Raw genomic sequence first — 68345 nt, forward strand, 5'->3', positions numbered from 1 at the left:
CTTCATGCTATGGATTATCAGTGCCCCCTTTACCTCTGGAAACAGGGTCATTAATGACTTCAAATCTGATTAGATCAGAGAACCAATTCCAGAAAAAACCAAAACTCATCCTTAAGAGTCTGTTCTTCTAAGAGTCTGCTCACTCTTAGACCCAATTCTATATCAGCGAAGCAGAACCACTGATACACACACACACACACACACACACACGCACGCACGATTTGTTACAGGGATTTGACCTTTCCAGCTGTCTCTGTAAGGCTGTTGTCTCTGTACTTGATGCTGGAACTTGAAATCCACAGGCCAGAAGTCAGGAAGGGCAGACGGATGTAAAGCCAGGGAGAGAAAAAACAATCTGGAAGCCACGAGGGTGGACTGAACCCCATCATTCTTTTATTTTTTTAATTTATTTTATTAAAGTGTAGTTGATTTACAAAGTTGTGTTAATTTCTGCTGTACAGCAAAGTGACTCAGTTATACATATATATTCTTGTTCATATTCTTTTCCATTATGGTTTATCACAGGATATTGAATATAGTTCCCTGTGCTGTACAGTAGGACTTTGTTGTTTATCCAGTCTATGTATAATAGTTTGCATCTGCTAATCCCAAACTCCCAACCTTCCCCCCCCAACCCCTCCCCTTTGGCAACCACAAGTCTGTTCTCTATGTCTGTGAGTCTATTTCTGTTTTGTAGATGAGTTCATCTGAGTCATATTTTAGATTCCACATATAAGTGATATCATATGGTGTCTTTCTCTGTCTGACTTACTTCACTTAGTATGATAATCTCTAGGTCCATCCATGTTGCTGCGAATGGCATTATTTCATTTTTCTTTATGGTTGAGTAATACTCCATTGTATATGTTACCACATCTTGTCTATCCATTCATCTGTCGATGGGCATTTAGGCTGCTTCCATGTCCTGGCTGTTGTAAATAGAGCTGCTGTGAACATTGGGGTGCGTGTATCTTTTCAAATTATAGTATTGTTCAGGTGTATGCCCGGGAGTGGGATTGCTGGATCATATGGCAGCTCTATTTTTAGTTTTTTGAGGAATCTCCATACTGTTTTCCATAGAGGCTGCATCAATTTACATTCCCACCAACAGTGTAGGAAGTGAACCCCGTCATTCTTGTCACCTTTGACCTTGATGGTGCGGGTGTCCGGTGGAGTGAGGGTCCCGATCACAGGGCTAAGCACGCACCTGGCCCAGGAGTTGGAGAAGCTGAAGATGGATCCAGGGGAAGCTGGAGCATTTGCAGGCCCGGTGGTTGCCTGACGCCAACGAGACGAGTGGGCAGATAAGTGACAACTGGTGTGAGCCACAAAACGGCTGTTGCTCTAATCTCCACCCAGCAACCCTCGCACTAGAACATCTCTCGTGGCCCACCCTACCCAGAAGCACACGGGGAAGGGGAGGACTCTGGGAAATGTAGGTTAACCTCACCAAGTGGACACATCACAAAGCCACTCAGAGGGCGTTTCAAATCCTGTTTAATCTCCCACCAGCAGGAGCCGGAGTTCCTTCACTCACCAGCCTCTTCAGGAGCAGCACCCCTGCCTGAAGCTCCCGCTGCCCCGAGAAAAGCACAATCTAGTCTCATGTGAGCGAAGCAGGTTTCTTCCGGTTACTGTGATTTGGCCTTAATTCTTCCAGAACAAGAACCTTGTCAGTATTGTACTCAGGAGCCTGGCTGCATGGGAAGAACCACTGCATTAGCTATTGGCAAGAAATCTCGCCCCTGATGTAAGAGTGGAGGAAGAGGCTTCAGTTCAGACAGTACGCAGCAGAAAAAGGTGTCGTGCTAGAAGGGGTTTGGGCAGCAGATAACAGCCTTTGGGGAGCCCTGGGGCACTAGTGGAGACGTTTCTGAGTGTCTTTTCCAAGTCTGAGATCCAGTGTTGCTGTCCCCTGGAGGTCTCCGCAGACTCCAGTCTTCAGAATTACCTTCTCTTCTTGTATTTGAATTAAAATTGCTTGAGCTCCCATCCCTTGACTTGGGAGAAGCTCAGCATCCTCCTCACCATATCCACAAATTCCTCCAGGCTACCATTTTCCCTGGAGGTATTCAGAGTGTTGCAGACTCAGCCAAAAGACTACATTTCCCAGTTTCTTTTTGCAGAGAGCAGTGGCCAATCAGAAGTAAGTAGAAGTCTTTGGGAAGGGATCCTGAAAAGTCTCTTTAAAAGGAGCTGACTCATCAGTGGTGAGTGGGCAAATAAGTGACAACCAATGTGAGCCAGAAAATGGCTGCTGCTCTAATAGCCATCCAGCAACCCTCCCACTAGAATGTCTTTCGTGGCCCACCCTAACCAGAAACACACGGGGAAGGGGAGGACTCTGGGAAATGTAGGTTAACCTTGCCAAGTGGTTAACCCTGCCTTTTTCTTTTGCTCTTGCTTTTTCCCCTGGAATGTGGCATGATGGCTGAGGCTCCTGCAGCCATTTTGTGACCTTGAGGATTAGAGCCACATTCTAAGGATGGCAGAGCAGTACGTCAGTAGGAGCCTGGTCTCTCATGACATCAAGGGACCCCTTCCCCAGCCTTGGACTACATGCTTCAGAGTTCTGTTAGGTGAGAGAGAAATAAATCACCTTGCTTACATCACTGTTGTTTCTGGCTTATGTCTCTTGCAGTTGAATACGGTTTCTGCTTCCAGAATTCTTGCTATGTGAGATAATAAACGTCCTTTGCGGCAAGCTATATTACTGTTCACGAACTATATCACAGTTCCCTCCCTATAAGAAGGTTGTAGTTTCCTGCTCTCTTGAACTCAACTGTAGCCATGTGATTTCCTTTGGCCAATGAAATCTGAGCAGAAATAATAAGTGTCCCTTCCTGGCAGAGGCTACAAGAGTCAATATGTGTTTCATCTTATTCTCTTTTCTTTCTGTCAATGATAAGCAGGAATATTTCCGTAATAGCTTTTCCATCATCTTAGGTTACATCATAGCTCTTGGCTGACCCATGATGGACATGCAGTGTGAGTGAGAAACCAATATTTGTTGTTGTAAGCCACTTAGATTTTATTGTTTATTACTGTCATATTTAAGCAAAAATGGGCTGGCTTGATACAGGGAATTAGGGACTGACAAGCTCTTTGACTAAGGCTAGTGGCAAAGAAAGAAAAGAAAAGGCTAGTGGAATGGACTCTACGTTAAGACTTTGTAGATGATTCCCAGAACATGATTGTAAAGAGAAACTCATCCCTCCTTCTGTGCATTTCTCCTTTACCCTCTCACTACTGCCACACTCACAACACTTCTGATACCAGATGTGTGTGTGGGGGGGTGGTTTCCCACACCAAGCAGTTGTCTGTGACACCAGCTGGATGTCCTACAGTTCAATTCAATTCTGACACTAACCAGAATTAGTGCAGACACCACAGGTTAAGGGCTCAGTCCCACAAGACTGCCCCCCACTTCAGATGCCAGTCACTAGCAGGGCCCCAGGTCATCCACAACTTGTGTCCAACTTGGTTACCCTTGGAGGTTCCCACGACTCCCCCCAAACCTTGGATTCGATTGTTTCCCAGAATAGCTCACAGAACTCAGGGAAACACTTACATTGACCAGTTTATCATATAATAAAGGATGTGATAAAGGATACAGGTAAACAGCCAGATTGAAGAAGTTCATAAGGCAAGATCTGGAAGGGTCCTGAGCACAGAAGCCTCTGTCCCCCTGGAGTTGGGGTGCATCACCCTCCTGGTATGTAGATGTGCTCACCAACGTGGAAGTTCTCTGAACCCCATAATTTTGGGATTTTTATAGAGGTTACTTCATCGTGTAGGCACGGTCAACCATTAACTCAATTTCCAGCCCCTCTCTCCTTCTCGGAAGGTAAGGAGTGGGGCTGAAAGTTCCAAGCTTCTAACCGTGCCTTGGTCTTTCTGGTGACCAGCCCCCATCCAGGAGCCCACCAGGCATTGCTTCATTAGAACAAAAGACACTCCTATCAGCCAGGAAATTCCAAGGGATTTCGGAGCTCCACATCAGGAACTGGGATCAGAGACCAAATATTAGAATGAAAGATGCGCCAAATGTAATTTCCTATCGTTTAGGAAATTACAAGCGTTTTAGGAAGTGTGTGCCAGGAACTGGGAGCAAAACCAAATATAAATATATATATATATATATTTTTTTCTCATTTCACAATGACCAAACTGACCCACCTGGGGAGCTTCTCCCTTCACCCCAATCAAGAGGATCCATTGTACATGGCATCTTCAGAATCTTGTAGCTCCAGCTCTGATCCAGGACCCGGAAGTCATCGCAGCCCAGGACATAACTGCCCTCTTGGTTTCCAGTTTGTTGTGCTTTGTGTTGAGGTATAATTCACATGTGGTAAAGTACACAAATCTTAAGTGTACAGTTCAGTCAGCTCTGGCCACTATATACATTCAATTAATCTGCTTCACTGTCAGGGTACAGAACATTTCAATCCTTCAAGAAAGTTCCCTCATGTCCCTTCTCCATCAACCTCTTGCTCTCATAGTAAAGGCAACATAATAGTAGTAGAGGCAACTATTATCCTGACTTCTATCACCATCAATTAGCTTTGCTTATTCCAGAATTTCATATAAGTGGAATTATATAGTGTGTGCTCTCTCGTACCTGGCTCCTTTCACTCGGGATAATGCTTTTGAGATTCATTCATGCTGTCGTGTGTACCAGTAATTCTTCTTTTTATCGCTGAGTAGTATTCCATCGCACAAGTATGCCACAGTTTGTACCCACTCACCTGTGCTGATGGATATTTAGATCGTTTCCTGTCCTTCGCTATTACAAATACTGCTGCTATAAACACTTGTGTAGTACAAGTCTTCTCTGGACATCTGGTTTCCTTTCTCTTGGATAGATATTTAAGAATTGAACTGCTGGATCATATGTTAAGTGTACATTTACCCTTTTAAAGAAGTGATAGCTTTCTAAAGTGACTGTACTGATTTACACTCCAATTTACAGCAACGTAAGAAGGTTCCACTTGCTCCACACCCTCTGCAGCATTTGGTATTGGTAGTCTTTCTAATTTTAGCCATTCTGCGTGGGGTGGTGTCTCGTTCTCGTTTTCATTTACTTTTTGCTCATAACTAGTGATGTTGAGCATCTTTTCATGTGTTTATTGGCCATTTAGATATCCTTTGTGTGTGTGTGCATAACTGCCTCTTAATGCCCACGAAGCTAGCGACTGGACACTGGAACGGTGCGGTCCCAAAGTCATCACCTTGGCAACCCTACTTGTCAGCAGAAAACAGCCAGTAGAGCAGAGGATGATCTCTCTGGCTTTCCAGTTTCATACGAGGGCCTCTAATTAGCAGAGTTGAATCTGCATCCAGAACTCCATATCAAGGGCATCTTTGAAAAACAGTATCAGCTTTTTCATCTCTACCCCACGGGAAGATGGAATGAGGGGGGAGTGGACGCCCAGCACCAGTTCCCCAGTTATGATGAAGTGGGTCAGCACTGCCCTAGTTCTGCCCTGGAGGCTGTCAGGCATGCTCGTGTGTTGGTGATTCCTCAAGTTCAGGCTTTGCTCCAATGGTGGCATGCGAAATGGTTTTAGGCCCCAAACGATATTAACTCACATTGAATTGCATCACGAGAGTAAATTGCTTTTTGAATATCATTTAATCCATCAAATGATATGAGGGAGGAAGACTCTGTTTAGTAAAGAGATGGCTGGCTTTTGTGCTCAGCTCCTGGAAGGTAATCTCTAAGCCCCTGGAATGTCCTGCCTGAAAAGAGTGTCTTTCTTTACCTGGGGGACTTGGGCCAGCCTAGATAGTTTTTAACAATGGGATTTATGGTAGGGCCTTTCGGTCACAGGTATCAGCCCCAGAGGGGCTGGAAAGTAAGGTGACCACGTGGGTGGTCAGTCATGTCTTTGTGACTGAGCTCCAATAAAAACTTTGGACACCAAAGCTTGTGGGAGCTGCCCTGGTTGGCAGTACTCCATGTGCGCTGTCACACATTGTTGCCAGAAGATAGCACTGTCCACAGCTCCACTAGGAGAGGACAACTGGGGGTTTCATGTCTGGAACACTCCTAGACTCTGCCCTATGTGTCTCTTTTCTTGGCTAATTCTAATCTGGTTCCCTTCACTGTAGGGAACTGTAAAACACTGTAATAAACCATAACTGTGAGAATAATGACTTTCAGTGAGTTCTGTGAGTCCTTTTAGTGAATTATCAAACCCAAAGGTGGTCTTGGGCACACTCAGTCTTATAGTTGGCATCAGAAGTGAGGGTGCTTTTGGGCCTCCCAAACTCTGCAGTGTCTTTGGGCGGTAAGGAAACCATCACAGCCCTGACACCTGATGCTCTCCTCCAACAGAGCAGACTCTGGCCTCCAGCTCACAGCCCTCAGCCAGCAACTCAGTATCCAGCTCGAATGCAGTCTATCTTTCTCCTTGCTTGTCTTCATTGGATTTATCTTTATGGCTATCTTCTATCTATATCAAGCAGTACTAGGTCTCCACATATGATTGCGCCTTTTAAAATAAATGTATTTAAGTTAAAAAGGGAGCTGATTTTTAAAAAAGTGAATAATAATAGTACGGGCAGGATGAAAATACAGCAAAAATTGTGAAGAGCATGCGTGATGACTGAAGTTTGGGAAATACTAGAGACATCTTCCACATACTCCTGTGGCCATCCAGCCAGGGGGCAAAGGTGGCTGCCAGCACTTCCTGTTCTGAGAAAGACCCTTAGTTCCTTCACTGTGACAACAAGCGTATATGTGACAAGCATATCTCCCTCTCCCCAGTGCTTTTCAATATTTTTAAAAAGTGACCTGCCGTATGAAATCTGTTTTACACCATCATCATTAGGTTAAGCCACATGAAATTGTTTTTATAGGTCAAAAAAATTTGAATAGTGACAATTTCATATTTAATTTATATTTCAATTTAATAGATATAACACATTACACATGAATATATACATATATGTGTAATATATGATATATATATATATATATATATATATATATATATATATATGAATGATATTCCCTCCTGATTGGTTAAGTATCTTTTCTGATTAGTAGGTGGGGAGTGCCAATCAAAAAATATTTTTAGTATCCCCCCATATGTATATTATATATATATCATGTATGATGTATATCACATAGATAGTATACATATATTATACATAATATATGTCACATATACAATATATTGCATAAAATATATGTATTTGTTTCCTTGAATTTATCTTTTTGGCTCTCTTCTATTTTTATGAAGCAGTATTGGTTTTCCATATATCATTGTGCCTTTTTTGGGGGGGTTTATTTTGGCCACGCCGTGCAGCATGCAGGATCTTAGTTCCCTAGGCCGGGGATCTAACCTGTGCCCCCTGCAGTGGATGTGTGGAGTTTTAACCACTGGGCCACCAGGGAAGGCCCCCTCACTGTGCCTTGTTAAATATATTTATTTAAGTTAAAAAGGGTGTTCTTCTCTTAAAAAATGAGTAATAATACAGGTGGGATAAAAATGGGGCAAAAATTGCGAAAAGAATCTATCTACAGTGTCATATTATTTGTGATATATTCTGATATTTTATTTTCTGTTTTATCACTTCTTTTTCTTTTTCTTTTTTAATGCTACTCACAGCCCACTAAATTGACTTTGTAACCCCGGGAACAGGCTGTGACCTGAAGTTTGTGAAACATTGTTATGCAATGCAACCGCCTTGAACAGGCCCTTGTCTCTTGGCTTGGCATGATGACCCTTGACCCTGAGCAGAGGTCCCCACCCCAGGCCCTGCACTTCAGAGGGCCTGCTCCCACCTCATCTGGTTGAGTCCCTCCGCACGGGCTGCAGAACCTAAGGGCTTTCAGGAAGCGCCCACAGGAGCCTGTGCCCCTTCTCAGCCATGCTCTGGGTCCCCAGGACCCTGGAATTCCCCACCCAGGCTACTCTGAGCCCACTCCAGGGCCTGCGTGGCTTTCTTTGTGGGCACATCCCTAAGACCAAGAGGCAACCAGGGGTGTGGATGGACCTTGGATGTGCAGGGTGGGGTGTCCACACTCACATGCTGAGGGACCCAGAGTGGGGAAAAAAGAGGGTCACCGTGGGCCTGGGCCCTCCCTCTGTGTTTGCCCGGTTAGCAGTGTTGCCTCTCAGTGTCAGGGGTGAGCTGGCTTTGGACACCAGGCTCTGCACAAGGACCAGGCCTGGGGTCTCGATCTGCCATGGGTGGAATCCAACACTGACCCTCCCATTGGCCAGATTCCCCTGTGGCCCGCCCCCGCCCCCATCCTTCCCACCTCACCCAGGCTGGCTTCGTTCACCGTGGCCCCCAGCTTGGCTTTGGAGTCTGTAACTCCCTCACTTTACTCCTGGGGTCCCTGCCCCAGCCCCTGCTGCTTTCTTCCACTCCCCGGTCAGGAATGATCAGAGACCATGGCGCAAAGACCACAGTGCTTTACTTCTTGTCGGAACAGAATGGATAAATGGGGAGTCAGTCAGCCTTCAGGGAGGGCAGGGCTGGGAGAGTAGGGGGCTCAGGCCACCAGTTCCGGTTCTGGCTCCATCCACGTCCTACCTCTCAGGCTGGGCTTTGTTGACTAGTCTGTAGGTCCTTCGAGGGGAGGGAGGAGGCCAGGCACGGTGAGCCGGCGGGGGCTCAGTCTCGGGGTGCCCATCGGGTCATCAGCCCCCACTTCCAACGGACTCATCTGTCATGACTCCGGCATAACCGGGGCAACTGCCTACACTTGCCGCCTGTAGGTGAAGGAAATGGTTCAGTCATGAGTTGGAACAATATTGATTATTGCGGTGATCTGGGTGCCGGAGGACGAGCCTCCCCTCGGGAGGCTCCAAGGCAACTCTGAGCAAGCGACAAGAAGCTGACGGGGGAAGAGCTGGTGCAAAGGTCCGCAGGGGGGACCTCCCCCCACCCCTACGCAGGGGAGCCCTAGCTTGTGTGTCATTCATGTGTTCAGCAAACATTTATTGTGCGCCTACTCTGTACCAGGCAGTGACCTAGGCACTGGGAACACAGTTGGGAGCAAGAATGGATAAAATCCCTGCCCTAGTAGAGCTTTCTAGTGGAGGAGACGGACAATGAGAAAAAGAACTAAGTCAAGTGCACATACAGTGACGTGTCCGACAGTGATGCATGCTGTGAAGAAAAATAAAACAAGGAAGGATGCAGGGAGACCCAGGAGCTGAGGGCATCCTCATGGCAGGGACTAGAGGGGCCTCAGTGAGGAGGTGAGGGGGGAGCCACATGGACATATGGAGGAAGGGTGTTCCAGGCATAAGGAACAGTCAATGCAAAGGCCCTGAGGCAGAAGTAGACAGGTGGGGTTAAGGGAGAGCAGGAAGGCCAGGGGGCTGGGCCAAAGCAAATGAGGGGGATCTTAGAAAACAAAGGGGACTTCAGAAAACAGCCCTCTCCCATCTCCTGGCTGCCACCCTTACCTACACTTCCCTGTCCCTCTAGACTCACCTCCTACCCCTCTCCCGCTCACACTGCCCCAGCCACCCTAGCCTCTTCCTGTGGTTATTGCAACACGCTAAGCTCATTCCTGCGTCTGGGACTTTGCACTTGCTGCTCCCTCTACCTGTTTTTAAAAATCATCTTCCTTATCAGAATGCATTCTGATTTTGCCTCTTTAGAGGGAGCACCTCTCCCCATCCTTCTCAATCCATCTTTATTTTCCTCCTGGTAATTCTCTTTTTCTGTATCTCTGCTCCACTCTGTTCATTAATGTGTTGAGCTGTTTATTGTCATCCCCCCACCAGCTGTGAGTTCTCTGAGGGTGGGGACCAGGGCCCCCAGCATCACAGCACAGGCTGGGGCACAGAGTAGGTGCTCACAAATGTCACTGGAACAGTTTATGGCCCCAGAGCTAACATATAGGCTCTGCCCTCACACAGAGCCGTGTCCAGTCATTCCCTGATTTTTCTGTACTGTGTGACCTTGGACAAACTTCTCAACTCTCTGAGCCTCACTTTTCCCACAGGGGAGAGAACAGGGTCTGGCACTAAGTCAGGATCTATAAGCACAAGTTGAACAACTGAGGCAACAGTGCTTGACTCCCTGATTCAACAGGATCAGACACGCATCAGCGATCTCTTTTTAATTCTATCAGTGTTCCGTCTCCCACCTTAAAGCAAAAAGCTGAGGCTGTGCCCATTTTCCTGATAAGGAAGTTGGACAAAAGAGGTCACTCATAAAACTTGGCGTGGGTTGTACAGCTTAACTGAGAGCTTGCAAACTGGTTGCCCTCGTGTTTTACTTAATCTGTAACTTTTTTTTTTTTTTTTTTTTTGCGGTACGTGGTCTTCTCACTGTTGTGGCCTCTCCCGTTGCGGAGCACAGGCTCCGGACACGCAGGCTCAGCGGCCATGGCTCACGGGCCCAGCCGCTCCGCGGCATGTGGGATCTTCCCAGACCGGGGCACGAACCCATGTCCCCTGCATCGGCAGGCGGACTCTCAACCACTGCGCCACCAGGAAAGCCCCTTAATCTGTAACATTTTTTAAACTTCTTAAAAAATTAGTTTCTCCACTTGTTAATCTCCCTTTGCCCCCCTTCCCTGCTCGACACTGGGCCCTGGGAGGCTGACTTGAGAGGCCGCAGCCCACAGGCCCTGGAGGGAGAGAGGAGGGCAGGAGGAGAGAGAGGCTGAGGTATCCGATCCCCTCGACCCCTGCCCCGCTCCCTCCCGGTGGGCTTACCAGGAGGCACGGCTGGAAACCTCTCTCTGAAGCCACAGTTCCTGCCTGGGGCCCCCTCCTCCACTTCCATCTCTCATCAGGCCCTGGCGCAGCCATTACCTCTCCTCACTCACGCAGCCCAGGGCCATCAAAGCTTCCCGCTATTGCTAATCCTGGGGAGCTGCACCATCGCACTCCCCTGCCACCGCTGTGTGAACAAGCGCAGGCTAGCCTGCTGGAGAAGACCGCCAGGTGAAGAACTGAGGTGCCCACAGAAGCAGAGCTCCCTGCTGACCCGCGGCTGACCTCAGACACGTGAATAAATCCAGCTGCAACCAGAAGAACCACGCAGCTGAGCCCAGCCTAAGTTTCCAAATTGCAGAACTGAGAATTCAGTAAATGGTTATCATCTTAAGCCACTGAACTCTGGGGAGGCTTATATGGATATGCCTCCTTTAAAACAATCTTGCTCAGGGGCCTTCAAGAACCTACCCTCCGTCAGAGTCCAAGCCAAGGCCTCCTCCCTCCCAGTCCTGATGCCCCTCCCCCCCAACCCCCGTTCTCACTGGTGAGGATGACGATGCCGGTGATGAACAGCACGGCTGCCACCAACAGGCCCCGTTTCCGGAGGGTGCCCTCATCTGCAGAGACAGAAATGGAAGCGTGTGGCGAGAGGGGCCTGCACCCTCCTCTCCCCACGGCCTCCCATGGGTAACTTACCATAGGAGAAGGGGTCGTCCTCGCTTGAACCTGGAGGGGACAGAAGGGAGCAAAGGTTTGTGGAGTGAATCGGTGAGTGAGAGTCAGAGTCAGAGCGGAGACACCTGGGTTTCAGCCTTGGTGCACTTAGAGCAAAACTGAAGTCCTTACTCAGCACACAGTCTGGTTCCCTTCACCTCTAACCTTTTCTCCTCACTTGCCCCCCTCACTTACTGTGCTCCACCCCCACACCCCCACCCCCGCTGATGACCATGCAGACCCTTTCTCACCCCAGGGCCTTTGCACTGGCTGCTCCTGCTGCCTGAAGCTCCCTTCCCCAGATGTCCACATGGCTCCCCCTCAGCTCCTTCTCAGTGAGGTCTCCCTGGCCCTTTACAGAAAATACTCTCCAGTCATTCTCTCACCCTAACCCTGCTTCGTTTTTCTTTTTTATTCCTTTTTTTCTTCGTTTTTCTTGATAGCAGCTTAAAACCACCTCATATATAGTTATTATGATTCTTATTTATTGTCTCTCTCTCCCCATGAAAACGTTTCCTTCATTAGGGAAGAGATTTTTGTCTGTCTCATTCACTGCTGTACCCCTGGCACCTAGAGCAGTGCCCAGCACACAATAAATGCTCAATGAATATTGCTTGAATGAATGAATGAACTCTCTATATGACCCGTGGGTGTATCATTTCCATCTGTTCACTGGGGTTGGCTGGACAGGAAGTGGAAGATAAGACCGGGAGGGGAAGAATCAAGGTGCCCCTGCAAACCGAGCTCCTGCTGACCCCAACCTGATCTCCAATGCACAAGTAAGTCCAGCTGAGACCAGAGAAGCACCCAGCCAAGCCCAGACTAAACTTCTAAACTGCAAACTTGAGAGCTACATAAATGGTTGTCTTTTTTTGGGGGGGCTGCGTCCGGTCTTAGTTGCGGCATGTGGGATCTTCATTGTGGCATGCAGGCTCTTTTAGCTGTGACACCTGGGCTCTTTTAGTTGTGGCATGTGGGAACTAGTCCCCTGACCAGGGATTAAACTTGGCCCCCTGCGTTGGGAACGCGAAGTCTTAACCCCTGGCCCACCAGGCAAGTCCCTAAATGATTGTCATTATAAGCCATTGGGTTTGGGGGTCGTCGGCATGCAGCACTCACTTATGCATTCATTCATCTATTCAGACATTTATTGTGTGTCTACCCTGTGCCCGCCCACTAGAACACCAGCCCTGAAGCCAGGTGTTCGCCCGACACCTGTCTACTGAGCACTATTCTGTGCTGGGCAGTACTGAGGCGCTAAAAACACACAGTGAGTAGGAAATAGCCTGTGTCCAGTCTGGGAAGGGAGTTACTGACCAGTCTGCCTGAGGGCGGGGTCCGTCCTGACGTTTTTGCGTGGGAGTTGGGTCTTGGGGGGCGTGGGGCCTTGAGTGGGATCAGCAGAGAGAGTGGCCAGAAGATGGTGGAGGGCAGGAGTGAGCCGTGGAGGGAAACAAAAGACAACTGAACGTCTGCGTCTGGGAGAAGCCCCTCTCCCACGCCTACCTTCAGGGCGCAGGCCAGGTATCCCCGCCTCCCACCCACAGAGGCAGCCAGGAGTGGCAGATATGGAAATACTGCAATAAGCCTGCACCCCCTGATTAGGACCAACAGCTCCGACTCCCGAGGAACCCCTGGCTCCTCTCCTAGGACCTCCCAGACCACCCCGTGATCAGGAATAAAGGGTCACATCTGTCAGAGCCACACAGGGGCCTCCAGAACCCTGACCCAGTTACAGAGCCTGGAGATACTTGTTAGAAAACATGTTGAATTTCGCCTCTGCTCCCAGACCAGAAACACCAGCGGGTTCCTCTCTTTAAAAAAAAAAAAAAAATCAATACCCAAGGGAAGACCTGGCCCTCTGGCACTGAGAAATGTCCTCAGTGAGGTGGCCATCCCTGACTGATGCCCCGGTGTGAAGCCAGCAAGCAGAGAAGCTGCCTCATGAACTGGCTCCCAGGCCAGCCTCAGCACCTCGTTTCCTAAATACGAACCGATTACAAGATGTTCAGGAAAAGTTCTTCCAAGAAAAGGGATAAGCCAGATCAAGGGTAAAGATGGAGGGACCACAGGAAATGTAATAAAAGCACAGCCTCAGTGGTATGTGGTGCTGATGCCCCGCCCCCCAGCCCTCACCCCGGTGTGTGGGAACCTGGGCTCAAATTCTGGTTCTGCCACTTTGCACTGTGTGGCCTAGGGACAGCCAAGTAACCTCTCTGGGCCTCAGTTCCCTTCCCTGTAAAATGGGGTACTGACAGCTCCTCCCACATAGGGTAGCTGTCAGCAGTGAACGAGTGACCACGTGAAAGCTTAGCACAGTGTGTCCCGCGTGGAGCAAACCCTTAGCACGTTGTTGCTGTTGTCTACCCGGCTCTCACTCCTCCCTTCTTCTGGCAACAGTCCCCTCTCTTTGGGGGGAAATGTTCCTGCTTCCCCAGACCATCTGGGTCTCCTGCTGTAACCCAGCCACAAGGGGGAGCATGTGACCCAGTCTCACCTTTCCCTACCTTTCAAATTCCAAGTAGGGCTTTTGAGTGGACGCTAGGTGACGGAAGTTCTGAGCTGGCCATTTCCTTGCCAGGTGGAAAACAAGCTCCAGTGCAAGAGAGACAAAGATGAAGAAGGGAGAGAGGCTCTGGGGGCGCTGGGCTCAGCAGTGCCTTTTACCACTTGGCTCCTTGACCCCCGCCTCGACCCAGTTGAATTTCCATCACGTACAACCAGGAACAGGGAATACCACATAGGGTAACCCAGGTCAGCAAGGACTCAGAGTAAGTGAATCCGGAGATGTGAAGATGTTTTCTCATTTGGAAAATGTGGAAACAGCTGCTACACCCCCAAACCCCACTGTTGTACAGAATAAAATAAGCTCCCTTCCCCAAGACACCGTATTTCCATCTGTTGTAAAATTGTTTTAAGAGACAGATTCTTTCAGAATAAGATGCTTTACTGCCGTCACTGGGAAGTTGTAACAATGATAAAAAATCTACAAGGAGAATGGTGTGACCTTCTAGGTAGCGCTCTTGTGCGGTGCCCAGTCTGAGCAACCGCACATGCAACTCAGCCTGGGAGTGGCCTAATCTATAGGACTTTCCAGTGGGGGCTGCCTCTCAAATATGGATCATCACACAGGCATTAAAGACCCCCTATTACCTTTATTTTTGCTCATCCCCCTTTCCCACGCCTCTGGTCCTGAGGGGAGCCACCTCTTCCCTGACTCTTGGTCTATGCAGATCAGACATGGGGCACAGACTCAGGGCCTGACCAGTCAGAGCTGTTCATTTCCCAGGCTCCCATTGGTCAGACATAGGCACATAACCCCAGCTGGGCCAATGAGAGTCAACTCTAGGCCTTTCAGCTAGAGATGCACTCTAGCTGCTGAGTTTGTAGCCTAAACTTAGAGCTACGGGACCACCTTTGTCACTAAGAGGGGAAAAGCCGCTTGAGAATGAAGAAAACAGGGCTGAGAGAGGAAGCAAGTCAGTCGTGATGACAGTGCTTGAGCCCAGCTGTGCCTGAAATTGGTGCTTCTGTACTTTGCAGAGCGTATATCGCTAATACGTCTTTTTTTTTTTTTTTTTCCAGTTGGGTTTTCCGAGTTTTGCAACTGAACAGCTCCTGCTCTAACATTAAGAAGATCTACACCAAGGAAACACCTACAGGTACATTTCCCGCACCAGCCCTTCGAAGGGATCTGAATAAAAAGGGTTCCTGAGTCTACCAAGTTTGGAAAACGCTGCAAACTAGACGCTCCCTCTTGGGATGTCTGCTACAAACAAGCTTTATTACGACTCCGAGAAGTCCTGCCAGATAGAAACGTGTTTAACTTTAACTCAGAGTTTCCCAAATACCTTTGACTGCAAACCGAGAAAATTTTTTTGAAAAATGTATTAATTCCCCAAACGGGTGCTCTGAGAAATGTACTCAGGGAAATGCCGACCTAGATGGAGAATTAAACACAACTCATATGTTGCTGTTCTAGTCCCAGGCTCTACCTTGCGTCCTGCTCTTGTCTGTCCCCGGACCTGTTGTTAGAAGCACATCCATTTCCGTCGGTTGCTGGGTGTGGATCTCCATCTGGTTCGGGGTTGCTTCTACTCAGGTCGGAAGAGAAAGGAGGGGAGGGTGAGAAAGAAGCGAATCAGGGACCTGCAGAAAGCAGCAAGGGGCCCTCTCCCCTCCTCAAGTTGGCAAAAATCAAAGACATCCATGTACAAGTGCTGCTGTGGGGATGAGAGAGGGGGGACTCTCTCACTCGCCGCTGGTGGCAGGGCAGATCAGTGTGCCTTTGCCCCACCGTGTCGTGGGTAAACTTTAGAGCCAGGTTCCTGGACCCTCATCCTAGCCGTGTCACTGATGTTCGGTGACACCTCGGGTGAGCTACTCTGAGCCTCCTGTAAAGCGAAGATAATGCTCATTTCTACCTCAGAGGGTTTGTGTGAGGATTGAATGAGTGAATGAGGGTGAAATATTTAGAACCATGACCGGCACTTAATTTGTGCTATAAGTGCTCAAGGAGGAGGGGACAGGCTTTCTCATTGCGGCACTGCGAGCAACAAGAAGAACTGGAAGCAGCCAATATGTTCATCAAGATGGACATGGCTTCATCAGCTGTGCACCGGCACCCTGCAGAATGCCACGCAGTGAAAAAGACCAACATGGATGCTTCTATAGGACTGTGGGAAGAGCTTCCAAACACATTGTTGCATGGGGGAAAAGTGAGTTGCTGAACAAGTCATACAGTATCCTTAAGCCCCCACAACGACACTTCCCAATTAGTATATATTCCCCAGTTAATACACATGTGATGCAGTATCACTGGGGAACTACTCCCAATGTAACACTAACGGTGGGGACCTCTCAGAGAGGGAGAAGAGAATGAGAATGGGGAGTGGATGAAGGGATTTCATCTTACCTGCAATATTCTTTTAATTTCCAAGGAGAACGTGTCTATGTACCACTAAACATTAATGGACAAAACTGGTGAACACTTTTTGAATGATGTTATATTCCAAGAAAGAGTGAAAGAAATGATTTGAAAATTCAAAAAAGGAAAAAGATAAAGAGATAAAAGGAAGAAAATGAAGGGGTTGGCATACAGGGAGTTTCTGGGGTGTCTGCAAAGCTCTATTCCTTGACCTGGGTGATGGTTACATGCGTTCAACTTAGAGTAATTTAAGTTGTACACTTACGGTTTTTATATTTTTCTATAGGCATGTTATTTTTCATGATTTCAAACAATTTTTACAAGAAGTGAATGGAGTTAGCTGGCCGCCCCACGACAAAGTAAACCTGGGGATTCAGCACTGGGGGACTGAAATGGGTAATCAAGGACCCAGAGTGTCAGAGGACCCAGAGTGTCAGTGGGGATTCAGCACCGGGGGACTGAAATGGGTAATCAAGGACCCAGAGTGTCAGAGGAAGAGGGGCAACAATGTCTGTCCCAGGCCCACCTCCCCACCCTCTGCCCCTGCCCAACTCATTACCAGCCTGCAGGGTTGAAGTCTGAGGAGTGGGCTGGAGTTCTGGTTGGACGGTGTCTGGAGTCCGGAAACAGGAAGAGAAAAGAGAGAAGATGCAGAGAAGGTGCATGGATGGAGGTACAGGGGGATTTCCATAGCAACTCAAATTTGATGTCATGGAAACGAATTAATCCAGCCATTTGCTAACTGCCCAAATGGGATGCCAGTATCTCCCTGGCCTCAGGCCCTCCCCTCCCACAGATGTCTTTTCCCCTACTCAGCACCCACCCGCATCTGGTAAGAGCCCCCTGAACATCCTTTGGGGAACCATCCTTCCCTGACTGTCAGTCCACTTGGTTCAATGGGCCTGGCACCAGCCCTGTTGGAAGTTAAACACGAGACCCAGGTCTGGCCAATGAGTTTTCTATGCCTGTGGCCACAATGATCAGCTCACAGGTGGGTGTGTGACCTGAGCCTGGTCAATGACATTCAGTTCTGGGGCATCTGCTGGATTGGGGAAGGGGAAATTCTCTTTCCTCTGGATTCTTAGCAGGTAGGATAGAAGCTCCAGGTCTCTATGGGCCATCTTTGCTCCATAAAAAGAGAATCTGCCTTAAAATGAAGCCATCACAGAGAAAACAGAACCAGGAGATGAAGACACGTTCCTGATAGCATAATTTGAGCCTAGATGGAGCCATGCCTGAAGGTTTACCCCTGGACTTTTCAGTTACACAAATCCAAACAATCCCGTTTGGTCCAAGTTTGAGATTTTTGTTGCCATTGTTATTTGCAATGACAGGCTCTTGACAGACCTGTCCCTCCTTCCTCACCTGGGGCTGGAGTCAGGGCATGAACGTTCTCAGTGACTGGGTCTGCTAGAGTAATGGATGTGGCCCCCTCCAATGTCTGTCCTGGGAAATCAAGGATGAGAAGTCAGGGAGGAGCCTCTGGTCCGCCTTCTCTCACCGAAACCCCTACCCTGCCCTCCCTCCTGAAACTTTGGGGGATAACCAGGAAGTCCTGTCTGCTGGCGGAGCAGCAGACAGATGTGTGATTGATCAGCTTTGGAGGAAGTGTTTTAAGAAATGTTAATACCCCAGCACCCTACCTGCAGCTGCCTCTCCCTATCCATCCTTGTGGGGTGAGAGAGGCAGTTTAGCCTAGGAGCCCAGGTGCTAGACTCAGCCAGGGCCCTGATCTCAAAATCTGTTCCCAATAACTTCCTTGCTGTGTGTCCTGGAGCAAGTGAAGCCCCTCTCTGAGCCTCGACTGCCTCATCTGCAAAGTGGGAATAATACTTGAATCTACTACTCAGGACTGTAGAGAGGGTGAAATGAGATGGAGGTCTCCCGCACTGCTTAACGTGCAGTCAGCGCTGGACAGAGCCACTGTCCCCCACCCTGGCCCAGCCTCCATGCTCTCCCTCCTGGACCATCACACGACCTCCTCCCTGGTCTCCCTGCTCCCATCCGGCCCCTACAGTCTGCTCCCCACACACAGCCAGAGGGAGCCTGTGAACCCCTGAGTCAGATCAGGGCCCTCCTCTGGCTGCATCTCACTCCTAGTAAGAGCCAAAGTCCTCACCTGGCCCATAAGTCCCCCCTCCACCCGGTCCCCTGTCACCTCTCTGACCTCTCCTCTTACCGCCCTGCCCCTTCCCACCCTAACCCTAGCCCAAACCCGAACCCGAACACTGGCCTGCCTGCTGTCACTCACATTCTCCAGACAGCACTCGTTCCTTACATGCCTGCTTGGCTTGTTCCCTCCTCTCCTTCAAGTGTCTGCCCAAATGTCACCTTCTGGTGAGGTCTTACCTGATCACCCTATTTAAACAATCCTCATTTCTCTCCTCTGTTTTTCTCTATAGCACTTTTCACCTTCTAGCATACTATATAATTTACGGATGTGTCAGTTACTGTGTGTCTTTCCAACTAGCATGTGAGCTCCTGTTTTATGCAATGGCTCTTTCCCCAGTGCCTAGAATAGGATCTGCTCAGTGAACGCTTGTTGAATGACCGAATGAACACAGGAAACCCATTTTATCAAAGAGAAATGGGGCAGCTTCAGTGCAGAGTTTGCTCTGGGTTCCTGGGTTGTAGCCCAGCCCCTCCACTCACTAGCCTCTGGCACAGGGCACTTTCCTTCACTGAGCCTCAGTTTCCTCATCTGTAAAAGGGTCATGACAACAGCATCATAGAGTAGAGCTGAAGCTGAAACAAGCACCTGTCATGTAGAAAGCACCTGCAAAGGCCCACCACAGGTACTGCCTTCAGAAAACACTTCTCAGGTAAGGGTGAGACATCTCCAACTCCTGGACTGGCCCCAGCTCACCCTTTTCCCTAATCATATATCACCTGGGGATCCAAGGGAGCTGCTCTGCTGTGAGTCCGGTGTTCCTGGCTGCCAAGTAGGAAACCGACACCCATCTCCCCGCCAAATCAAACTCCGTTGAGTCCTTCTTGGAGGTGAAATGGAGGATGCTCAGCAGGACAGGCCCTGGCCAGACTCGTTGGAAGCAGCCACCCAGGTCTGAGGTATCTAAACAGGGTGTAACCTTGGCCCCCTTACTGGGGCCCCCACTTCCTGGTGCCAGCTCAGGAGGGGACTGAGGACACAGGACAGAGCATCCAAATTCACCAGCCTTCCACCCAGCAACGCGTGCACCCGAAGCGGGGCTGAGGGCCCTGCAGCAGGGTGGAGTCAGGGCTGGGCCTTACCTCTGGTGGGGAGAATCAGGCCAACGAAGACCAGGAGACACAGGCGACCAAAGGGCGACATCTACAGAGCAAGCCAGAGCTGGGGTCAGCCATGATGTCGGCGAGGCAGGCCCAGGGCAACCCCTGGGGACCCTGCAGCCCCCTTCCTTACCCTGAGCGGGCACCTCTGGCTTCAGAGACCCCTGCCAGGGTCTTTGGCTGCGGGAAGGAGGGCCAGGGGGAGGGTGTCAGAAGTGGGGATCGCCAGCAGTCACTCCCTCTTTCCCTCTGCAGGTCCCCAAAGAAAACAAGAAGCGTCAGACTAAACCAGGCTTCAAGTAGCAGCCACTGCACAGGGCTGAGAAGCACTCAAGGGCTAGACAGGACTGACCGTGTGGGGCAAGGGGAGGGAGCTGGGGCACCGGAGGAGATCTGAGGACCTCGGTCCCTCCCTCTGGGGCAGTCCTCAGAGCAGAGAAGTCAGCTAGGAGGGGGAAAGAGGAAGAGTGAGTAATGCGCTCCTATCTCAGAGGAAAAAGTGAGTTGGTGTTAGGGGCCTCCCTGCAGGGACAACAGAGCAGGATGCTGGGCAGATCTGGGAGGGTGAGAGGGATGGAGGGGAACTGGGGAGACTGAGGCAGGAGGAGAGAAGCAATGCCGCACACGGAGGTAGTGGGGAGCCGGAGGGACAGGGAGCATGAATGGGGGGTGGGGGGCGGAGAGGCGCCAAGAAGATCGCTCTCTACCCACCTGAGCCCGGCCCCTGGGCAGAGGGGAGCGGACGGAGGAAGATCGGAGGAGAGACTCACGTCAGAGCTGGTGGTCCCGAGCCGCCGGCAGCCTCGTGCGGAGAGAGCAGCTGCAGTGGCTGAGTCCAGGCGGAGGGTGTGGCCAGGGGAGCGCTGGCGGGCGGGGACCGAGACGGGCTCAGTCATTTCCTCTTGGGTTTCCTGGCTTCGGAGCCCGGGGTGGGAGCAGGAGGGGGAGACGTTGAGGGCTATGGGGGGGCTGGGGTGAGAGGCTGGGCGGAGGCCTCCACACACACCCCCCCCCCGGCCTAGGGGAGGGTGGGAGTGGGGAACAGCAGGGCGGGCAGGTCTGGGCGGGGTGGGGCTCCTGTGGGGAGGGAGGGAGAGCGGGGGAGGGGTCTACTCTGGGGTCTGGGTATGAGAAGGGAAGGGGCAGCTGGGGCGGTGGCGCTGAGGGAAGGAAGGGAAGCTTGAGGGGCTCTGAGAGAGAAGGCGGCCACTGTGGCACTGCGGGAGGGGAAGGAGAGGAAGGGGAAAAATCTGGGGATGGGGGAGACAGCTCCCCAGCTTCAGCTTTGTCCCCTCCCCGGTTTGGTCCCCACAGATGAGAACACACAGACAGAACAGGGGGAAAAACCAAATGCACATTTATTAAGCTCAAGACATAGACGCTGAGGGTGCGGGGAGCAGGGAGGTGCCGGGGAGTAGCACACAGGGATTGTGGGGGGCTGAGGGTGGACTCCCGGGGCCCCAGGAGCTGGAGGCCTGAGTCCCTGGGTCTGGGATGCAGACGGGCTCTTTGGGGGGTCGTAATTGCCAAGGCCTGGGGAGGTGCAGCGGCTCCAGCCTTGGAGTAGGTGGGACGGCTCATTCAGGGGAGCGCTCCCTGGGCAAGGCTGGGGTCCCCACGGCCTCCACCCGGTCCTCAGGCTCCCGCAATCAGGCAGGGACAGTAGTGGAGGTGCCCAGGGCTGGTCTACACGCCGCCACCTCCAGGGGCTGGGGTGAGAAGGAGTGAGAGAGAGAGAGAGAGAGAGCCATGGAGCTTCAGTGGGCAGCAGAGGGGTGGAGGCAGCCCCCCGCCACACACTGCCAGGGCTCCTTCATGGAAGTCAGGTCTCCAGACTGTCACCCTAGAGCTAGCCCTGGGAAGTTGTCTTGCCTCCCTGAGTCCTAATATCTGGTCCACAGAGGCACACCTTTGGGGCTTTTGTCCTGTCCCACAGGACACTGTCATGAGAGGAACACATCTGTGATGAGGCCGAAGACCCCTGGCCCAGCCTGGGCTTTTCTGTGGTGTCCCCCCACCAGAAAAGGCGTCTCCATCCCTCTCCCATGCTCCCAACGTACCTCCTATACCCCCATTCCTTCCTTTCCAGCACACCATCTCTGGAACATTTGGATACAACAGGAATTCCTATGTCTCCCACCCACTTGGGCCCATCATTCAAGTGGAATGGGTGAGAATTCTGTACATATTCTTAGACTGTGGCCAGGTACCCAGGCCAACCGTACCCCCCCATCATCCACAAAGTGACCCACTAATGTTCTTAAATCTCATTAAATAAACATGAAACTAAACACATGAAATTCCACATCAAATCCTCCAAATATGGAGTACCCCAAGGCCCATTTTTTTTAGTTCTAAAAACTTTATAAGAGGCAGAGTTTCCCATCTCTGATTTTTTAAAAGTCCCTGGAAAGGACACAGTTCCACTAAAAACAGGTCGAGATATTTTTACATAATTAAAATTAACACCCTCAAGGAGTCACAATCTTTCATCTACATGCTTATCCCCCCTCCTACATCCTACATCTATCCACCTGCACTCACTCTCCCCCTCCTCCTCACGCCATCCCTCCCCCCTCCCCCCCTTCACCTCACCCCCTCCCACATTCCACCCTCCTCCTCCATTCTCCACCCCTTCTAGGGACTCCTTCCCCCTCTTCCTCTATCCCCTCCTGCACCCTTCACCTCCTCTTACACCCCCATTCTCTTCACTCTTTATCCTATACTTTCCATCTTTCCAGCCTCACACTCATATTCTCTCCTCTATTGTCTCTTTTCCAATATCAATTTTTTTTTTTTTTTTTTTTTTTTTTTTGCGGTACGCGGGCCTCTCACTGTTGTGGCCTCTCCCGTTGAGGAGCACAGGCTCCGGACGCGCAGGCTCGGCGGCCATGGCTCACGGGCCCAGCAGCTCCGCGGCATGTTGGGATCCTCCCAGACCGGGGCACGAACCCGTGTCCCCTGCACCGGCAGGCGGACTCTCAACCACTGCGCCACCAGGGAAGCCCTCCAGTATCAGTTTTTAAAACCTGTATTCTGTATGTCTCTCTTTTTGTCGTTTGATACAATTATTCACAAGCCTTCCTTCCTTCCTTCCTCCCTTTTTCTCAGCCATTTCATCCTAGATCTTCCCAACTGAACACTAAAGTCTGGAAAACATTCTATCTTCCTGCCTTCTCTAGTGCTCAACTCTGCCTTCATTCTGACTGCCAACATCCTTTTCCCATGTGGACCCCTCTCTCCACAGGCTGTGGCTTTCTCATCTGGGGAATTAGTTCATCCTTGCTTTTATGAGCTTAGGTACTTGTTTCTGGGCAGTTTCAAGGACCCTTTAGGACATTTCACATCCCGCTAACTTCATGTTTTAACATGTTTGATCGGCAGGGTCTCAGCTCCATCGTTGGTGGCCCCATTCTTAGGGACATCCAGTGCAGTTTCCCCTCTGACTCCCCTCCCTGCTCCCACCCATCTTCCCAGAACCACACCCTTTCACACCCCTCACCTGAAGAGGGAAGCTCCGACTTACAGGATTTGCATGTTGGGCTGTGGAAGCAAAGATGAGAGAGAAAAGCATAAACAGCCTCATTTGCGCAGGCTTTCTGGGAAACACCTGGCAGGCCCCGGGGGCCCTTTTGTTTGGCAGCCCCCCTGCGCCCCAGGCCGCTCCCACCCCTCCCCGTCTCTCCCTGCTGCTGCCGGACCTCTCAGACCTGGAGTCCGCCTTCCTGCACTTCATCTTCTTGCCTGTTAGGACAGAGACAGAACAGAACAAGGAGACAGGACATAAGGGTCTGGACAAAAGTCAGCAGGGGAACTGCAGGTGCCCAGGGCTTTGGAGCCCGAGAAGGGGTCACACTTACTGACGATGAAGAGGATGCCCAGCAGGAACAATATGGTAGCCAGAGTCATGCCCACGGTCTGGACGGTATCATAGTCTGGGGAAGATATCGGAGGACATCAAAGTGGGGGCAGCACCTCAGCTCCCCTGGAGCCTTGGCCTGGGTTCAAGGCTGCAGGCTCCTCCAGTGGGTCAACGTGAGGATCAAGTACATGGCCTTGGGCGTTGGGCGCTCCCCTTAACCTCTCCTCTTTACCCTTCTCTTACCCTTCTCTGGATTGTTTGGCCATAGATATAGATAAAGATATGACCTTCCTCTATTGCATATATATATATATATATATATATATATATATGTATGTATATTTTTCAGCAAACAACCTTCTCTGTGGTCTCTCTGTCACCCATCCCCCTACTCAACCCTCCAGCCATAGGGATCCTGTTAACACCTGAGTCTGATCAGGGTCTTCCTGAGTTCAGAGCGCACCACTCCACCCCCTCCAACTTCCACTGCATTGCAAAGAAAAGCCAAAGTCCTCCCCACAGCCCATGAGGCCCTGTACCATCTAGTTCCTATGCCTTCCTATGGCTTCTCAGAGCTCATCCCCTACTCCAAGCACACCAGTCTCCCTGCAGTTCCTGGAGCCTATCAGGCATGGTCCTACCTCAGGGCTTTTGCACTTGCTGGGCCCTCGGCCTGAAAGCTCCTCCCCCAAATATCCCTCCCTTACCAACTTCTGGGCTTTATTCAAATGTTAGTGACACATTCTCTGGCTGTCTCATTTAGCATTTTCCATGCTCTCCTCAACATCTCCTAATTTCATTCTTTCTTTTATTTTCCTTCATAAGAATTATTCTTTAGTATGCTGTAGTAAACATTTATAAAGCATCCACTCCGTACCAGCAGCAGCCCAGGCCCCTGCCCTCAGGGAGTTGTCGTTCATATTGTGATAAACAAAAGAAAACCAAAAACCTCAGTCATGTGACCATGGCTAGATGTGGGTGTAGCCCCTCTTGCTGGGGAGTCAGGAGGGCTTCTCCTAGTAGACAGTCATTATTTGATCTGAGGCCTGAAGGAGAAAAAGGAGCTGTGTGGAGAGCTAGAGGAAGAGTATTCTGGCAGAGGGAACAGTAAGTGCAAAGGCCCTGAGGCAGGAAAGAACTTGGCGTATGGAGAAGCGGTATGAGTGAGCAATGGGAGAGGGCAGGAGGGTACACAGAGGGGGAACTGGGGTCAGTTCTGCTAGACCTGGAGTCATTTCTTGAGCTTCAGTGCTGTGGGGAAGATTTAATGATATCATCCGAGTAACTCTTTCCTACAGTCCTTATACGTAGGAACCATTACTATTCTTTATTTACAGAAGGGCCCAGAGAGGCAAAGTTTCTTGCTCAAGGCCACACAGCTAGTGAGTGGATAATCCAGGATTCAAATCCCGACAGCCTGGTGTCAGAGTTGTTTGCTTCCCTGATGATCCCAGTGCACCAGCCCGGAGTGCTGGTGAAGCCTAAAGAGGGTCCATAGAGGGTACCCCCTCCCCAAGTCTGACTCGGCCCTCCATGAGCCCAGCTGATGTGAATTATATCCACATGGTCACATGGCCAGTGGGCCAGCACGTAGCGTGTAGCCAAAGCTGAAGCCACTTCAGCAGTGACCCATGGGGCTCTACAGCCACCCCTCCATCCAGCCCCAGGGTACCCTCATCACAGGATCTGCCACTCACCGTAGTAAAATGGGTCAGGTTCCTGAGGAACTGTGGCAAGAAGGCAGAGAAAGAAAGAGAGGGGGGAAAAGATTTCAACAATGAGCTTCTCAACATTTGTGAGGATCCTGATGGGGCCACTGGTCCAGTGGTTTCTGTGTGGAAATCAGATAATGAGATCTCGTGCTCTGGATGATGTAGCCTCATGGCCAGACACAAAGCTTAAAGAGAGGAGCATAGGCTGGATTCCAGCCCCCACTCATTCCATTGGTCGATACCTTCCCTTGTACAGTGTACAACCTACCTAACCATACGTGGCGGTCCTGGTCCTAGCCCCCCATGGAGGTCTAATGCAAGCATGGACTCATTTCCTGAAATACACATATATACTCCCGTTTGCATACGATGCTGAGACTCCTATCCCACTGCTGAGTGGACTGCTGAGTGTATCGGCTTCCCCTGAACACTCCCTGAAACTTCTCAGCCATCTGAGAGCTCCAAAAGGCAGGCACTGTGGCTACTGCTCTCATCCACTTGCTTCTGACACCAAATCCAGCAGAGCAGAGATTTCCAAAATTTTATATTATATTATATCATACTATATTATATATATATCCTATATTACTTATTTCTCAGACATCAATTTAAAGATTCAAAATTGACTTTGTAATAACTTTCCCAGTGTGTGTGTATATGCATGCATATGTATGTAGCTTTACCACATAAAACATACTCATCCATTGGAAGACTCACTCTGATTTCATGAATGTTAACATGTGGATAAAACGTGTGTGTGTGTCTGTGTGTCTGTGGATTTACTTTTCCCCAACTCCCACCTCCCTGTCTCAAACTATATTCCCCTTCAGGAGAGCTCAGAACATCCTTCCCATTCAAGAAACCCATCCTGACGCTTCCTTCATTCCTCTGACAGCTTTTAGTACACTCTGTCTTGATTAGAGCACAATTCTGCAAAGCAAGCACCACTAGGGGAGTGGGGGTGGGGGTGGGGTACCAGGAGTGCCAGGGAGATGCCAGATGTTGTCATTAATGTTCTTCCCCTATCCAGGCTCAGGAAGGTTGGCTACCTTGAGGTTGGGAAGGGGGACATATGACTAATTCAGGCCAATGAACTCTGCAGCATTTAAGTGCCCGCGCAAGAGCTCTCTTTTGCCTTTGGCCTGGTGATATGAATGTTCAAGATCGCGGCTTCTCCAGTTTTCTTTGGTGAGTAGAGACCCCCCAGTTGACCTGTGGCGGCCATATAGTCTAAATGAGAAATCTACCTTCACTGGGAGAAGCCACTGAGATTTTTTGTTACCAACAGCATACTCTAGTTTAAACTGACTCGTGCAGGTGGCACCCAGGCAAGACCCTGATTAGCACTGACTCACAGTGTGTGAGTTCACCCTTCTCAGTTCCCTGTCCCATCTTCAAAGAGCAAGTCTTAAATAGGAGCTGATGTGACTCTACACTTTCCAACCCTTGTTAATCTCCCGAGATAAAAACAGGCCTTGGGTTCAGGGCCTTCAGCAGGCAACAATATCTAAATAGACTGTTATGACGTTATTTGCTTTTCTCCTTTATTTATTTATCTAAGCAGCATTTGATAGCACTGAGTCCATGCCAGGCTCTCTTCTAAGCACTTTACAGATATTAACACAGTTATCTTCACAGCAGCTCTCTGATATAGGCGCTATCTTCATTCTCATTCCACAAAAGAGGAACGCTGAGGCTCAGAAAAATGAAGTCACCTGTTTAAGATCATTTTAATACTTGCCTTCAATGTAAGACCAAAAAAAAAAAAATTCCTGATTTTCCATTTGTGGTGGCAGTGTAAAATAAAGCTAACAAAGTTTTTTAAAAGTTAATTCTTTGAAGGAAAAATGTTAAATAAATATCAGTGTGGGGAAGATTTGGACAGGGCAAAAATCATGAAGGTGGTACTCATAAGCATCAGATGGGGAAAACATTTTAGAGTCATCTGTGCTCTGTCTTAGCTCCCCCACCAGCTGGAGAGTAAATTTATTGGGTTCATCTCTACTGTTAATCCTGGCGTTTATAAAGTTTTTCCAAGAAGTTTTCTAGAATGAATGAATGGATGGATGAATGAATGAATGAGCTCCTACTAGGCTGCTGGGAGACTGCATCAGAGGTGGAGCAGTTGAATTATCCTGCTTTTGTCTCCTGTGCTTCCACACATCCTGCCTCCCCAAACCATCACAGAAGCCCAGTGGGTGAGCGCCTGCCCCAGAGTCCTCTTTGGTTCCTCCCTGGGTGCTCCTTGCTCCACGCAGAAGTTCCTCTTCTGGTCTCTGCTGCCCCAGTAATCTGGGTCCTCAGGACGAGGCTGAGCTAAGGGTGGAGCCAGGAGGCAGGAGAAGGAATGTGCACCACTCCTGGCCAGTTGCCAAGGAGACGTCAGGAAGGAGGTGGTTACTATGGCAACTGGGGCATCTTGAGAGGTGAAGAGAGTTGATGGGTCTGGGTACCCCAGGCTGGATAGGGTCCTGTGTGGGACTTGGGGGTTGGGTTTCTAACTCTGGGGCCAAACTTGACTGCCTCTGCTCCCTTTGTACCTCCTGTTGTTGCCTCTGCAGGACTGGCTTCTGGCCAAGCGGAGGGTCCCTCTTAGGGATAGGGACCCAGGCCCAGCTGTGCTCCTGCATCTTCTTTCTGTTTGTCCCCAACACACCCTCCTGCTCTCTGATGGGGTGGGGGATGGGGGGATGCGGGAGCCATCCCCCACCCCCAAAACAATCCATTCATTCATTAATTAATTTCATTAAGTGGTTTGCAACAGGCAACATGCATTTCCTCCCCCGGGGTTTCCCAAGACCTGTGGTACCCTCTCCTGCTGTGACTGGAGAAAGGGTGTGGGGAGGTGGAGGCATCTGTCCTCCCACCTCTGCCCGTCTGCTGCCATCGATCTTGCTAACCACCATCTCCGCGAAAGGAAGCACTAGGCCCCCGCCAGGCTTGCTGCCTCAGCCCTGCCCCCTCTCCCTAGGGTGGCTTCCAGCCTCTGCAGCCGCCCCCCCCACCCCCACCCCCCCGCCCTGCTTCAAATTCTGCAGATATGGCTCAGTGCAGCAGCCCCCACCTCCCAAGAAAGCGGGCAGGGGAGGAGAGATCAGAGTGGAATTGGGGTTCCCTTCACTTGCCAGAGGTTCCTCAGCACCGCTGGCCTCTCCTCTGGCCCTGCTCTCAGCGCAAGAGACCCTCCCTTGCCCACCTCTCCCCCACCATGGAAGCATCCTTCCCCTTGCCCCTCTGCAGAAGCAGGCTCAAGAAAGGGGGCTGTCGGGGGGGGTCAGTATTTCGGGGGTGCATAATTGGGCTAATGGTGTGAAATGTAAATCTCTGTGTGGGCGATGGAGGTAGGGAGGGGCATCTGTGTGCACACCCAAGTGCACCTTTCGGACCAGACAACACCCCGAATGTGGGCTGGGAAGGAGGGTCCTGACACCCATCCCTGCCCATGGGGGCTCACTGCAGTGGTACGGGCCCCACCCTGTGCCACCCCCCCTTCTCTTTTCCATTTCCCTCTCACGCTGTGGGGCCATCTCTCTCTCTCTCCCCCTCTGTGTCTTTATGCCTCCCTCTCCATAGTTGCCTCAGTCCCTCTATCTCTCAGTCTCTATCTCTTTCAGGCGCTCTGTCAGTCTCTTTCTGTATTCCTTTCGGTCTCCCTCTCTCTTGCTCTCTCTGTCTCTCTCCATCTCTCTCTCATTTCCTCCAGCTCCTATCTTTCCCTCTTTCTCCCTGCTTCCCACTGAACCTGCCTGTCAGAGATTTCAGGAAACACCCACCGTAGGTGCCAGCACTAGAAAAAAAAGAGGCATATGGACCCCCTCCCCTTACCCTCCTGAAATCTGCGAGAACCTCTGTGGCTGCAGATCCACCCGCTCCCACCTTCGAAGCCCATCTCTTCGAGTCCACTACCACCGCTGTGCTGGACCAGCCACCCGGTTGCTATAGCTACCGGTCCGAGCATCCTTTCTCCCGGGACTGCCGCTCTCCAACCACGGGTCCCGCACAGGAACGACACCACCGGGAGAAGGTGTCCAAGAGGCCTGGAGGGGTGCCAAGGGGTGCACTGCAGGGGCCTCCGCCCATGGTAGGAAGGGACATCCCCTTCCCCATTCCCCCCCCCTTCCAGTACTGGAATCTCCCCAGATCCTCTCTCCTAAGCTCTAAGATCCCGGAGCCCCCCTGCGCCCTCTCCACAGGCGACGCTCACCCTTTGTGGTGACCTGGGTCGGGGTCGCCATGCCAAGCCGGAGCAGGGGTCGGCTGGATGCCGAGGCGGTGAAGGCGCGGCTGCAGCAGCTGGAACCGGGACGGACTGTTGTCGGGGGGAGATGGGGGGAGCCCTGGTGTGGAGGGGGCCGTAGCCAATGGGGGCCCGGAGAGCCCGCCCCCGTCCCGGCCACCCCCGCCCCCGCCCCCGCCCACTGCCGACGTCCCCGCCCTTTCCCCAAGGGTGGGGGCGCCCTCTGCCGGGGCCAAGGGGGCGCCCAGGCTTTCCGCGCGAAGGGACTGACAGATCCACACCGCTCTGTCAAGGCAGAAAAGCACGTTTTATTGGAAATCTGAGCGGCAGACGGGAGTCTGTGGGGGAAGGGCTGGGAAAGAGGACAGTCCAGATGGAGGTGGGCGCGCGGAAGGTGGGTGGGAGGCGTCAGGTGCCAGGGGAATTCTGTGTGGGTGAAAAGGGTAAGAGGCAGGAGAGCCCTCCAAGCCCCCTATCCCAGCCCTTCGCCCCCTCCTCCTCCCCCCTCCCCCCTCCAGCCTAGTCAGAGCTGCAGGACCTGGCTGGCTTCCATCGCACCAGGTGTCTCTACCGCCTGCGGGTGGACAGACCTAAGGGGGAACACATAGAGTTCGGATAGCAGGAGGGGCCCCCCAGCTCCTCTGGAAGGTGGGAGCACAGCAGGGCAACTCCCCGACCTCGGGTTTCAAATCAAGCCCCCCGCTCCACGCGCCCACGGAGGACCAGGAAAGGGGTTCTTGGAACCAGCTTGCATCCCCAAACACCCGAAGTCTCCCCAAACTCACGGCGGATTGAGCTGCGGAAAGTTCCCTCCTCTTCATCAGGTTCCCCAGTCCTGAGAAAGGAGATGCAGAAGGAATTGGGGATGGAAAAGGAGAGAGGCAGCTCTCACCCGGGAAACCCCAGCGCGGCCCCCATTTCACAGACTTGTGTACTGAGACCCAGAGATGGGCGAGGAGCAGGTTCCAGGCCGCCAGAAAATCCAGTGCACCCAGGAGCAGTTTAAGTGTTTGGCAGGAGGCGCTCCAAGCCGGTAACAGAGAGTACCTCCCCGAGTGCTGGAGAAGGAACTAGAATTTGGAAAGGAGGTATAGCCAAAGCGACTTGAGGGCAGATTGCCTGGAGACGGCCTAGGTTAGAAACCTAGAGCCTTCCTTCATCTTGCAGTTGAGCGATTTGGGGCGTGTGACCACCTTCCTGTGCCTTGGCTTCCTCATCTGTAAAATGAGGTTAATAAAAGCACCTGCCTTATAGATATGGTGTGAGGGGTAAATAACACATCATGAAACAGCATCCTGCACGTGGGACACACCCAATAAATACTACCTTTATTTATAATAACATCTACAAGTATCTTAATACCGACAAGGTATTCATACATTGCCTGGGCTTTACATTTTTATTTAAGGATGAATCAGAGAGCTAGAAACAGGACTCCGAGCTAAACTGGGCCGCCAAGTGAGGTGATCTCATTTCGCCGCGGCTCTTTCTTTCACAGCACTTACGGCACTTCGTGATTTTATATTTGTGGGTCTGTTGGAGCCCATCGCCACCGCCCCCACTGGGCCGGACGCTCAGCCAGGCAGGGAGGGCAGTTAATTCGTGGCTTGGTCCCAAGGCCTGGCTTGGGGCTGGGCACGTAGTAGGTGCTTGATACATATTTGCCGAGGGGTCTCTCTGGCTCTGGATCTAGTGGACTTCCGGCCTCACCCCCAGTGCTCCTTCAGAGCGGGAGTAGATGAGTGAGAGCCCAGAGAGGCTTCTTACCTCTGCTGCTGGTTGAATTTGCACCGGCATCTTCTGCCTGTGGGTGGGGGCGTGGGGAGGAGTGAGCTGAGATTACGCTCTACGCGGCACAGCGAGCCAGAGCTCGCGCTCGCCAGGGCTGGAGCGGCGCGGGGGATAAGGGTGGGGCAGGGACAGGGGGGTGCTGGGCCTGCAATAGAGACGCGGCTGGCCCGAGGGAGGAGTAGAAGGGGCAGGGCGGAGCCTAGGGCAGGGAAAGGGGAGCGGCAGAAACAGGGGCGGGGCCGAGGGCGGGGTCGTAAACGGGGCGGGCCCGGGGGCGGTGATAGAAGCGGGGACGGGGCCGAGGGCGGAGTAGAAGGGGCGGGGCCTAGAGCTGCGATAGGGGAGGGGCATAAACAGGGGCGGAGCCGAGGGCGTGAGGCCGGGGGGCAGAAATAAGGGCGGGACCAAGGGCTCTGATAGGGGCGGGGTTGGAGGCGGAGCGGGGACTGGACGGGGTTGGGACAGACACCCGCAGATTCGCGGCAGGAGTCTCGGTAGGGGTACTCACTCAAGATGATGAGTATGCCCAGGATGAAAAGGATCCCGGCGATGATGAGGCCTCCGATCCGCAGGGATTGGTAGTCTGTGGGCAGCAAGGAGGAGCGTGAATGCAGGGAGGGGAGGAGGAAGGATAGTAGAGGGACAGAATGGGGAGGAAGGGGCAAGGAGGAAGGATGGGGAAGAGGAAAGGAAATCAATGAGAGGAGGAGGGAGAGATGTGGGAGAAGGGGGATCAGGGAGAAGAGAGGATGTAAAGAAAAGGGAGGGGAGGAGGTGGGCAAGGCAAGGAGGAGGGAGGAGACAAGGGAGTAGGGAAGGATGATGGTGAGGATCAGGAAGAGGAGAAAGGCAGGTGGCAGCAGAGGATGAGCCATAAGATGCTAAGAGGTAAAAGGAGAAAGATTCAGAGATACAGAGAGGGATGAAATAGACAGAGACCAACAGAGAGACAGAGACAGAGGGAGATCAAGACAGAAAGAGTCGGAGAGCCAGATCAAGAGAAAGAGAGAGAATGAGAATGACAGAGACATAAACACTGAGAGTCTAGAGAGAGATGGAGACAGAAACAGAGAGAGGTGGGGGGAGGGGAGGAATGAGGAGAGGACAGGCGAACCCAGCCCAGCACCCCCTAACTCCCAAAGAAAGGTGCCCCTCCCTCCCTCACCATAGGTGAATGGGTCGTGTTCCTGTGGAGCTTCTGGAAAGAGAGAAAGAAATCAGGGTCGGATGCTTCCTGGGATCCTGGACAAGGAGGGGCACAACGAGAGCTTTTGGGGGTTTTACATTCCTGGGCCGAGAGTCTGGGGACTGCTGGACCCTGAGCAGCCTGCCTACCCTCTCTTGGTCTTAGCTGCCCCGCTGCACTGTCCTGGGTGGAGCAGCAGGCACCTAACTGCCTCAGCTCTCCGTCTCATTACAAGTTGTCTCTGATTCCGTCATTCACAGGCCTCCATCCCGCCCTCCACCTTTGCCACACCTGGGGCATCCTCTCCCCTCCCCCAGATACCAGCCTGTAACGGAACCCCACGTGAGACCCCAATTTCCTGGTGTCTCAACTGACTCAGTTCAGATTGGAGTCTCCAACTTGTTTCTCTTGCAGGGTTTCCCCTACCCTTGCCACCCTTGGGGCTGAAGTGGGTAGTGGGCTGCCTTCCCCGGACTCACCTGCGTTGACCATGGCGAGGAGACCCACACAAAGAACCAAGATGTGGCTGAGAGATGCCATTGTCCTGGGGGACAACAAGGGTCAGGAAACCTGTACCCTCATTCCCCCACCTTTGGGGCCTGAACGTTCTTCAGGGGACTGTCTCTGTTAAGTCAGAGACAGTCCAGGGACTTAATTTCAAAAGCGTCCATCATCCAGGTTGGTCACCGTGAGAAACAGAGGCACCCTCCTGCTTCACTAGGGCACAGCATCACGAAAACAACCCACACCATGGGGGTCACAGAGCAGCAAGGACAGGGGTGAGACACACACACAGTCCACAGGGACTTCCCGCAGGCCAGGGCCGTCCCCACAGCAGGCCCCAGATTCCCCATGCCTACCCTGGATGACTTGCCCCACCCAGATGGAGAGACAGACACACTGCCAGGGAAGAGGCAGCCAGGACATGCCCAAGGGCTCACCTGCCCGTACACCACAGCCTCACCCTGTCCGTAATATCCCAGCTCTCCTGCCCTCAGCCGCTGGCCCGCTCCTCGCCTGACCCTGGGTATAAATATCTCCCATTTCACCCTGGAGGAATTTGCCTCGCACAGGCCACCATGGCAACAGCCTTCCTCCCCCCTCTTGGGGGTCACGCACAACCCTGCCCGGGTGAGGCTGGGCTGCCACATTGCCATGGGCTTCCCCCGTGGGAAAGGCCACCCCTTCTCCTCTCCTGGAAGAGATGAGAACAGGGAAAACGTCCCCTTTGCCTGCCTCTGGGTGACATCTTTCATGAACGGACAACGCCAGGCGAGTGGCCTGAGGCCCAGGCCAGTGGGGCTGAGAGATAGAAGACAGATGCCAGGGGCAGGAACGCACGCACACACGCACACGCGCGCACGCACACACACACAGTGGGGCTGGAATGGAGACGACGCCCACTCCCTAAACTTCTGGTTGGAGCAGGACATGGGGCGGAGACCCAGGCACACGTTACTCCTTATCTGGGCCTTCTGCACCCCCAAACGATGACGCAGCCCGACCTACACCCTACACACGTGAGTGTCCAAAACCCACACCCAGCCAGGGTGCACGTGCCACAGCAGGAGCAGGGAGGAGCTGCACCCACACTTCCACCCCTGGGAGAACCCCAATGTCCCAACCACACTCCCTTCCTCTTGGGTCTGGCCTGCCTGGGAAGCCACTCCTGTTCCCAAAATAGGCGGCCCAGCCAGGCCAGGGGTGAGGCCTGGAGGGGAGGGGCAGGGGACGCTCACCCCAGTCAGGCTGTCCCCTGCCGAAAGAAGGCCCCAAACGTCCGGCTGTGCCCTGGGGCCGAGCACTTTGGACCCCCTGGCCCAGAGCTGGCCGCGCTGCCCTCAGCCGTCTCCCCTCCCCGCCCCACCCCACCCCTACCCTCCCCAACCGGCAGCTGTAACTGGAGCCGGGCTGGAGGGGGGCCAGGGGGCGGCCCCCAGCCCAGACCGCCCTGGCCCGCTAGGTTAACTCTCTCAGCTCAGAGGGAGGAATCGTAGGCAGCCAGCCGTGGGGAAAGCTGGGGAGAAGAGGTGCCGGCAGGGAGGACTGTATTACAGGCGCACAAACACACACACACACACACTCACACGTGAGCCTCGGGCGCACTTCAGAGGGCTTCGGAGCTGGGAGGGCAGGGTGGGTGTCAATGATTTTCCACGCTGCTCCCTGGGAATTGGGCCCAGCCTGGGCTTAAGGTCACCTGGCCTGAGTGCCTAGGAGTCCACTGACCCCTGACCCCAGGGTCCTGCGGGGCCCTCGTCAGCACCACAGGGCTGTTTGGAGGGCATTTCAGCGTGTATGTAGGTTGTCTTCTACTGACTGTGAGGGTACACACCACACACACACACACACACACACACACACACAGAAACCCAAAGACCTGGATAAACAGGCACAAAACAAGACAAATACATGCATGTACATACATACAAATTCAGAATGACACACGCATAGAGAAACCCAAAGACACTCACCAGCACTTCGTAACCAGTCACAAAACACCAAGAGAAACACATTTGTATACACACAAAACACACACGTGTTCATTGAGATGGATGCCCGTATAGAGGCACAAAGACACAACCACACAACTGTGCACTCTTACAAATGGTCACAGAGATACACACTCTTGCAAGGACAATACTGACAAATGTCTGTACAGAAACACACTAAACACAAATATATTCAAAGGCACCGCCACAGCCAGCACTCCTACACGATCTCAGGCATGTGAAGGCATACAAACTGTGTACATTTGTACACAGACACACACACACACATTTATGTGGCCTCATGGAGAAGCAGAAACACTGTCAAGGACACAGGCATACAACCAACCACGCTGTGGTTTCATAACCATAAAAACAGACAGACAGACACACACACACACATCCTCATGCACCGGCAAACAGGCACACAGCTGGTCATACAGTCGCAGACATACAGGCCTACGCTCTGTGTTCACACACTTGGAGACACCACCAAATGTGCGCTGATGTGTTTAGCCCAGAACCTCCCCGTCCCTGAGCTCATGTGACCCCTAAAACCCCCTGGAGGACAACACACCTGGCACCCTCATGGGCAGACCAGGTTACCAGGCACTGGTGACAGAGAAAAGGGGGATCAGCTCTGGGCTCTGCCATTCCTAGTTGTGAGAGCTCGAGCAGCCCAAGAGACCTCTCTGTGCCTTGGTTTCCCATCCTACAAAATGGAGAAATCACTAAGGTAATATGTATCACCCTGGGCCAGGCTCAGAGGTCTCTGAACCTGACATTGTCGTTTTTAAAAATATGTATTTACTTATTAATTACTATTTATTTGGTTGCGCTGGGTCTTAGTTGCAGCTCAAGAGCTCCTTAGTTGTGGCACGTGGGCTCCTTAGTTGTGGCATACAAACTCTTAGTTGCGGCACGCATGTGGGATCTAGTTCCCTGACAAAGGGTCGAATCTGGGCCCCCTGCATTGGGAGCTCAGAGTCTTAAGCACTGCACCACCAGGGAAGTCCCCCTGATGTTGTCTTATTATAAACTCCATTTTAGATATCTGCAAACCAAGGTTTAGCAAAGTGGAGATAATTCTCCCAAGGTCCCTCTGGTGGTTAAGGACAGAAACTGCCCCTACCTGAAAGAGACCTGGGCCCAGATACCACACTCTGCAGGACACAGATCAGGAGCAGGTAGACGGCTCACACCCAGGCACAGGTGGCCCTGACACACACACACGCGCGCGCGCGCGTGCACGTGGTCTCAGAGGACCCCAGCAGCTTCAGAAGTCTCCCTCATGAGCCTCTGCCCCTTGTGGCCCTATACCCCAGTCACCAGCAGTCCCTGGTTAATGATAACCCTAATATTTATGTAGCCCTGGGGCGGGATGACAGAGGAGCAAGGGGGGCCAGCAGGGAGGGCGGCACCTGGCTAGCTCTAGCCAGTGCTGGGGTCCCTCCCCTCACAGGGCCAGCTGCTCCAGAGTGGAGAGGCCCAGCCATTTTCGGGCTGGGTGATGGGCCAATGACTTAACCTCTCTGTGGCTCAGTTTCTCCTTCTGTAGAATGGAAATGATAACACTATTCAACTCAGAGGGAGGTCAGGATGATTCTCTGAAATGATGCATGGAAAATACTGAGAACAAGGCCCGGCACACTAAGTGATCACACACGCACACACAAAAGTAAGCTGTCACCATCATCATCCTTGTCATTCTTCTCATCATAAACAGGAGGGAGGACCTGCTGGGTTGAACACTCTGGGAGTATGGATTTAGGCCCATCTGTCTCCCTTCGGTGTCCCTGGCCCAGAGCTCTTTATCTATCTTTCTCAAAAACCCTGTAAAGAAGTTTATCATCCCTGCTTTATGGCTGAGGTAACAGAGACCTGAAGGGCCTTGCTCAAATCACAGAGATGTCCAGGTGCAGGACAAGCCCTTGGGTCCAGAATCCACCCCAAGCTGTGGGGTGCCCACCCTTCTCGGAACACCCTCTATCCTCTCGGATAGAGGAGGAATTCTCTACACATCTGAGAAGTGGGTGACACGACCGCCCCATCTGACAGATGGGCAAACTGAGGATCAGGGATGACCCTGATCTGAGTGACCCCGCCTGGTGTCAGGGGTGGTCACTTTTAATACTTTTAAAAAAAATATTCAAGTTTAATAATTTATGCTTTACCAGTAAGACACACATTTCTACTTTTCTGTAAAAGGTGTTAGTGGAACAGTCCTGAGTGTGCCGACCCGAAGCTGACCCAACGCGGCCTGGGCCTCATCTGCCCGCAGCTTTGCCCGGTGCCCTCCAAAGCCCCGACTAGCCCGCGTGCCAGGCCCACCCCGTGCCCTGCTTCGTGACCGGTGACCCCTAGCTGGTGCTGTTAGGTCCCTTGTCCTCCAAGTGTTCTGGGTGTGTGCAGCAGTGCCAAGAGAGGCTGTGTGTTCTCCTCACGCCTTAGTTTTCCCATCTGTAAAGTGGGGGTTAATAATACTACCCACCTCAAGGGGTTGTTGTGAGCACTGAGTAAATTCATGTCAAGACTGATGCATAGTAAGGGCTCAGTGAGTATTATTACCACTACTTCAGACTGGGTAATGTCATTTATTTATTTTTCTTATTTAATGAACAGAATCTATCCAAACTGCTAAAAGCTTAGTCCAAACGAAAACAGCCAGTATCCATGGGTTCTGATCTCCAAAGGAGGAATGCAAAATCATACTGGGAGACTGTGCAGCCAGCTGCCTGGGCTTGAGTCCTGGCTCTGCCCCAGCTCGATAACCTAGATCTCAAATGACCTGACCCCTCGCTTCAGTATTTCCATTTGTAAAATAGCCATACGATATATTAGCCTCGGAGGGCTGTAGTGAGGTCAGCACGAGCTAATAGATGAACTTGTAGGACGCGGTGTGGTACAGAGTCAGTGCTGAAGGAAGGGGATGGCATCATTATCACCCTTTTTCCCTTGGGTTGGCTCCCTACCCCTAAGTGAGTGGTGGGTACTCAAGGAGTTAATTTCAGGCAAAAGAGGTTGTGGGTTTGGGGCAGGGCGGCTGCCCTGCTGAGTGTCGCCACCAGAGGGAGCAGCTGGACTTGAGCTGGTCCCTCCAAGCCTGGGTGCCAGTGCCCACCCAGCCCTACTGGAGCCAGGGGAGGGGGCTGGCTGGGAGTGGCCACCGAGGCTCCAGCCCTTGGTGGTCTCTCCTCCCACCCCCCTCCCGCCTGCAGAGCCATCCGGTCCCCACCCAGGTGACAGCCTCCTCACACTCCGTGAGTGGGGTGGAGTGGGGAATCTGGGGAGGGGGCTGACCGGGAGGGGCCAGGGCAGCTCCAACGCTCTGCGGCCCCTCCCCTCCCATGGGGCCCTCTGGCCCCTTCCCAAGGGCTGCTCTTCCTATGGCCTCTGACGCCCTCCTCCTTCTTGCCCTGCTTTGCCTGGAGCACCCGGTGCCCAGCAAGTCCCTTTCCCAAACCTCCTGGGAGAAGGGACGTGGGAGGAGGGGAAGAAACTTCCAAGGAGCTGGAAAGGGGGGGTAGGGAGACAGAAATAAAGACACCAGACAGAGGGAGACACACACACACACACACACACACACACACACACACACTCAGACACACACAGAAAGAGAGGCCAACAGACAGAAGGAGGCAGACAGAGAAAAAGAGAAACAGAGACAGAGAGACAATTCAGATAGAAATAGAGAGACAGAGATAGAGAGTGGGAAGCAGACTAACTCACGGAGTCAGAAGTATAAAAAGGGAGAGAGACAGAAAGACAGGGAAAGAGAAATAAACAGAAAATTAGACACCAAAGAGATACAGGAAGCAAAGCAGACTGAGGGGAGACCAAGAAAGAGGAGAGAGAAGCCAGGGCAGAGCGTGCCAGCAGGCGGCATGGAGGGCCACCTGGCATGGGAGATGTAGTGGCCGCGACCTGGGCCAAGCTGGGTGGGCAGAGAGAAGCCGGTGCCTCGGTGGAGGTCAGGGGGCATGGGAGGGGCAGGGATCCTGCTGCTGCTGCTGGCTGGGGTGGGCGTGGGGGGGGCCTGGAGACCCCCAAAGGGAAAGTGTCCTCTGAGTTGCTCCTGTACTAAAGACAGTGCCCTGTGTGAGGGCTCCCCGGACCTGCCCGAGAGCTTCTCCCCGACCCTGCTGTCGCTGTGAGTGTCCGGCCCTCTGGAGGCCTGAGGCTGCGGATGGGAGTCCTGGGACCCCAGGGGCTGGGGGGCAGGGTGCTGGCTCCCCAAGGAAACAGGGACCCATCAGGATCTTGGGAGGGGGGCAGCAAAGGATGTCGGGAGTCCTGAAAGGGGGCTGCTGGGATTTGGAAAGGAGCCGGAGGGAAATTCCAAAGGGCAGGGTCAGCATCGGGGCCTGGGAAGAAGGAGAGCCGTGGGGTGGGCTGAGTGCTGCCAGGATCCTGGCCAAACGAGGAGGGCAAATGCCTGTCTCCCCTGGGATGTAGGGGAAATACACACACCCAGGGTCAGGTGGCATGCCAGGGTCCCCTCCGCCCCACCGCCGGACACAGGAGACAGCTCTGGGATGGGACTGGCACACTGGAGCAGTCTTCTCCTCGCCCACCATTGCCCACATCCCCAGCTCACTCGTTAGGACTGGAGTCACCCAGCTGAAGGCCGGCAGCTTCCTGAGGGTACCGTCACTGCACCTGCTGTGAGTGGGGCCCGGCTTAGCGACGGCCACCTGAGGGAGGGGGTGTCCACGCACATGCGCATGGGGGAGTGTGCACACGTACACGTATGTGCGTGTCCATGAAAGCATCCGTGTCACACACATACTCACTTGGCATGCGTATGTGTGTGTGACCGTGCCCACGTGGGCTGGGGTTGGGAGGGGGCAAGGTTAACGTGTCAGGTAGGGAGCAGCCACCCTGGAAAAATGTCTTTCTAACTTCCTTGCCAGCCTCTTCACATCCAACTCCTTCTCCGTGATCGAGGACGATGCGTTTGCGGGCCTGTCCCACCTGCAGTACCTGTGAGTGAGGCCAGAAGATGGGGGCAGGAATGGGGGCCTGGGAGAGGAAGGCGGAGCCCCTCTGTGTCTGCTAGAGTGGGGGAGATAGGGGCTTGTTGCCCTGGGGAGGAAGTGTCTGCACAAGGGACCGTCTGGAGGGGGCAAGGGTCCTGGCCTCTTGAGTGGCGTTGGGGCTTCTGCTCAGCTGCCCTCTCTGTTTCAAGATTCACAAAAGGCCTGGATGACCCATGACTGTTTCTGGTCCTACCTGACTTTTGGGAGCCCAGGGAGGTTACAGAGAGGCCAGAGATAAAGAAGTGTTTCAAATTAAGAGGACACTATTCTGAGTTAGTTGGTGATGGTGGGACTGACGGTAATGGTGGTGATGAGAGTGTGACTATGCCAGCATTACCCCTGGTGCTATGCAGCTGCTCACAGGGAAGTGGTGGCATTATTGAGGATGGTGGAGTGGGGATGATTTTGATAAAAACGGTGGACCCAACGGTGATGGCGCTATCGGTGGTATGGATGATGAAGTTTGAAGGGTTGGTGTTAGTGACAGTTAGCAGTATTCTGGGCATTGGTAATTATCGTATTGGTATTGGTGATGGTTTGGGGTAGGATGTCGGTGTTGGTGTAATGGCAATGCTGTTGGTATGGGGTTTGGTGGGGATGGCGGAGACGTTCGTACGTATGGGAACTGCGGCAGTAGTGGCGCTGACGGGTGATGATGTGAGCGCTGGGGGTAAAGGTGATGTTTCTGGTGTTGGCAGTGCTGGTACCAGTGCTGAAGCTTGCGATAACGGTGGCTTTGGTTTTGGTATCGATCACAAAGGCTGTGCTCTTGGTGACGCTTATCAGTGTTGCCGGTGTGGGTTTGGTAATGATGGTGTTGGTGTTGTTGGTATTGATGGGAACCGGTGGTGATGGTATCGGTGACGGTGGTGACATGGTATATTGTTGGTGATGATGGCAGTTATTGGTACTGGGGTTGATGACGATGGTAGAGGCCCTGGGCATAATGGATGATGGTGGAGGTATGGGTGGTAATATTGGTGCCAGTGTTGGCGTTGGTGATCAGGGCAGCAGTGGTGGTGATGGTGGTGGCAGTGTTCACGGCGAGGCTGGCAATGACCATAGGGTCGGGTTCTTGGGTCCTGAAACTGTAGGCTGGGACCTTGCTGAGGAGAGGTTCCTGGGAGGTTTTCCCTGGGATTATGCAAGCTGTTGGGGGAGAATTCGGCACATTCCAGTGGCCTATGTCTTCCACGGGGTGAGTTCCCCAAGCACTGTAGGGCCACAGCAGGGAACCAAGGGCCGCCCCCTGACCCCATCTTCCCTCCACAGCTTTATCGAAGACAATGAGATTGGCTCCATCTCTAAGAACGCTCTCAGAGGACTCCGCTCACTCACACACCTGTGCGTGCCTCCATCGCCCCAGCCCTCCCTGACAGGCACCCCGCACCCATCACCCAGGCACACAGCGTATCCTGGGAGCTGCTGATGGTTTCTGCTTCTCTCCCTCCACCAGAAGCCTGGCCAATAACCATCTCGAGACCCTCCCCAGATTCCTGTTCCGAGGCCTGGAGACCCTGACTCACGTGTGAGGCTCAAGGGGGCTGGGAGGGTGGGAGGATTTGGGAATGTTTGGGTGGGGGAAGGGGAGATCTGTGCCCACTCTTGGTTGGCACAAATGAGTATGACTGCGATGGTTCCTACATATTTTCCACACCACTCGGGGGCCCTATCCTGAAACCTTGCCTGGGGAGGGGTGGGGAGCGTGGCCCGCAGGGAGTGGAATCCGGGTCGCAGCCCCTCCCCGGCCTCTTGCCCCAGGGACCTCCGCGGGAACCCGTTCCAGTGTGACTGCCGTGTCCTCTGGCTGCTGCAGTGGATACCCACCGTGAACGCCAGCGTGGGGACCGGGGCCTGTGCCGGCCCCGCCGCCCTGGCCCACATGCAGCTCCACCACCTCGACCCCAAGACGTTCAAGTGCAGAGCCATAGGTGGGGGCTTTCCCGGTGGGGTGGGAGGGACAGCAGGTGTTCCCGGAAGAAGGTGGGAGATTGGGGAACGGCTGCCAGGGCTGAGGGGCTCACCTCCTTCCCTGCTCTGCCATTTCCTGGCTGTGAGTCTCCTGAGCAAGCAGCACCACCTCCCCGAACCTCAGTTTTCCTGTCTGTAAATAGGGGTAATAAACAGTGACATAGGGCTGCTGTGAGACTTCAGTGATGTACTTGGCGCAGGGCCTGGGAGGGGAGGCCCCCATAAATGTTCATTCTCGTCGTTGTTGTTATCGATATAAAATCGACCATTTAAAAAGTACTTCCTATGATCATTTTGCTTTTCCACAAATATATTTTGGTACCTTTATGGGTACTGGGCAAAGCAGAGAGCACAGCAGTGATGAAGCCAGTCCTGGGTCTTGCCCTCACAGAGCCCACAGCCAGAGGCAAGCAGAGAGGGATGGCCCAGAATGATCAGGCCTGGGATGGGGGGAAGCACAGAGGGGTCAGGGCCGGGATGGAGGGAAACCATGGAGCTACGGGAGCCCAGAGCCAGAGCGGGGGCCAGGCACAGCTGGAGGGTCAGGAGGGAGTGGACATTTGAGTTCAAACCTGAAGACCATTACTAACATCATCATCATCAAAGCGTAAGACATGTTTCTGGTCTTTGGGATTCACAGAACAAGGGAGTTTAACTTAGTGACTCTTCATTCCATTATTCAACACACAGTCACTGAGGTCCACTCGGTGCCCATCCCTGTGAGACGCGATGGGCACACTGTGGTGACCAAGATAACCCTGGGCCTTGGCCTCGGCCTCATGGGGTCACAGTCCTGGGGGTGGGGAGACAGACATTCAATAAAACATTGCACCAATAAGTGTATGGTACACATCGTGATAAACACAGGGGGTGATGAGAGAGTTTAGGCGGTGGTCCTGCCTTACCTGGGGCATCGGAGAAGGCTTCTCTGAAGAGGTAGCACTAGATGTGGATGTAGCTAAGTGGAGTACAGAGGAAGGAGCCCGCGTGCGCAGGGACCCCCAAGGCAGCACAGAGCTTGTCCTGAATGAGGATCAAAGGGAGGCACGTCTGGTTTACGGGAGTGAGGAGGGAAGGACACAGATGAGGTGGAAGGTGCAGGGGCCTCACCCTGCAGGACTTCGAAAGCCATAGAGAACAAGGTGGACTTCATCCAGAGGGCTGTGGGAAGCCATGGAGGGTTGCGAGCAGGGAGTGACATGATTTGAAGGCCATTTTTAAAAGATCCCCTTTGGATGGGTATGCTTAGTGGTTTGGTTCATTGCTTCAACCCTGGTCCCTAGAAGTAGGGCCTGGCATGTAGAGTGAAGTATTGTAAACTGGAGTCCACCACCCGGCTCCACCGCCACCACACTGGGCAATCTGGGTGCACCGTTACCAAAAATGCTAAGGTGCTGTAACAAAGAGGCTGTAAATACCAAGAATTAAAGAAAACAGAAGGGTCTGAGGTGAGCAGTCCAGGTGGGTGGGGCAGGCCCTGGGTGTTATCCTGCTTTCCACGGCTGAAACCGAGCTGTGGCCCCGTCCATATGCCAGTTCACAAGGAGAAGGGGAAAGGGCCAAGTCCAGGATGAGCCATCTTCCTACAAGCAAGGCAAGCACTACAGCCATCACTCTGCTTTTGTTCCATTGGGAACTTGGTCTGGTCATGGCCACAGCGGACCTCAGAGGCTGGGGGACAGCGTAGGGGGAGTGCTGGGCTAATGTGGCCTCTGGCTGGGCAGCTTTCTGCCCAGCTGCTATCCTATCTCATGGAAGATGGGAGGGATGGATTTGGCGGGACAGCTGGCTGCCTGTGCCTCTTAGCCTCAGTTTCCTCATCTATAAAGTGGATATAATAACAGAACATAACCCATAGGGATCTTGTGAAATTAAATGAATGAATAAATGGCTACTTCTAAGCAACTATTTGCTGATGCCACGCAGCTTAGAAAACAGAGTACCGCCATGTTGTTGTGAGTTAATACGTCCATAGGTAAAAAGATCCCACTGTATGTCCCTACGAGGTCAACACCGTCGTGGTCCTCACCTCAGAGGTGTGCAAAGCGGGACCCAGTGATGAGGACCCGTGGGGTGCCCCTGGCCTGCCTGACTCTCTCCCCTCCCCACTGCACCCCCTCCCAGAGCTGTCCTGGTTCCAGACGGTCGGCGAGTCAGCGCTGGGCGTAGAGGCTTTCTCCTACCAAGGGGAGCCCCACGTCGTCCTGGCACAGCCCTTTGCCGGCCGCTGCCTGATCCTGACCTGGGACTACAGCCTGCAGCGCTTCCGGCAGGAGGAAGAGCTGTCTGGTAAGCCCACTCCCATCCTCCCGCCTCCCAGGTAGCCTGCCCAGCTCGTCTGACAGGCGCCCTGCTCCCCGCCTCCCCACAGCGCCCTCGGTGGTGTCCTGCAAGCCGCTGGTGCTGGGCCCGCGCCTCTTCGTGCTGGCCGCCCGCCTGTGGGGAGGCTCGCAGCTGTGGGCCCGGCCCGGCCCCGACCTGCGCCTGGCCCCGCTGCAGGCCCTGGCTCCACGGCGGCTGCTGCGGCCCAATGATGCCGAGCTCCTGTGGCTGGACGGGCAGCCCTGCTTCGTGGTGGCCGACGCGTCCAAGGCAGGCAGCACCACGCTGCTGTGCCGCGACGGGCCCGGCTTCTACCCACGCCAGAGCCTGCACGCCTGGCACCGGGACACGGACGCCGAGGCCCTCGAGCTGGACGGCCGGCCCCACCTGCTGCTAGCCTCCGCCTCGCAGCGGCCCGTGCTCTTCCACTGGTTTGGGGGCCGCTTCGAGAGGCGCACGGACATCCCCGAGGCCGAGGACGTCTATGCCACACGCCACTTCCAGGCCAGCGGAGATGTGTTCCTGTACCTGACACGCTACATCGGGGACTCCATGGTGAGGCTGAGCCCAGTCCCGTGGGGCAGGCACAGGCCGGGCCTGACCTGCATCAGCAGACTCCCACTCAGGGCTGGCCTTTCAGCGCTGACCGCACCTTGCGCACTGGCCTCTGAACTCTGACCCGCCTCACGGGCTGAGCTTCCTAATGTGCTGATCTTTGAGCTCTGACCCCACCCCAACACTGACTCCAAGACTGTGACCCCTCGAGGCTGGCTGCCCTAAGCCACTCCCCATCGCCCAACACTGACACTGGCCCCGAGATTCTACCGCCAAACTCCGACACACTCCAGCGCCTACATTTAATCACAACCACCGCACCCTGAAGCCCCGGGGCTGACGGCCCACCCCCTCCAGCACTCTCTCTCTGGAGTGAGGTACAGCCAGGGGGAGGGCTCTGGGCCTAAAAGGCACTGATCTGACGCAGGTGTTCACAGGGTGTCTGCATGGGGAGCAGACTGTGGGCACAGGGACAGGAGCAGGGAGATCAGGAAGACCAGGAAGGAGGCTGTGTGATGGTCCAGGAGGGAGGTGACTGTGGCTGGGCTGGAGTACAGCCAGAATAAATGAGAGACATAAATACCATGGTAGGTGAAACTGACAGATTCCAGGGCTGACTGATTCTATGTGGGGTGTGAGGGAGAGAGAAGGGCTCAGAATGACTCCAAGTCGGTGGCCTGAGCAGCTGGGTGGTGACATTTATGAAGATAAGAAAGCTGTGGGAGTTTGGGGACCTACAGGCCTCTGTTCCCAAGCTGTTCCAAGTCCTCCAAAGCCTAGAGGACCACTGACGGGCAGGCCTGGCCCTCTTGGACCCCAGCCCTAATGAGCGGCCACCCTCCGCAGGTCATGCGCTGGGATGGTTCCATGTTTCGCCTGCTGCAGCAGCTTCCCTCTCGCGGTGCCCACGTCTTCCAGCCACTGCTCATCGCCAGGGACCAGCTGGCTATCCTGGGCAGCGACTTCGCCTTCAGCCAGGTCTTCCGCCTTGAGCCTGACAGGGGGCTCCTGGAGCCACTGCAGGAGCTGGGGCCCCCAGCCTTGGTGGCCCCCCGGGCCTTTGCCCATATCACCATGGCCGGCAGGCGCTTCCTCTTCGCTGCTTGCTTCAAGGGCCCCACACAGATCTACCAGCATCACGAGTTAGACCTCAGTGCCTGAGACTGGAAGGGCCCCTGGACATGGCTGGCAGAGGGCTGGCATGGGGAGTCCTGGGCCTCTGGATGCCCCATTGCCTAGACTCCTGGTCCTACTCAGAGGTGACTGCTGGTCCTGTGAGATACTGACCACAGGCCAAGTTCAAGGCAAGAGCTGCTCGTCCAGTCTTAAGCAACATCTTGGCTGGGGGTAGATGACCCCACCCCCTCCAAGGATGACTTGGGGGCTCAGGCTGGGGCACCGCCACACGGAGACAGTACAGAAATCATGGGGGGCGGGGGGTAATGTGCAGAGCTCCATGAGGTCTGGAAGCGCCCCGCTCAACCCACTCTCAACCCTCCTTATTCCCTGTAAAAGTACCACGGAAAGGATAGCTTTCCTTTTCCTTCTAAACTCAATCCAGCCAATCGCTTTTAGTGCCCGCCTCCATGACGTCATCAGTAGCTGGGCGGTTTTCCCTGCCGGGCTTGCTAACTTCCTCTGCTGCTTGTGCGCATGCCTGCTGCCGAGGCGGAAGCCCAGCGTGTCTTCCCTGTTGCGCGTGCGCAGGGAATAGGCGGGAAATTGAGAATCGTCGCCGGGAGTCCGAGGTACCCGTCCTGTGTCGGTGAAAGGGGGGAGGACTGAAAGTGTACGAGCTCAATAAACGCGCTGTGCACCCGTCTCACCGGTTGTTGTGGGGTCATTGGGAGAGGGTGTCTGCTGTGGCATGGGGGTGGGGTGAGGGAGGAGGATTCGTGTCCCAGGAACGGTATTATGGGGCGGGGGTGGGGGGGGTGTCCCAGGGTACATTTTGGCTGCCCTTGTTGAGCTTTCGCGAGGTTTCTAAGGAGTGTGTGTCATGATTATGGGGGGCCTAGTGGGACGTCCAAGGGATATGAGGGCATTATTAGGGGACAGGTCACGGGTTTATTGTTGGTCTTGTGTCTTATGTATTGTAGGAGATACTGCGGGGTGTTTTGAAGGATTTTAGGCATTTTTATGGCTCTTGGGGACATTTTGGAAGTCTTATTGGCTATTGGAGACCGTCTCGAGGGAGTTTAGGGCTTGTTGGAGTTCTCACACCGTGTGGCCATTATATATTATTAGGAGTATCATGGGGAATAATTTAAAGGTCTTACAGGAACATTTGAGTGTTAGGAAGGGTCTTTCATAATAAAATGGGGTCTGAGGTGAGTCAGAGGGTCACTATTGTAGTCATAAGCTAGCTGGCTACTCCTGTTGTGAAAGGATGATCCCACATCCTAGTTTTCCTGGGAAGGTCCCACTGTCCACCTGAGGGTCCCAGCATTCCGTCTGGCTAGAGCTCCCTTTCACTCTCAGAACGTCCCCCATGTGGCTACTAGAGCATTTTAAATGGCAGATGTGGCTCCCATGGCCACGGAGGCAGAGGTCAGGCCCTATGCCGTCCACCGGGTCATGAGGAAGCAGGCCTGTGGGCTTGTCCCAGTGGAGAGATTCAGCTGCCAGCTTCCATGCTGGCCCCCATGCACATCCCCTTCTCCCGGCCCCCCAAAACCCCAACGCGCACATAGGGAGTTTCGAGGCTGCTTGGGCATGAGGCAAGATCATTTAAGAGTGAAAATTGAACAAAGACCCCCTCCACTGAGAGGTGAGATGGAGCCCTGGCCAGGTGGTCTGAGAATTCCATCCTGGAGTTTCGGATCCTGTGCAGAGCCAGGACTCGGGGAAAGAGTGGCCCTCGGTGCTCTTTCCGCTGATCCATCCTCAACAGTTATGGGCAGAGCCTGGGAGAGGTGACAGGGTCAGCCTGTGAGAGTGGATCAGGTTATTTCTCCCCAGGGTGCACACACGCACACGCGCACACACACACACACAAACACACACACCTCATAGCCTATGTCCCAGTCAGCTCCATTCTGTCCCTGTCTTACCTGAAGTGATGAGAGGTGGGGCATCCCCTGGATAGTGACTAGGGAAAGAAAAGTGATGAGATCTCTGTTCACCCCCGTTCATCCTCTCCCTCAAGGCTAGAGGATTCTCAGCTTGCCCCGACATATCTTCCTAGCTATTTTCCCACAAAGTTGTACCATCCCAGGGACCAAAGCATTTCATGATTGGAGGCCCTCTGAGGATTCATGGCTCTGAAGAATAAACCTGGAAGATCTCAGTAACAGGAATTCTCCAGGGCAAGACCCAGAAACCCGGCCTTTTCTTTTTTTTTTTTTTTTTGCAAAATTTAGCTCTTTCCCCCTGAAAGGTGTCTGTCCAGTATGAGGCAGGCACACTGCCTGGAACCCATCTTACCGGGGCTTCCGGCTGAACTTGCATTTGCATTTCCCACCTGTTAGGAGAGAGGGGAATGTCAGGGGAGGACACCCACCGCCCTGCACTGCCCGCTCCCCCGCCAGCTGCTCCACTCACTCATGAGGACGATAATGCCAATGGCGCACAGGACCGCTGCGAAGACGAGCCCGCCGACACGGAGCCTGAACCAGTCTAGGAGAAACCCAGAGGGGGCCCTCGGTGCCAGCCCGTGCCCTCCTCATCCAAGCCCCCAACCGCTTGACGATATGCATTAGGCACCCCTGATGTGGGATACAGCAGTGGAGAGAACAGACAGCCCTCCAGCCCCCGCACTCACTTTCCAATCTCTACACAGCAAGCGACAGAGATCTAACGTGGAGTTAGGTAGAGAGAAGCGGTCTGAAGACATATAAGCAGGGCCAGGGGACGGAGAGTCAGAAGACAACTCTTTTAGGGAGAGTGGCCAGGGGAGACCCGGCTGAAGGGGCACATTTGAGCAGAGGCCTGAGGAGGGGAGGGAGGGAGCATAGGGCGACGTGGAAGAAAACGTGGGGGTGGTTCTAAGGACCAGGCTGGCATGCCTTGTTGCCTTAATCCCCTGTGTTTACTGTTCAATGCCCCAATCCTCGCCCCTGGGTCACCCCCATCAGACCCTCACTCAACCCTGTGTGGGACCGTTGGCACGAAATCGGTCTGAGGGGTGAGTGGGGCTGCAAAGGGAGGGGCACAGGCGCTCACCGTAGTAGAAAGGACTGTTTTTATCTGCAAGGAAAGAAAAATAGGACATGAATCCAGGATAAGAGTGGGGATGCAGGGGTCCTGGGGGAGACTTTGGGGGCGGGACTGGTGGAAGAGTCAGTCTGACTCACCTTCCGGGTCGTTGGCATCCAAGGCAGGCAGGCCTGGCGGGGAGAAGCAGGGTAGGAGAGAGATTGGGGGTGCTGGCCTCGGCAAAGCTGGGGCCAGGGCCGTTGGAGCTCCAGGCCTCAGCGTAGGGTCCCCTGATGGACAGTTCCCTACCTCCCACGGGCACAGGGGTCCAACCCCAAACTAGCTCCTCTGCACATTCCACCTCGGAAATGAGGGTTTCCCCCGACTCAGCCCCACACCTGCAACAGGTTTTCACCTGGGTGGCTTTGGGCCACCTAGCCAGCCTTTGGCCTGATGTTTCCAGACACCTGGCTAATCCACACCCCCTGCAGAAACGAGCGATGGTCTTGTCAAGATGACAGGTGGCTTCAGCTCCCAGGCGTTCTCAGCCCTCACCTCCTGGTTCTGCCACGTCCACATCCCACCCATCCCTCACCACTCCCCTTAAAGTGACTTACTAATTATAAACTTAATATGCTTTATTTAAAAATGCAACTTTACATCACTACCCTGAATGGAATTGCAGTCTTGCCCAATGTAACTGATAAAAACAGATACAATGAGGGCTTCCCTGTGGCGCAGTGGTTGAGAGTCTGCCTGCCGATGCAGGGGACACGGGTTCGTGCCCCGGTCCGGGAAGATCCCACATGCCGCAGAGCGGCTGAGCCCGTGAGCCATGGCCGCCTAGCCTGCGCCTCCGGAGCCTGTGCTCCGCAACGGGAGAGGCCACAACAGTGAGAGGCCCGCGTACCGCAAAAAAAAAAAAAAAAACAAAAAAACAGGTACAATGAAAGCAAAGGACTAGGTTTGAATTCTGGCTAGAAGCAGTGGGCTGCCTTAGCTCTGGGCCTAAGCTCTGTTCTTTCTTTGTTAAAGGGAGGTTCATATTTTTAAATTATATTTAAAGCACAAACACATGGTGCTTACTCTGTCCCAGGCACTCTTCTAAGTGTTTTGCAAATAGTAACTCGTTTAATCCTCACAGTGACTCTATAAGTAGGTGCTACTATTGTCCAGATGGGGAAACTGAGGCACAAGGGGCTTTGGTAACTTGCCACATAACCTTGAAACTCTTACCTCTCGTAATCAAGTGTTAAGAAGTGTTAAAGACACAGTAGCCCAGAGCTGAGCCTTCTCGATATCACCAAGGAGACATCAAGACCATGCATGACGAGCTGTGTGAACCTCTGCTTATAAGAGGTCCTCCTTTATGTGTTCCTTGAAATCACCAGTGTGGCACTTCCCACCTTCCAGGAGATGCTGTCCTGAGACTCACCACCCCACAGGGGAGGCAGAAAGCACGAGAGAGCCACACACAAGCGTGGTCACCACCCAGCTGAGGGGGTCAGGGGAGAGGCAGTCCAGGAACGGGCACTCACCTGCCAGGAGGACAAGCAGGCTCAGGGCCACCTCTTGCATGTCGGAGAGCTGGCCTGGAGGGATCTAGGGGGGAGGTCCAGCTTTAGCAGGGCCACCGGGATGCCTCTGGTTCCCAATCCCCTGCCACTGTGCTCCTTATCCAGGGTACACAGCTCACCCCAGGGCAGAAAGCCTGGCCTTGAAACTCCGCTGGGCTGAGAGATAAGAAGGAGCCGGAAAGTGCAGTGGGGGCTGGGTGAGAACGAAGGCCTACAGGGGGAGCAGCAATAATAACTCACTGGACCTGGACTTGAGGCTTTAAGTGAATCGCCCTGGCAACCAAATGAGGAAGGTGCCGCCAGCTGTTATCCCCATCTTACAGATGTGGAAACTGACGCTCCAGAGGTGAAAGTGGGTGCTCAAGGTCACCTTGCCAGGAAGCGGGATTTAAACCAGACCTGGCTCTGCGGAGGCTGTTCCTAACTCAGGACTCTCTCAGGGCCTTGGGGTGTTTTGGGAAATGGGGTGTTGGGAGCCAGGTGGCAGGAGGCCTTGTTCCTGGGAGTGTCCCCCACAGACAGCTCGGAGCCTGCCCGCCCTGCCCAGACTTCACAGAACTTGGGCTGGGCCAGGGCTGGGGACTGAGCTGGCTCCTCTTGTTGCTCTGGGCAGGATGTGGGGAGGAGAGAACTCAGAGAGGATGGGGGAGGGGGGAGGGGGAGGGAGAGGGCAGCCCCAGCCTCATCTTCTGCCCCACCCTCCTCGCATCCCACCGTCCTGCTTCTGCCCCACCCCTCCCCATCCCACCCAGTCCTTGGTCCTGCCTCTACCCCTACCAAGCTCCTTTGGCAGCAAACAACTCCTCTTTCCCCAGGTAGGCCTGCGCGGCACAAAGAACACTCCGCCACCCCCTTCTTGGTCCAGCATCAGTCCCCCTGTGCGTCCCCCTGTCCCCTCTCCCGCCCCTGCCCCACTGCCACAGCATACATTGTCCCAATCTTGATAGCAAGAGCTAACACTTAGATCCACCCTGTGCTGGGCACCGCCAAATGACCTTGCTGGGTTTTCACTCATGTAATCCCCCAAGAATCCCGGAGGCCATTGGTTATACACCCCATTTCACAGACGGCAAAACACATACCCTCCCTAAGCCTGGTAAAAAGCCCATTGACATTGCCTGCTCTGTCTCCTTGTCCGCAGCTGGAGAGCACGTCCCGTCCCGTGTCTCTCTCTCTCTGGCCTCTATGTAACCCCCTCCCTGAATTTCTTTCCTGGGAACCTTCTTAGCTTCCCGGTTCATCCCATATACCAGACTCACAGTTTTAATTTGAGCATTCATTTCTTTGAGCGTTCAGGCAGGAAAAGGGCCTGTAGCTTTGGGGAACATTACTAAGGCGTTTAAGACCGCCCCCCCCCCAAATTTGGGGTGGTGCGGGGAGAGTTGGAATGTGTATGTGAGCAGGACAGCCTAGTGGCTCCCAGCACAGGTCTGCAGAAGGACCACCTGTAGTCTAAAGCGAACACGTGAGGCTTTGTCACCCCACGATCACACTAATACTAGTAATAAGAGCAGGTGCTGATTGAATGTTTACCCCACACCAGGCACTGTTCTCAGCTCTTTGCGCTTGTTCATACATGTAATCTTCACAGCTTGATGAAGTTGGCACTATGATTAGCTCACGTTGCTGTCGCAACCCTGTCACCCCTGCGAATACAGCTTAATGCTCTATACTGTCACCCGGGACTCAGTCTCAGCGCTTAAGCCTCTTTCCATGGGAGCCTCCAAGCCTCCCTGGCCGGTGAGGGCTCCATTCACCCCCATACAGCCCCTCCCCAGGCATCTCCCAGCATCCCCAGCACAAGGGGCACTGATGGGTCATCTCAGCCGTACCCCAACCCCTGCACGACATTTCCACCCTACTGTCCCATGGTGTGGGCTGCTGGGAGCTGGCATCCGGGCATCTGCCCTCTCCTGCCCTGTTCAGGCTGTTATTGGAAGAGGCCCCAGGGCAGCTCCAGAACTGACTGCAGTCGGTGTGACGCCTTGGAGAGAAAGGCAGCCTGCAGACGGAGGCTGCGCCCACCCCTCTCTGCTCTTTCCTGGCCCCAGAGATCCCAGTGCTGGTGTGAGGACTTTCCGCCGTCCACCCCCTACTGTCGTTCTGTTTCTCCATGACGGTGGCCAGGCCCTTCAGGCCTGAGCAAAATGACTCCCTCGTGTCCCTGAAGTCTCCGCGCCACCTCCCCATGTTACAGCTTCCCCGGGAAGCCGCCAGCCCCTTCCCCTAGAGGTCTCCAGGACCCACACATTCCCAATATGCGGACACCCTGAGCCCACCTAGTCATCCACCCATCCAGCCAGTCTGATCCTCCCGATCCAGATACTTCTGTTCTACTCAGAACCCCCGTTCTACCCAGACCCACCAGTCTAACAGACACCCCAGTCCCATCTGTGGGCCTTACGCTTGCCCCAGCTGGCTCACCTGGCCTCCTGTGTGGTGAATGATGGGGAGGGGGGCTTTCTCTAATCTGCTCCCCCAGCAAAGGACCTTGAAGGGGGAAGGTTCTAGGGGTCTTTAGCAGAGAGCAGTGGAGGGAGGGGGCCCCAGCCCCTCACCTGCGTGCTCCACAAGCTGCGCGGAGGTTCAGGTTCCGGGAGACAGCGGGGCTGCGTAGCCTGGGTCCTGCCTTTATCCGCAGCCTCCACGCCCTAAGCAAACCTGGGCAGGTAGAGAACTAGTCTGACTCCCTAAAGCTCAGGGGCTCTCTCACCTCACACCTGCTCTTAAAGAGACAGTTCCAACCCCCAACCACTAGTGGCAGGGAGCTCCCTGGGGTCTCTAGGGTCACACACAGCAGCCTTAGGCGAGGCAGAAGGAGAATACGATGAGGGCTGGAACTCTGCCCCTCACATCCAGGGAGGTGGCTTTCTCCAGTCACCTGCCCCTCAGAAAAGGACCTGGAAGGAAGAGGGGCTCAGGTCTTTAACGGCAGAGCTTCTGCCTGGCGGGGCGGTGGGGGGAAGGCCGTGCTTTGTTTGTAATAACCTAATCTCTTTTACTTAGATCGTGTGCTGTCCTTGGAGGGGGGATGGGTGGCCATTGCGGGAGATCTAAAGTCCTCCTCCGGGCTGCTTGTTGCCGTTGACACAGTCTGAGGGTCAGCAGAAGATGTTGATAGGACCAAGGTCATGAGGTGGGGACGGGATGCACGGGGTGGGGGGAGGGGGTGTGTAAGGGGGCGGTGAGCTGTTGGGCCGTAGACCGTGACCTCTTCCCCATCGTGCCCATCATGGCCTAGGGAGATTGGGACCTGGTTCCCAGCACCAGGCAGACCTTCCCAGCCTGGGTTCTTCCCAGGGGTGCTGGGAGCCAGATGTCTCCGCAGTGGGTGTTGGGACGGGGGCTGCCTCTCACCCCGAATAAGGCCATTGCACCATGCAAGGCTCCCTTCCCCTCCCTCCTCCCTCTCTTGTCCCTCCTCCTCATGGCATTCCTTCCAGCTGGGGTCTGTGCAGGTCCCCACTTGTTCCCCGTTGGGGTGCCCCCTCCCCCCAATTCCGCCTTTTTAGACAGAGGGACTTTTGTCTGGGGGCTGGATGGAGAACAAGGCGCCTTTGAGTGGCTGGCGGAGGATTGGGGTCACGGGGAGGGGCAGGGCCTTCCTAGGGTGGCTCTGCACTGGCCACCAGCTGGACTCCAGGCGACCCCCAACACCATTGCGGGGGTGGGGAGGAGGGTGCAGGAGCCAGGCCAGGGAGAGGGTACCATGGGCAGTGTGGAGTGCAGGACAAGGAGAGGGGGTTTTGAGGTCAAGGCTCTGCTGGGGGCAGGGAGAAAGGACCCCTCCCCACTTCTCAGCAGGGAGGGGGAAGGGTGGGGCAAGGAACGCCCGCCCAGCTACACGCTTTCTTTATGTGGGCCCCTTGGGCAATTTCTCAATCCCAGGCCCTAGACTAGGACAGGGTCTCCCTACAACTCCCACCAAGGAGGGGCCAGTCCCTGCAAAGAGTGGGGCTCAGTCAGGGTGGGGTTCAGTCGAAGCAGGAGGTTCAGAGGGAGATAGAAACAGAGAAGGGGAGGCATGGTGGGGACGGATCCCAGTCCAGCTAAGGGGGTCTTTGTGTCGGGTCAGATAACATCTCTTGCCCAGACATTTCAAGATTGCAATGTTCCTTTGAAGACCCTTCTGGTGGTCTTGGAGGTGGGGTGGTGTCTCCCTCTGCTGGGAAGTCCAGGAACTGCATGCGTCCGAGACAGAGAAGGGGCGAGTGCTCGGTGGCTAGGAGGGATGCTCCATCCCTCACCTGTGCCGGAGTCTGCACACTCAGATGCCAGTGGGGCCAGGCAAGAATCATGAATGAGTGAAGCAGGACAGGCATGAGACTATAAGGTACGGTGGCAGCTGGGCAAACAGAACTATTGTCCTGTCTATAGGGCAGCCGCTAGGACTTCCCTGGTGGCGCAGTGGTTAAGAATCCGCCTGCCAATGCAGGGGACTCGGGTTCGAGCCCTGGTCCAGCAAGATCTCACATGCCGCCGAGCAACTAAGCCCATACGCCACAACTACTGAGCCTCAGCTCTAGAGCCCGCGAGCTGCAACTACTGAGCCTGCATGCCACAACTACTGAAGCCCGTGCACCTAGAGCCCGTGCTCTGCAACAAAAGAAGCCACCACAATAAGAAGCCCACGCACCGCAACGAAGAGTAGCCCCCGCTCTCTGCAACTAGAGAAAGCCCGCGCACAGCAACGAAGACCCAGTGCAGCCAAAAATAAAAATAAAATAAAATAAATTTAAATGAATAAAGGGCAGCCACAAAAATCACTGGCTCAAGCTCATGTGGACAGATACAGAAGTACCTCCCAGACATCTTGCTATGGGAAAAAAAGCAAGATGTAGAGACACATGCTACCATTTGTAAGGGGGAAAATAATGTATATTCACATACTTATAAATGAATGAAATATCTTTGGAGATTGGCATCCATGGCTGCTTCTGAAGATGAAGACTGAGAGGCTGGGAAGGGAGACTCACTTAAGCTCATGCACCTTCTTCTAGCTTCTGAATTTTAAATCCTGCAAGTGTACTACTTTGAAAAAAAGTTTAATTAAAAGAATTTCAAGGATAACCTCTACACAGTTCTAGCCAATTGCTTCTATACTTTCAAAAGATGTCAGGAACCTGAACCTTTATGTAGAGTTCCCAGTATTAAAAGTTGGCTCAGGGCTTCCCTGGTGGCGCAGTGGTTGAGAGTCCGCCTGCCGATGCAGGGGACACGGGTTCGTGCCCCGGTCCGGGAGGATCCCACGTGCCGCGGAGCGGCTGGGCCCGTGAGCCATGGCCGCTGAGCCTGCGCGTCCGGAGCCTGTGCTCCGCAGCGGGAGGGGCCACAACAGTGAGAGGCCCGCGTAACGCATAAAAAAAAAAAAAAAAAAAAAAAAAAAAAAGTTGGCTCAGGGAATAATACCCTGGTGGTCCAGTGTTTAGGACTCGGCACTTTTACTGCTGTGGCCGAGGTTCAATACCTGGCTGGGAATTAAGATCCCATAAGCCGCATGGTGCGACCAAAACACAAAAAAAGGCTCAGATTTTTAAAAAATTATGCAGGTCAAACGAAACAAATCTAAGGGCTGGTTTCAGCCTGGGGGGACCACCAATTAGAGCCTTCTGCAAACTTCATTCCCTGAAGTTTTAATCATATGGTCTTGCGTTTGGATGTTTATAAGCCTATACCTAACCCAGGGTGGAACAGAATGTGCCCCATCCAAGTGGGTGTTGGGCAGGGGCTGGGGCTTAGGGCAGGACTTGAGACTCCCGTGTGGATGGGGACAGGTGTGAACCCTGAGACCCTGGGGAAGGTCTGCAGGGAGTGGAGTGCATGCAACCGCTTGCATCCTATTGGGGGTTGAATCTCTTTTGGGATGAGTCTTCTAGGCCCGCTTGACTTCAGTCATATTCAACATGTGTCCACTTATTTATATATGTCTATGTGTTGTGTGTTTATGTTTATATACAAATATATGTGTTATATATTATCATGTTATATAGATAATAAAGCCTTTTGGAATGTTTCCCCTTCATTTTGCTTTTGAAATCATTTGGAGTTTTTTATCTGTTTTTTGTTTGGGGTTTTTTTTAAATTAATTAATTTATTTATTTATGGCTGCGTTGGGTCTTTGTTGCTGCACGCAGGCTTTCTCTAGTTGCGGCGAGCGGGAGCTACTTTTCGTTGCGGTGCACGGGCTTCTCATTATGGTGGCTTCTCTTGTTGCGGAGCACGGGCTCTAGGCGCGTGGGCTTCAGTAGTTGTGGCTCACGGGCTCAGTAGTGGTGGCTTGCGGACTCTAGAACACAGCCTCAGTAGTTGTGGCGCACGGCCTTAGCTGCTCCGCAGCATGTGGGATCTTCCCGGACCAGGGCTCGAACCCGTGTTCCCTGCACTGGCAGGCAGATTCTTAATCACTGCGCCACCAGGGAAGCCCGAAATCATTTGCTGAAGCAGAGATTAGCTGTGATTTCTCAGTATCCTAGGAATTCCTGCGAAATGAGAAAAACCAAACCTACAGATAGTCTCTGAACATCACCAAGTTTTCAGGAATGCCGAATTCAAGTATAAAATCAAGGCTGTGGGGTGTTTTGTAGTCACCAGTTCAAAGTTTTATTAATTGGGCTTTTGCCATTTGCTTTTGCTAGTCAGGGCTCGGTCATTTTATTGCTCTTCTCTTAAGGCTGTATTTCTTCAGGATCCTGGCAAATTCATAGGCCCTAAATGGGGCAGCCTGGGGTGTGGGAGCTGGAAGCACCCCGACCCATGAGAGGGGTCCTGGTGGGGCTGGGGCCTCACCTTCCCAGGTAGAGGCTGAGAGGCTGGGCTGGGGGGCTGGGAAGGTGTGATCACAGTGATGGTCCAAGCTCCTGCTTCCTGGGCAAGACGGGGGCAGAGATACCCATGGGCAGACAAATGAGGCCGCCTGCGGCTCCGTGGGGCCGCTCCCTGTGGCCTCAGAATTCAGCACCTGTGGGAAAAAAGAGGGAGCTGGCAGGTCCTGTCTTGACACTTTGGGGGCGTGGCTGTGGGCATGTTGCTGTCTGCCTGGCTTCCAGGTGCCACATGAGGTGCCACACAAGGCGACTTAAGGTTAACAGGCCCCTTGAGATCCGCACTCTGTACCGCTCAATGTCATCACCCACCAAGAGAAGCTGGAAAGGTTGATTTCTATGATGAAATCTCCTGATTTTTAAATGCTGGTAACTGACTTTTAATTTCCCTAACACTTTGTGGACCAGATGAAATGTGTCCAAGGTTGGATCTGGCCCTATGGCCACCTATATGAGTCTCCATCTTAGGCACTAGGAAAGCTAGGGGTGGGGCAGGGGGGAGGTTCAGGTACCACCATCCCCCCCCTCCCCCCGCTACCCCTCCTCCCCTCCAGGCATGTTTCTGCCTCAGGGCCTTTGCAACAGCTGTTCCCTCTGTCTGGGATTCTTCTCCCACATGTCAGTACGGAAGGGCTCATTCCCTTACCTTCTTCAAGTCCTGGCTGAAGACGTGGCCTTCCCTGATCACCCTATTTAAAATCACATCCACCGTCTCCCTTTCTGTTCCCTTCTGACTTATCTATCTTCAAAGCATATTCCAGGAAACTCCTCTTTGCTTTTTTGATTATCATGTCAGGTCCTCCCCCAAATTTTCATCTGAATTATATATAGAACAACACCTGGCAGTAACGTAATGGTGCTCCTCAAGTATTTCTTAAATAATAAGAGAAAGCAGCTCTTATGCCCCCGCTCACCATCACAGAGGCCTTGCTGGAGTGAGGTGGGGGTGGTGAGGGCAGAGCTGCTAATGGGGGCAGGTGGGCAAGGGGGACCACATTTGCTGACAGTCCTGGACCAGTTTCCTCATCACTGGGGATGGGGGCTTGGGCTGATGGCTAGGAATCCTGGGTGTGAGTTGGAATTATAGGGAAGCAAGAGAGAGGATTTGGGGGTATGATGGGGAGCCCTGTAGCCTCCTCCCAGCCTGTCTCAGTCCCGGAGACAAGGATCTCAAACTGGCGGCCCCCGGGCCAACCCAACGATTGTACATGTTTGCTTGAGTTCAGAGAGTGTTGCAAAAATTCACAGTTGCCAACATTTAAACTCGGGATATTTCAACATAACAAGCTGTATGTTCAGCTTCTCGTGGAAGATCTGGCCTAACTGGGCCACATTCCCCCTTGGCATTAGTTGTTGGAGGGGCAGGTCTGTCTCCCCGGGGTGACCCAGGCCCCATCTTCCCCTGATAGGAAGCTTCAAGGGAGGGAGGGAGACAGAGAGGCAGAGGGAGACCCACAGTTGCTCTGGCCCCAGGCCTGCTCCTGTCACCTCCCATCCGAGACCCACCCTCTGCCTATGTGGCCACCATTACAGCACAGAGCCTGGACACACACATCCTGAGGGACTCATCCCTGGGGGATGTATCATGGCGCGGTTCAGGCAGGAAAAATCCCCAGGACTGTCATCCCGAGTCTGCCCGAGGTCAGCAGAAAAGGCGTGATTACAGAAAAACCTGGTGATATTTTGAGACTCCCTCCTGAAAGTCTTTGGCAACTAGCATGAGAAAAGACCAAGCCTTGTAAAATCCCTGCACATAGAAGGGGCAGGAGAACACTTCTGAGATGCAAAACTCAGAAAAACTTATGAATATAGGTAGAGACATAGAGAGGTAAAGCAAATGAGGCAAACTATTAAGAATTGGTGAATCTCCGTGAAGGGTATTTGGGTTCACCGTACTGTTTATGTAACTTTTCTGTAGTTAAAAAAAAAAAAAATCAAAATAAAAGTTGGGGCGAATCAATCACATTTTTTAAATTAACATTTACACAAAAATAATAAAACACAAGATCAAAAACAACAGAGGAAAAATAAATTCAGAACTGGGTAACCTAAATGTTAAATAAACAGAATTTAATTGAACTTTGGATATCATGTATTTATGTATATACTATACAATAATTAAATATTATTTATAAATAAATATATACATTCATTTTCTCCCTTTCAGATAAAAGCCTGTGTTCTTACACACACACACACACACACACACACACACACACACACACACAGTCTTCCTTTTCCTTCTCTCGGATCAGTCCCTGACCCCTTGGTACCCACTCTGCCCCTCCCGCTAGCCGTGGGTGCCTTACCCACTTCTGGCTGCCTAGCCCTGGCCTGGTGGGGGCACCCTGAGGCTCTGAGGCTGATGCTAGGGCTGGCAGGCTCCTGCTTGGCTGCAGAGGCAGGGAGATGAGTCTGCAGTTCTAAGAGCTCGGCTGGCAACCACTGCCGTGCAGAGGCACTGACCAGGCAGCCCTCAGGCAGCCAGGGCCCCTGACATCTCAGTCTCCCATCTCCCTTCCCCCTGCACCTTGGCATCCAAGAAAGCATTGCTGAGAGCCAACTGCACACCCCTGTACATCCTTGAGTCATTATCTCCTATTGCTAACTGACTCTCTCTATTGTCAACTAACAATCCTGCAGCATGTGGGGCTGTGGGACTTACCACTTGCTAGGCAGGCATTGTTCTCCCAGTGGAGGAAACGGTGGCACAGAGGAGCTCAGTCACCTCCCCACAAGACACACAGTTATTTAAGGGTTAAAGTTGGGATTCCAAGGCAGGTTGTCTGGCTCCACACCCTGTGAGTGTGTAGGATCAAGGGCCCCGCATAATTCTGTGGGTCCCAAGAACAGACAGCTGGTCAGAAGAGGGAATGAGACACCAGAGAATATTGCCAGAACCAACCACTCCTCCCCTGCCACTGCCCCCACCCTGGCCCAGCCTCCATCCTCTCCCTCCTGGACCATCACACAGCCTCCTCCCTGGTCTCTCTGCTCCCATCCCACCCCTTACAGTCAGCTTCCCACACACAGCCAGAGGGAGCCTGTGAACCCCTGAGTCAGATCAGGGCCCTCCTCTGGCTGCATCTCACTCCTGGTAAAAGCCAAGGTCCTCACCATGACCGGCAACCTGTAAATCACTCCCCTACCTGGTCCCCCATCACTTCTCCTCCCCATCAACCCCTCACTCACTCACTTACTCAGCTGTAGACACACTGGCCCCCCTGCTGTTCCTCCAACCCACTAGGTGCCTTTCCAGCCCCAGGACCTTTGCACTTGCCGTTCCCTCTACCGAGTTCACCCTTCTCACAGATGTCACATGGGTCCCTCCCTCATCTTCTTTTTTCAGGACTTTTGCTCAAATAGCACCTTCTTGATGAGGCTTTCCTTGGCTACTTGATTTAAAACCACATCTTCAGGGGCTTCCCTGGTGGCGCTGTGCTTGGGCATCTGCCTGCCAATGCAGGGGACACGGGTTCAAGTCCTGGTCTGGGAGGATCCCACGTGCTGCAGAGCAACTAAGCCCGTGAGCTGCAACTACTGAGCCTGTGTGCCTAGAGCCCATGCTCTGCAACAGGAGAGGCCACCACAGTGAGAAGCCCACACACCGCAACGGGGGGGGGGGGGTGGCCCCCGCTCGCTGCAACTAGAGAGAAGCATGCATGCAGCAGCAAAGACCCAATGCGGCTAAGAATAAAATAAATTAAATTAAAGAAAAACAAAAAACCACATCTTCAGTCTGGAACCACCTCGCCCCACCCTGTTCTCTACTTTTTTCTGTAGCGCTAGCATATATCACCTCCTGACATGCTGTGCGATTATATGCTTATTGGTTATATTTATTCTCCTTCCCACGTCCTGTAATGTCAGCTTTGGGAGGGAGGGACCTTCTTGGCTGTTCAATGGAACACAGTCCTCTGTGTCCCCAGCACAAAGTCTGGCACATAGTAGGTGCTCAGGAAATACGTGTTGTGTGAATGAATGAAAACCATTCTTGCGAGTTACTATGTCCCAGGCCCCATAACAGAAGAATCAGTTACCCCCCCCTCCCCTTTCCTTAAGTGGGTCACACTTTGGGGGCACCCAAACCCACAAGTGGAGTGGGAAGGATCTCAGAGGCAGAAAACCTAGGTTCAAATCCTAGCTCCACCTCTTTCTCACTGTGGGACCTTGGGCTACCAAGTCTTCTTCCCTGGGCCTCAGTTTCCCCATTTATACAATGGGGATAAGAATAATACTCACCCTGTAGGGCTGCCCTTTGGATTCAATGGGGTTGTTGTGTGGGATGCTGACAGCATGACTAATTCTGAAAGCTGGTTCCCTTCCTGGAAGGGGGTGGGGTGGGAGGGGCACAGCTGTATGTTTTCCAACAGCCAACAATGGAACTCTTGTAGGAGGGGCCCTCAGGCATGGAAAACACATCCACCCCTGTGGGTTTCAGACAAAAGTCTCAGGTCTCAGAAGGGATGTTTTCCAGGGCATTTACATTCCTTGAAGATTGTTGCAACAAGAAATACTGGTTTGGGAATATGAGTCCACTGGAGTGGGCTCCCATTGTATTCTTCTCCCTACAATGAGCAGCTGTGAGGGTTGGAGGGATCTCTCCTATGTACAGCTCCTGAGGCTAGGACCAGATAGGCTTAAGATAATCCCTGAGCCACAGCGATTGGCTCAGTGGGGTCCAATCAAAGTGAAACACAGGAATTTGGGTTTAGTAGTTGAGGGAAGAAAAGATTTGGGTTTTGCTTCGGACAGTGGAGAAAGCACATTGGAGGCCTGGAAGGTGAGGTCATTTTGCCACCGCCAGAAAAGCCTGCCTGAGGACAAAGCTAACACCATGGAGGACCACAAACCAAGAGAAATGCTGAGAAATACGGTCTGCTCCCTGATCAAGTCATGCCAGCTCTCCCTCTGGAATTTTCAGTTATACACTCTAAAATTTTGACTTGAGTTAGTTTTAATAAGGTTTCCTGTTATTTGTAAACAAGAACAACCAAGCCGGTATACAGAAAAATTCTGTGGACCCAGAATTACTACACTTTCACTAGGATATGTCACATGATTTTTACTTAGTTTCAGCCATATCATTTCTTTTAGCTTCAGTCAGCTCAAGCATCTCCAGGCGTCAACGAGTGCTTACCTTGGCCAGATCAATGCTCTCTGTCTCTCTGTAAACAAACCTGGGTCCCATTCGCTTGGATAGACGGCTTTGAAATGGACCTGTCCCCCCTCCCAGCCTCCACCTTGGAAAAGGGCAACAAGCTGGAGAAGCCACAAGACTTTGCAAAGATGGAAGCACAAATGCCTGGGAACTCAGCGGTCCTCCCGTTGAAGGTGTGAGTGCCCAGAGGCCTGGCAGGTGCCTGGGGAGGGCGGGCGGCACCCCAAAATGCCCCTCAGGGTCCCACACTCCTGCCCAGACCCGCAGGAGGAGGGGGAGCAGTGCACGGCGTTGGTGGAAGATGCGCAGTGTCCGTACCGCTCTCACTGCTCCCCAGGTGGTACCCGCTCCCCATGGAGAAGCCACGCTGGACCGGGGGGGTGGGGCCACGCAGTCAGTGCCGCTGAGCACAAAGCCTGTGTCACACCGGCAGCCCTCCTGCTGGGCAGATGTCGGGCAGGGTGGGCTCAGCGCAGGAGCTGGGACACGAGGAGCCGCAGAGCTTGTAGTGGCTGTGGGGAGGGCAGACCGGCTCTGGAGGAAGACAGATGAGAGTTAATAACGAGCCAAGCATTGCTCTTCTGGAAAGTATCCAACCAGAAGAGGACCGAGGGAGCAGAGGGAGGGTTGAGGGGGCCAAGGGCAGGTCATAAGAGCAGGGGGAAGGTGGGTATCATCAGGAGGTAACGTGAGAGTGATGATGATGGGGGTGATCGTGGCGATGGTGATGTTGGAGATGATGGTAGTGGTGAGGATGGTCTGAGATAACATTTCCTGAACACTTACTCTACACCGGGCTCTGCTCGATGCTTCCTCAGTGTATTATATATATATATATATATATTTTTTTTTTTTTTTTTTTTTTGCGGTACGCGGGCCTCTCACTGTTGTGGCCTCTCCCGTTGCAGAGCACAGGCTCCGGACGCGCAGGCTCAGCGGCCATGGCTCAGGGCGCAGCCGCTCCGCGGCACGTGGGATCTTCCTGGACCGGGGCACGAACCTGTGTCCCCTGCATCGGCAGGCGGACTCTCAACCACTGCGCCACCAGGGAAGCCCCTGTATTATATTTTATACTTATTAATATCTTCTTCCTGAATTCACTGAAGAAAACTGAGTTAGCCACAAACCACGCAAGGTCATTATCATCTCATTGATGAAAAGAACTACCCATAACTGAGCAGATACCAGGAGCTTGCTTTTCATATAGCATCTTGTTTACACCTCACAGCAACCCCAGGAGACAGGGACTTTCATCACCCCCTTTCATAGATAAGGAAACTGAGGCCAAGAGGGGTTAAGTGACTTGCCCAAGGTCATACGACTACTGAGTGTCAGAGCTGGGATTTGAAGGCTATTGGGTTCCACTGAGCCTGGACTCCCACTTAGCAAGAATCATCTGGGGAGAGCAGCGCCAACCCCATAGGAAGGACATACTCCCACATTTGCCTGGCCTCCGTCATTATGTTTTTTTTAATTGGGGTATAGTTGCTTTACAGTGTTGTGTTAGTTTCTGCTGTATAGAGAAGCGAATCAGCGATATGTATACCTATATCCCCTCTTTTTTGGATTTTCTTCCCATTTAGGTCACCACAGAGCCCTGAGTAGAGTTCCCTGTGCTATACAGCAGTCTCCCCTCATTATTACATCTGCGTCAGACATTTGCCTGCCAGGCTCCACTGGCGTTTGGGTTTCTGAGCCCTGAAGAAGCAGCAAGAAACCACCTGGAGGGTGTAGACACACATCAGGAAATGTAAAGAGAGGTGGAGGGCAGCAGACAGGGGTCAGAAGAGTGGGCAGGTCAGTCCACGTGAGGGCTCAGGTGCTCAGCCAAAGGCGTGCACTTCCTCCTAAGGGCAGCTGGAATCAAAGCAGCATACATCTTGCTGACTCTCTGAGTGACCTTGCCCAAGTTATGGAACCTCCCTGTGCCTCAGTTTCCTCATCCATAAAACAGAGGTAATAATAGCCCTTCCCTCGGCAGGGTGTTATGGGGACCGAATGAGCTAATGCATATGGTAGAGTCACTTACGGCCACTGAGTGCCCACGTGCTTCCGCATCCCAGCACCGCCCTTGCAGGTGAGTGGGACCACGACGAGTTCTGGCCAAAGTGCTATGACTTCCAAGGTGAGGATCGAAGAGCAGGGGGTGCACATGTTACCGGCGTGGCATCACGGGCTGGAAATGAATTTGAATCACGTCCTGGACAATACTGTGGAATTTGTAAGAGAGAGACACACCCTTGGTCATGTTTGGGAATGGAAATGTCAGGTGGGTTGGTTACTGCAGCGGAACCTAGACTGTCCTGGCTGATTCGACGTCACTCAGTGTCGGCTGTCATTTTTCTGTTGTTCTTGTTGGCCATGCTGCACTGCTTGCGGGATCTTAGTTCCCCGACCAGGGATCGAACCCATGCCCCCTGCATTGGGAACGTGGAGTCTTAACCACTGGACCGCCAGGGAAGTCCCCCCCAGCTATCATTTTTAATGAAGCATTTTAAAGAGGGAGAGTCCTCACAGGGCCAGTCATCCAGCAGGGTGTGCAGTGACTTGACTTGAGTGGCACTGACCTAGGAGGACTTCCTGGAGGTGGTATTGGGCCAGCTGGTGAGAAAAGGCTGAGAAGGACCGTCCCCTGGCAACACCCACTCATCACAGGCCATCAGGTGTCTCCAGGGCTGCACGGGGAGGCCTTGTCGCTGGCATTCCTGGGCATAGCTCCCCAGAATGGCACACAAAGTCTCCCGCGATGCCCCTGTGGCAGTTCTCCAAGTGGATCCGAGGCTCCATGTCCTTACTGCAGGCCCTATAGGGCCTGTCCGGGCCCCAGCCATCTGCAGAAGGCCTGGAATAGGGCTGCCTTGTCAGGTCTGTGTCTTGCGGGAACAGAGGGTGGCAGGCCTGTGGCAGAGCCGTGGGCATCAGAGAGCCACGTGCTGTTGGAGCCACGGAAGCCACGCTGAGTATCCGTGTGAAAGTCCCCAGCCAGGCCACAGAGGTTGCCAGTGTAGTTCTCAGGCGCTGTCACCCAGACAGCACGTGAAAGGCCACAGAGAGGCCAGGGGCCGCCTGACTGTGATGGCCGAGGACGTGGAGAAGGCCCGGAGAGTGTCCCCAGCCAGGGCTGGGACCCCTTCACATGGAACACAGGCACCCAGTTTGTGTCAGGCAGACCTGCCCAGATACCAGTCCCTCTGGGGACCCCCTGCTCCTGCCCCCCGCCCCGTGATCCGCTCTCCACGCAGCATCCATTGAATCCTTTAAAACCACAAATCAGATCCTGTCCCTCCCTTGCCCCAACCCCTCCCATGGGTGCCTAGTACACTCAGATAAAATCTAAACTCCCACCTGTGGCCTGTGCCACCCTACAGAACCAGCCTCTGTCACTCCTCTGTCCTCATCTCCTCTCACTCGCCCCCTTGCTCACCCTGCTCTAGCTACACACCAGGCACCATTCCAACCTCTGGACCTTTACACTGGCTGTTCCCTCTGCCTGGTTACCCTTCCCTCCTGTGTCTATCTGACTCCCTCCCTCATCTCCTTCAGGTCTCTGCCCCAATGCTTCCCTGCCCTCCGTCTTAAAGCATAACACCCCAATGCATGCTCTTGTCTCCTTTCCTGCTTAATTTTTCTACAGAACAAACTGTATTACCTTCTGACATACTAGAAGTTTACTTATGTACTGGTTTATTATCTTCCTCCCAGGGAGTTTTGTCTAGTTTTCAACAAAATAAACTAAGTCCCTGCCCTTGGAGAACTCTTATTCTGTCAAGAGGAAGACAGACAGGAAACAAAGAAGTGATCAATAGGAAAGATGATTTAAGGACTTCCCTGGTGGCTCAGTGGTTAAGCATCTGCCTTCCAATGCAGGGAACAAAGGTTTGATCCCTGGTCGGGAAACTAAGATCCCACATGCCTCGGGGCAACAAAGCCCACGTGACGCAACTACTGAGCTCATGCACTCTGGAGCCCAGGCACCACAACTAGAGAGAAGCCCACACGCCACCGCAAAGAGCCCACGCGCCGCAATGAAAGATCCCGCGTGCCGCAACTGAAACCCGACGCAGCCAAAAATAAAATAAATAAATATATTTTTTTAAAAAGAAAAGATGATTTAAGATACTGATGCATTACTTTGAAGGAAAGAAAATGGGAGATTATAATAGAGACTGGGAGGGATGGCTCCTTTCATGGGGGTGGTCAGGGAGGGCTTCTCAGAGGAGGTGACATTTGAGAGAATGAGAGTGCATCAGCTATATGTGAGCCTCTCCAGGAAGAGTGTTTCAGGCCAAGGGAAGAGCCAGTGCAAAGGCCCTGAGGCGGGAGCCTGGCTGGCTGTTGGAGGAGAAGCAGAGAGGTTGGTATGGCTGGAGCAGAGTGATTAAGGGGGCGAGTTAGAGGAGATGAGGGCAGAGAGGTCACAGAGGCCAGTTTTGTGGGGTCAAATGGGCCACAGTTTTACTCCGAGTAAGACAGAGCCATGGGAAGGCTTTGAGATAGGACCCTTGTGACCTGACTTAAGATTTTTCAAGATTGTATCTTTACTCTGCGGTGGGGAGCGGAGCATGGCTAGGAAGCTGGTTTGCCTTTGCAGTTATATGTTTTATTTATCAAACACTTTATGCCCTTACTAAATGCCTTGTCCTAGGCAATTTATACCTTTTCATCTTCACATACAGGTAGGCCCCTGTGACATATTAAGAAATATATATGTTGTCTCTGCCCCCAGTTTCTGGCACACAGCTCCTAAAACCCTTATACTTCCTGAGCGATAGGGGTGCAGGGAGCATCTTTTGTTTTGCTATTTGGTCCTTGACCCTTGTTCCTGGGTGCACAGAGCTCCTAAATCCCTTGGAATTTCCTGGGTGATAGGAGTGTCTTTTGTTGTAATGAGGCAATGCTTGGTGGGCTTCTGGATGGGGGCCGGTCCCTCGAAAAATCAAGCCAAGATTAGAAGCTTGTTGCTATGATTAGAAGCCTGGAACTTTCTGTCCCACCCCCGCTTCCTCTGGGGAGAGGAGAGGGGGTTAGGGATTGAGTCAATGATTGATCACGCCTATGTGATGAAGCCTCCATAAAAATACTTCAACTATGGGGTTTGGGAAGCTTCAGATTGGGGAACACAACCACATACTGGCAGGATGACACATCCCAATTCCACGGGGACGGAAGCTCCCCTGTTCGGGACCCTTTCACAGACCCCGCCCTATGTACCTCTCCACCTCTCCATCTGTATCCTTTGTAAGAACCTTTATAATAAACCAGTAAATGTAAGTGTTTCCCTGAGTTCTGCGGGTCATTATAGCAAATTATCAAAACAGAGGAGAGGGTCGTGGGAACCCCTGATTTGTAGCCAAATCAGACAGAAGTGTAGGTAACATGGCGACCCACTACTTGGGCTTGGCATCTGAAGTGGGGATGGTCTTGGGAGATTGAACCCTTTAGCCTGTGGGGTCTGGATGCTGACCCAGGTAGAGAGGGTCAGAATGGAACTAAATTGTAGAGAACTGCCTGGAGTGGAAAACCCACACGTCTGGCCACAGAAGTGTTCACAGTACCATGGTCCCCCATTTTACAGATGAAGCAACCAAACCACAGAAATGTAAAGCCAAGGTCACTAGCAAATGCACAGTGGGATTCAAACCCAGGCCTCCAGGTCCAGCACCACGCGCTTCACCACTTCACCCCATTGCCAGCTAGAGCATAGACTAATACCGGCTGGGCCCGGTGTCCATTTGTCCCTGAATGTGGGCCCAGAACAAGAGGATAAATGGAGGCCCACATCTCATATGTCTTCAAGCTGCCAAACTGCTAAAGGAAATACGTTCTATCCTCCTGCCTTGACACCAGGACCTTCTTGATGCCCAGAGGCCAGGT

At 53.1% G+C, this 68345-nt stretch overlaps 5 protein-coding genes across 6 annotated transcripts; 1 reads left to right on the plus strand and 4 right to left on the minus strand.

Annotated features, from left to right (window-relative positions):
• Nucleotides 1–8682: 8682 nt before the first annotated feature.
• Nucleotides 8683–19654, minus strand: FXYD5 (FXYD domain containing ion transport regulator 5). Its single transcript, XM_065898351.1, has 6 exons — nt 19594–19654; nt 15410–15508; nt 12732–12878; nt 11397–11426; nt 11243–11317; nt 8683–8732 (listed from the first exon to the last, which is right to left on the minus strand). The coding sequence occupies exons 1-6, from the start codon at nt 19652–19654 to the stop codon at nt 8683–8685; spliced, it is 462 nt and encodes a 153-aa protein (XP_065754423.1).
• Nucleotides 19655–21297: 1643 nt separating this feature from the next.
• On the minus strand, nt 21298–29420 carry FXYD7 (FXYD domain containing ion transport regulator 7). Its single transcript, XM_065899468.1, has 6 exons — nt 29390–29420; nt 25171–25200; nt 23472–23546; nt 23313–23355; nt 23114–23154; nt 21298–21320 (listed from the first exon to the last, which is right to left on the minus strand). The coding sequence occupies exons 1-6, from the start codon at nt 29418–29420 to the stop codon at nt 21298–21300; spliced, it is 243 nt and encodes an 80-aa protein (XP_065755540.1).
• A 290-nt stretch (nt 29421–29710) lies between these two features.
• On the minus strand, nt 29711–34252 carry FXYD1 (FXYD domain containing ion transport regulator 1). Of its 2 annotated transcripts, none has more exons than XM_065899463.1 (7): nt 34139–34252; nt 32879–32943; nt 32379–32411; nt 31722–31796; nt 31190–31226; nt 30208–30257; nt 29711–30012 (listed from the first exon to the last, which is right to left on the minus strand). In XM_065899463.1, exons 2-7 carry the CDS (start codon nt 32937–32939, stop codon nt 29990–29992), a joined length of 279 nt encoding a protein of 92 aa, XP_065755535.1. In that variant the 5' UTR covers nt 32940–32943; nt 34139–34252; the 3' UTR covers nt 29711–29989. The 2 variants fall into 2 exon arrangements, with proteins under 2 accessions (XP_065755535.1, XP_065755536.1); XM_065899464.1 differs by lacking the exon at nt 34139–34252 and having other exon boundaries at nt 29711–29848; nt 29961–30012; nt 32879–32939.
• A 4251-nt stretch (nt 34253–38503) lies between these two features.
• LGI4 (leucine rich repeat LGI family member 4) lies at nt 38504–46595 on the plus strand. The gene is made up of 9 exons (XM_065899407.1): nt 38504–39038; nt 39481–39552; nt 39802–39873; nt 41200–41271; nt 41384–41455; nt 41689–41858; nt 44023–44187; nt 44270–44775; nt 45622–46595. Exons 1-9 carry the CDS (start codon nt 38869–38871, stop codon nt 45934–45936), a joined length of 1614 nt encoding a protein of 537 aa, XP_065755479.1. The 5' UTR covers nt 38504–38868; the 3' UTR covers nt 45937–46595.
• Nucleotides 46596–48197: 1602 nt separating this feature from the next.
• On the minus strand, nt 48198–50490 carry FXYD3 (FXYD domain containing ion transport regulator 3). Its single transcript, XM_065899470.1, has 5 exons — nt 50451–50490; nt 49071–49103; nt 48940–48963; nt 48319–48393; nt 48198–48238 (listed from the first exon to the last, which is right to left on the minus strand). The coding sequence occupies exons 1-5, from the start codon at nt 50488–50490 to the stop codon at nt 48198–48200; spliced, it is 213 nt and encodes a 70-aa protein (XP_065755542.1).
• Between the last annotated feature and the right edge of the window lie 17855 nt (nt 50491–68345).

The sequence above is a fragment of the Phocoena phocoena genome, chromosome 20 (assembly GCF_963924675.1).
Source record: "Phocoena phocoena chromosome 20, mPhoPho1.1, whole genome shotgun sequence".
NCBI lineage: Eukaryota > Metazoa > Chordata > Mammalia > Artiodactyla > Phocoenidae > Phocoena > Phocoena phocoena.

Bases quoted from the DNA above. Each gene is read 5' to 3' on its own strand.
- FXYD1 (XM_065899463.1), bottom strand. From the start codon at position 32,939: ATGGCATCTCTCAGCCACATCTTGGTTCTTTGTGTGGGTCTCCTCGCC. The intron at 32,412-32,878 runs GTGAGTCCGGGG...CTCTCTTTCCAG, and splicing joins CCTCGCCATGGTCAACGCAG to AAGCTCCACAGGAACACGAC. The intron at 31,227-31,721 runs GTGAGTACCCCT...CCCCACCCACAG, and splicing joins GGGCATACTCATCATCTTGA to GCAGAAGATGCCGGTGCAAA.
- LGI4 (XM_065899407.1), top strand. From the start codon at position 38,869: ATGGGAGGGGCAGGGATCCTGCTGCTGCTGCTGGCTGGGGTGGGCGTG. The intron at 41,272-41,383 runs GTGCGTGCCTCC...TCCCTCCACCAG, and splicing joins CTCCGCTCACTCACACACCT to AAGCCTGGCCAATAACCATC. The intron at 44,188-44,269 runs GTAAGCCCACTC...GCCTCCCCACAG, and splicing joins GCAGGAGGAAGAGCTGTCTG to CGCCCTCGGTGGTGTCCTGC.
- FXYD7 (XM_065899468.1), bottom strand. From the start codon at position 29,420: ATGGCGACCCCGACCCAGGTCACCACAAAGG. The intron at 23,547-25,170 runs GTGAGTGGCAGA...TATCTTCCCCAG, and splicing joins ACCTGACCCATTTTACTACG to ACTATGATACCGTCCAGACC. The intron at 23,155-23,312 runs GTCCGGCAGCAG...TTGCTTCCACAG, and splicing joins GCGGACTCCAGGTCTGAGAG to CCCAACATGCAAATCCTGTA.
- FXYD3 (XM_065899470.1), bottom strand. From the start codon at position 50,490: ATGCAAGAGGTGGCCCTGAGCCTGCTTGTCCTCCTGGCAG. The intron at 48,394-48,939 runs GTGAGCGCCTGT...GGTTTCTCCTAG, and splicing joins AAACAGTCCTTTCTACTACG to ACTGGTTCAGGCTCCGTGTC. The intron at 48,239-48,318 runs GTGAGTGGAGCA...CTCTCCTAACAG, and splicing joins TGGCATTATCGTCCTCATGA to GTGGGAAATGCAAATGCAAG.
- FXYD5 (XM_065898351.1), bottom strand. From the start codon at position 19,654: ATGTCGCCCTTTGGTCGCCTGTGTCTCCTGGTCTTCGTTGGCCTGATT. The intron at 12,879-15,409 runs GTAGAGCCTGGG...GCAGACGTTCAG, and splicing joins AGACAAGAGCAGGACGCAAG to TTGTCTTTTGTTTCCCTCCA. The intron at 11,427-12,731 runs GTCAGTAACTCC...TGTCCCCTCCAG, and splicing joins CCCCGCCCTCAGGCAGACTG to GTTCAAGCGAGGACGACCCC.